This window comes from Alosa sapidissima, chromosome 12 (genome assembly GCF_018492685.1).
Source record: "Alosa sapidissima isolate fAloSap1 chromosome 12, fAloSap1.pri, whole genome shotgun sequence".
In the NCBI taxonomy this organism is placed as follows: Eukaryota; Metazoa; Chordata; class Actinopteri; order Clupeiformes; family Clupeidae; genus Alosa; species Alosa sapidissima.
In genome coordinates, this window is record NC_055968.1 from 35564328 (window position 1) to 35636416 (window position 72089).

The 72089-nt window shown below is 42.0% G+C and overlaps 4 protein-coding genes across 8 annotated transcripts in view; 1 reads left to right on the forward strand and 3 right to left on the reverse strand.

Annotated features, from left to right (window-relative positions):
* xpr1a (xenotropic and polytropic retrovirus receptor 1a) overlaps window positions 1–6040 on the reverse strand; it is a 106402-nt gene extending 100362 nt beyond the window's left edge. For both annotated transcript variants that reach the window (XM_042111539.1, XM_042111538.1), the window contains exon 1: window positions 5530–6040. In XM_042111539.1, coding sequence (XP_041967473.1) covers window positions 5530–5598 — 69 coding nt within the window. In that variant the 5' untranslated portion in view covers window positions 5599–6040. The remainder of the gene's footprint in view (window positions 1–5529) is intronic.
* An 8750-nt stretch (window positions 6041–14790) lies between these two features.
* On the reverse strand, window positions 14791–42962 carry LOC121677407. The gene is made up of 15 exons (XM_042056101.1): window positions 42895–42962; window positions 41146–41219; window positions 39701–39969; window positions 38410–38461; window positions 37800–38004; window positions 37133–37285; window positions 24579–24750; window positions 19910–19993; window positions 18999–19322; window positions 17199–17597; window positions 16476–16520; window positions 16180–16276; window positions 15937–15960; window positions 15567–15652; window positions 14791–15273 (listed from the first exon to the last, which is right to left on the reverse strand). Exons 3-15 carry the CDS (start codon window positions 39939–39941, stop codon window positions 15260–15262), a joined length of 1896 nt encoding a protein of 631 aa, XP_041912035.1. The 5' UTR covers window positions 39942–39969; window positions 41146–41219; window positions 42895–42962; the 3' UTR covers window positions 14791–15259.
* A 1149-nt stretch (window positions 42963–44111) lies between these two features.
* Window positions 44112–58421, reverse strand: ifi44g (interferon induced protein 44g). Of its 4 annotated transcripts, none has more exons than XM_042056104.1 (9): window positions 58403–58421; window positions 58141–58205; window positions 56308–56482; window positions 56147–56201; window positions 55299–55518; window positions 48696–48848; window positions 48054–48225; window positions 45298–45398; window positions 44112–44942 (listed from the first exon to the last, which is right to left on the reverse strand). In XM_042056104.1, exons 3-9 carry the CDS (start codon window positions 56474–56476, stop codon window positions 44709–44711), a joined length of 1104 nt encoding a protein of 367 aa, XP_041912038.1. In that variant the 5' UTR covers window positions 56477–56482; window positions 58141–58205; window positions 58403–58421; the 3' UTR covers window positions 44112–44708. The 4 variants fall into 4 exon arrangements, with proteins under 4 accessions (XP_041912038.1, XP_041912037.1, XP_041912039.1 ...); XM_042056103.1 differs by lacking the exon at window positions 58403–58421 and adding an exon at window positions 58313–58364; XM_042056105.1 differs by lacking the exon at window positions 58403–58421 and having other exon boundaries at window positions 56335–56482; window positions 58141–58301.
* Window positions 58422–69682: 11261 nt separating this feature from the next.
* Window positions 69683–72089, forward strand: part of LOC121677410 (interferon-induced protein 44-like) — a 12194-nt gene continuing 9787 nt past the window's right edge. The window contains exons 1-2 of the mRNA XM_042056106.1: window positions 69683–69715; window positions 70497–70642. Coding sequence (XP_041912040.1) covers window positions 70583–70642 — 60 coding nt within the window. The 5' untranslated portion in view covers window positions 69683–69715; window positions 70497–70582. The remainder of the gene's footprint in view (window positions 69716–70496; window positions 70643–72089) is intronic.

A 72089-nucleotide genomic window follows, 5' to 3' on the forward strand; every position in this document is an offset into this window, starting at 1 on the left:
GTTCTATGCTAGAGCCACACAAGGAGAAATGAGCTGCATGTGTGAATACACACAGCTTTCCCGCTCACCAAATGTCACCACACACACACACAGCGACCGAAAACTCGTCATACAAGGTACGCTAATGTCTTTCCATCAGTGCTTGCAATACTGGTTGGTTGGTCACTCAAGCAAACGCTTGTGTCTATTTGTGGTTTTTTTTCCTGAGGAGATCTCTATTATGAGCCTGTTCGGGTTGTTGGGTTTATGGATGCGGCTGATTTCTGGTTGGCAAATGGAGCCAGCATGGCAACAGATGCCAGCGCAGTGGGGGGGGGGGGGGGGGGTTGGGAGAGTGTGTGTGTGTGTGTAGGGGGCGGGTGTTGGAAGAGAGGTGTGTGGGGGGGGGGGGGGGGGTAGTGTAGTGTGAGAACGCTGGCCAATCATACATATACTCCAATCCACACACTCAAAAACACAGCATTTTATGACCAGCCTCTGATGCATGCATCTACCCTGACGGCACAGATTTGTACAGAGAACAAGGTTTGCAATCATGTCCCAACATGTAATGTAATTAGCATGCAATGTAATGAGCATGTGATGCTAATCTGCAGCAATTACTGTATGTGCAGGTGGATCTGTAAGAATCACTATTGTATGATTTTTTTCTTCCAATAGACATTCTTAGTGTCAATTATAAATGACAAAAGCATACTGTAAGCATATATAAGGTGATGTCTAAACTAAGCATAAGGTGATGTCTAAACTAAGCATATATATGGTGATGTCTAAACAGGCCAAACATGACAGAACCGCACCAGCAGGGTCCTGTCTGATCCACAAACGTATCGTATCTGATCATCGGATTAGATCCTCACCTATTGTTTACCAGCAGCACCCTACAAGCACACCATCCGGCCCAGCTCTGGCTTTGATCCGGCACAGCTCCGGCCCAGCTCCACCTGACTCCCATCAGATGAGGGCCAGAGGCAACTGCCACCTGGGATTGGTCGGCCATTAACACCAATTACATGTTTATGGCTTTGGTTCTAAATAATATCGCTGCTGCACTGCTTTGTGTAGAGCCCGTTGAAGCCCCTGTGGCAATGCGAATACACACACACGGACACACACACACACACGCACGCACACAAAAAAAGCTCAGAGATGCGCACACACACACTAATCGACACACAGCCTTCAGGTCGCTCTGGCTAGACTTGACCGCTCACAGGCATTACTGTGGATGCGTTTCAACCCCCCATCAGCCCTCTGGCCTCTCCATATCTCAATCTAAACGAATCAATGTGCCCTTCAGTGGAAAAGCCCAGCTCATACCCTGCACAGAGCACAGGTACTGCTAACCAGCCCGACGGTCCCTGACAACTCACAGCACAGGTACTGCTAACCAGCCCGACGGTCCCCGACAACTCACAGCACAGGTACTGCTAACCAGCCCGACGGTCCCCGACAACTCACAGCACAGGTACTGCTAACCAGCCCGACGGTCCCCGACAACTCACAGCACAGGTACTGCTAACCAGCCCGACGGTCCCCGACAACTCACAGCACAGGTACTGCTAACCAGCCCGACGGTCCCCGACAACTCACAGCACAGGTACTGCTAACCAGCCCGACGGTCCCCGACAACTCACAGCACAGGTACTGCTAACCAGCCCGACGGTCCCCGACAACTCACAGCACAGGTACTGCTAACCAGCCCGACGGTCCCCGACAACTGACAGCACAGGTACTGCTAACCAGCCCGACGGTCCCCGACAACTCACAGCACAGGTACTGCTAACCAGCCCGACGGTCCCCGACAACTCACAGCACAGGTACTGCTAACCAGCCCGACGGTCCCCGACAACTCACAGCACAGGTACTGCTAACCAGCCCGACGGTCCCCGACAACTCACAGCACAGGTACTGCTAACCAGCCCGACGGTCCCCGACAACTCACAGCACAGGTACTGCTAACCAGCCCGACGGTCCCCGACAACTCACAGCACAGGTACTGCTAACCAGCCCGACGGTCCCCGACAACTCGTCTACATTGCAATCCGGCAATCTGCCGTGTCCACCATAGACCACTGCACTGTAGCTCCATCTTGAAGCCATTGCCAGATATCAAATCAACCTCATTGATATTGACAATTTATTGAGGCTGCAAAACAGCATTCCACAAAGCTGTAATTGATCCCAAATCACTTTTCCTGGTCATGAATTGATCCCAAATCACTTTTCCTGATCATGAAATTAAGATTTAAGTTGTATATTTTCTGTCTCTGTGGTGGCAAACCCAATCTGGCGCATTTGCAACAGAGAGTGAGTAACGAGAACCCCATGCACATGGACACGCATGCACCTCCAGTGTCCCCACTGCGGCAAACATCAAGGCTGCGCTGCCCTGCACTGCCCCGCACTGCTGGAGAGACGCAATCAGACGCAGACCTGCAAGAGCTCATTATTCACTCAATTAGTCGTCCATTCATCAATAGGGAGGGATGCTCGCTTAACCTCTCTTAGAGCAGACTTGTGAACACGCGCAATAGAGTGCACCACCCTCACGGATAAACACACGCCATAGAGTGCACCACCCTCACGGATAAACACACGCCATAGAGTGCACCACCCTCACGGATAAACACACGCCATAGAGTGCACCACCCTCACGAATAAACACACGCCATAGAGTGCACCACCCTCACGGATAAACACACGCCATAGAGTGCACCACCCTCACGGATAAACACACGCCATAGAGTGCACCACCCTCACGGATAAACACACGCCATAGAGTGCACCACCCTCACGGATAAACAATAAAAGGGGAAGTGGAAGCAGTGCCTGTGGCTGCTGCGGATCACACACAGCCTGGTTCACACAGCACACACAGCCTGGTTCACACTCGGGGCATCTTGCTAGAACAAACCCACCAACAACACAGGCAGCACAGATACACACATCACCCAGCACAGATACACACATCACCCATCACCCATCACACACATCACCCAGCACAGATACACACATCACACATCACACACATCACCCAGCACACATCACACACATCACCCAGCACAGATACACACATCACACATCACACACATCACCCATCACACACATCACCCATCACACATCACACACATCACCCAGCATACATCACACATCACACATCACACATCACACACATCACCCAGCACAGATACACACATCACCCATCACATATCACACATATCACCCAGCACAGATACACACATCACCCAGCACAGATACACACATCACCCCAGGACATGGATGAGTATTTCACACCACAGAACCATAGCAGGAAGATTACTGCACTCAAGTGCATCTTCAAGATGGCTCAGATCAATTGAGAGATTCCAGGACCCTGTTGCATCCCATCAGCACAAGCAGCAGCTCTTTGCTTTGTGTGGAGCTATGAGCACATCCATGGAAACTGTACTTCATAACCACTTGTATTACACACACACACACACATTCACCCTGGTTTTCATTTGTCTTAATGAGGTCCACCAGATCTCACACACACACACACACACACACACATTTCCCCTGGTTTTCATTTGTCTTAATGAGGTCCACCAGATCTCCCAATCTATTTTGTTTGCTCTCATGTTTGTATTTGCATTTCCAATAGATGACCAATAGATGACCAGTGAAGAGATATGAAAGTTATTTAATGTCACAATGCCATCGATCTTTTCATACTCAAACCCTGAGATATGTGCAAGAACAAGCACTACACACTTTAACGCAGACAAAAATTCACACATGGGTCACAAACAATATCACAATGGTGGACAAAATGGTGGAAACAAAACCATTGTTTCCATAATCCTCATATATAAGACTATGAACAGCTTCAGAATGGCAGTCTGTCGTGAAATACACCTGAACAAATGTAATTAAAAAATCTCTTCCATAAAGGATGTCTTGTTAATTTCCTGTCCATTTGTAAAAAACATTTTTGAGTATGTGCTTTCAAATGGTGACGTGAAGACACAATTTTCAACACTGGAACGAAGACCTGAAGAAAGCTTCCGCCATTTCAAATCATCGCATAACAGAGACACCAACCAAACTATGGCTCTGTCTACCTGCCGCTGACTAAATCAACAATATAAACCAGGGAGATGTACAACATTACAAATGAAAATGCCAGGAATGTCTTCTTAAAGATACAGACTTATATTTGCATAGTATTTCACATATAAACACCACAAGAGAAACATTTTTGATGAGACAGTGGTGAATTGCGTGACATTAATTCTCATAACCTCTGGAGGACCTTCTGTCTGTTTATATTTTATAAGACTAAATGCATTTGTGCAATCCTGTCTTAATAGCACACTTACTATTTCAACCAGGAATTAGGTGAACATGGAGCATTTATATTTTATAAAAATAAATAAATAAATAAATTGTCAAATTGTGAACTGAAGCCAACCTATTATAACTTAAGTGTCTTCTGCTAAAATCTTAGTAATTATTTATAATCACGACTGTTCATGATGATACCAGGAGGCATTAAAGATGAGGAGGGAGAATTCTCTCCACCTCTTCACAAAGGAAAGCAATATCAAATGTGATACCAAACAAGGCTGATTGATAGGCACCTGACCAATGGATGGCAATTCCAGCTGTTTTATTTTCCAACATATCTATTTCGACAGATACCCATTTAGGCTATATTTAAGAGTGTAGGTTCTCCAAATTAAGGTTGGATTATACTATTAGGCTAATATTATATTATATAGAGGCCTATTCTTATATGTTAGCAGAGCGATGGGGGAATCCATAAATTATTTAACATTGTACTGAAGCTTAATAAATAAATGTAAAAAAAAAACATAGTCAAAACACAAACCCCATGCATATAAAAAGACAGTGTTATATCTGAGTGTACTTGCTAATAATGAAATGCAAATTGACCGGTTAAGGGTCAGATTGCGACCCACCCTACGAATTAGCGACTGAGAGACAAAGAGCTCCACCGGCCACTCGTACTGACAGCTTGACCCACTACCGCCTGCGATCCCTCCATGGGCTTCTTATTCTTACAATGACATATTTCGCGACAAAACAGACTACACGTGGACAAAATCTATTTAAAATGCTTTATCAACAACCTTGACACCAGTAGCATGAATGACTCAAGTAATGTAAATGTTATTGCTGTTTATAACACTAGTTGAAGTAAAGCCATTTCCATAAGCAGAACTAATAACTCTTTCTTTTCGTTTTGCCAACAGACTCCTTTCTTTCAGTTTATAAGCAGAACTCATAAATTCATGTCATTTAACTCGGCGTACAGTTAGATGACCAAACGGATGCACTAAAAAGCGACCTGTAGTCCGTGCCACTAAACAGGTTTTACGCATTCGTTTAATTTGTCTAAAACCGGAATAGAATGCTCTATGGCTGAATTTAAATGTATTGTGCGATTCGTTAAAAATGAAAAGTGTCGGGAAGAACAATTACAAAAAAAATCAAACATCCATACAATACATGATCGGCTACCTCATATTGGATGTATTGTTTTCTCCACTCCGGCGTAATGTGAGCCGAAATATGCTCTCCAAATTTCATCCTGCCGGAATTGCTATTTCCTCAAGCGCCTTAAATCCTGACGGGACAGTCTTCAGGTTCGCTCAAGCTTTGCTATTTATCCCAGCTAACTTGCTGGTCCACATGCGTTTTGCTCGCACTCCTGAGCAATCTGTTTTAGCCTTGTTCAAGCAGCCGTAGTCGAGACGTACTCTTTCCTACATGCTATTTCGTGGTAGGCTAAGCGCTCCACACACGCAACACGAGGAAAGCTCCCGTCCTTTAACAGGTGGCCGAGTACGGTGCAGCGGCTCCGTTGCGACCGTCATGTAGAATGACTTTCTGTGTCCCGGTTGGGTCTGAAGTTATATCAATCCGCCATCACAGCCGGTGCAGCGTGTCTGCGTCACCGACGTGATCCAACGCTGCACTTCGACTCACAATAACAGCACTGCAAAGCCTTAAAATAGTATGAATTCTCACGACCGGGAAGAACAAATTTATAGGCGCAGGACGGCAGACTGTCTTTAGCCAACTGGCTGGCTATACGATAGCTGAATATGGAACTGACGCAATTGGAAAAAGACTTTCCAAATCCAGACCAAATAGGACCAATACATTAAGTACATATCCTGCTCATGGAGGTGTGATAGTCTACTTGATGTAGCCCTCGTTTAACTGGGTTCTCCTAAAAGATAAATAAGGATATTGCTAATTTAAATCCGCAAAATCAAAACAGGTTACTTTAAAAGTAAATATCTCCACAAAGCAAGCGCTCTGTACTGTTCAGACTGCCAACCAGAAACACATCGAATTGAGGCAGGTCGTTCTTTAAATGCGTCTTGCTTTAGTTAAATAAATCATTTTTTACATGAAACATTTAGCCTTAAACGTGCCAAATGCTCAGTAGATATATAGACTTGCCCCCAAATGAAAACCAACCCTTTGATCACCTTGCTCTACAGATACATGGCAGCTATTAGATGCATGGCACCCCATTTTAGAGCCAGTTACTCTACTCAAGTGTAGGCCTAATTCAGTATAAATAGTTGAAGTCTAGCCATGCACAGAAGCCCTCTCTTACGCAGGGTTTTGACAGCATCGCATACCGCCCGCGCCACACCTGGGAGTCGCGGCTTTCACACAGCCGCATCATATGTCAACATCGCCACCCCGTGGTCAAGTCCGGTATTGAGAAGACGCGCGCACTAAGAAGAAAGGGCTTCTCTCCAGAGACGCCACCGGCCAAAAGCTTGTTTTAACAATCAAAGAAACAAAGATATAAAGAAGCCATATCAATATAAATCTGTGTAAGAGCTGGCTGTAGAATGTATAAAATATTTGAGGCCGAGGCTAGACAAACTATTGTCAGCAAAGTGGCACATAAAAGCGTAATGCACAGGCTAATTTGAAGAAGAAAAACAGCGGCCTGCTCGAGCTCAAAAACACACAGCTGCCCAAATAGCGAAGATGTATTTGTAGCTGTCTTTGAGGACAGCCTGCAGAGCACAAAAACCTTTTAAAAACCCCAGTAGCTAGCTTTCAGAGTCGGACCAGACCCATAGGCTACACTGTGTTTCAGTTTCAGCATAGACACAGTCACATTCTGTGGAAAGGCATGGGTTTGTCTGTATAACTGTGTATGTCTGGGTATGTCCGTATAACTGTGTATGTTTGGGTATGTCTGTAGGTCTGCGGACAGACATGGGTATGTCAGTATAACTGTGTATGTTTGGGTATGTCTGTAGGTCTGCGGACAGACATGGGTATGTCAGTATAACTGTGTATGTTTGGGTATGTCTGTAGGTCTGCGGACAGACATGGGTATGTCAGTATAACTGTGTTTGGGTATGTCTGTAGGTCTGCGGACAGACATGGGTATGTCTGTAGGTCTGCGGACAGACATGGGTATGTCTGTAAGTCTGCGGACAGACATGGGTATGTCAGTATAACTGTGTTTGGGTCTGTGGACAGGCATGGGGCAGATGGAACGGCTGAAGTGCCCTTGAGCACCTAACCCCTCACTGCTCCCCGACCAGTAGGAACGGCTGAAGTGCCCTTGAGCACCTAACCCCTCACTGCTCCCCGACCAGTAGGAACGGCTGAAGTGCCCTTGAGCACCTAACTCCTCCCCCTCACTGCTCCCCGACCAGTAGGCACGGCTGAAGTGCCCTTGAGCAAGGCCCCTCACTGCTCCCCGACCAGTAGGCACGGCTGAAGTGCCCTTGAGCAAGGCCCCTCACTGCTCCCCGACCAGTAGGCACGGCTGAAGTGCCCTTGAGCAAGGCCCCTCACTGCTCCCCGAGCAGTAGGCACGGCTGAAGCGCCGCTGTTGTTGCAGGCAGCTCACTGCGCCGGGATTAGTGTGTGCTTCACCTCACTGTGTGTTCACTGTGTGCTGAGTGTGTTTCACTAATTCACGGATTGTGAATTGGGATAAATGCAGAGACCAAACCACACCCATACACACAGAACCACATTCAGAGACGTGACCTAGACCCACAAATACAGAACCATATTCACAAACACCCCTCTCAGACCCGAAGACCCCATAAAGTGGGGGTCTGGTGGGCAGCCGTGGCCTACTGGTTAGCGCTTCGGACTTGTAACTGGAGGGTTGCTGGTTTGAACCCCGACCAGTAGGAACGGCTGAAGTGCCCTTGAGCAAGGCACCTAACCCCTCACTGCTCCCCGAGCGCCGCTGTTGTTGCAGGCAGCTCACTGCGCCGGGATTAGTTTGTGCTTCACATCACTGTTTGTTCACTGTGTGCTGAGTGTGTTTCACTAATTCACGGATTGGGATAAATACAGAGACCAAATTTCCCTCACGAGATCAAAAGAGTATTTATACTTATACTTACTGGGTATGTCAGTATAACTGTGTATGTTTGGGTATGTCGGTATAACTGTGTATGTCTGGGTATGTCGGTATAACTGTGTATGTTTGGGTATGTCTGTAGGTCTGTGGACAGGCATGGGTATGTCTGTAGGTCTGTGGACAGGCATGGGTATGTCGGTAGGTCTGTTCTGGGATCGGTCACCAAAACTCCGCCCTCTGGAACCTCATCAGGGGCGAGGGCTGGGGGAGGGGCCGGGAGAAAGCTCTGGCATCGCCATGAAATCTGAGTGGGCGCCCAACATAGGTTTGGGCACTCTAGAAGCCTTGTGTGTGTGTGTGTGTGTGTGTGTGTGTGTGTGTGTTTTTTAAACGTGTGTGTCTGTTTTTAAGTGTATGTGTGTGTGTGTGTGTGTGTGTGTGTGTGTGTTTTTTTTAAACGTGTGTGTCTGTTTTTAAGTGTATGTGTGTGTGTGTGTGTGTGTGTGTGTGTGTGTGTGTGTGCAGTATTTGTACAGTATGTGTAATTCCATAACGGTTTCCCGTTGTGAGCTGTAACTTGACCTCTTTAATCTCTTTGCAGACAAGGCAGATGAGCAGACCTCATTACTGCTCATTACAGATGATTTGAAATATACTTTCACTCCACTCAGATTTGATGGACTCCAGTTCCTGCTGTATGTTCTCTAGTGTTTGTGTTCCTAAAGTACTCACTGCTCCTAGTGCGCGCGCGCGTGTGTGTGTGTGTGTGTGTTCGTTTACTACTTATGGACGAGTGAAATTAGTCCAAGAGCATTAGCTCAAAATTGAGTCAAACCCGGAAACAAATTAGTAACAAGCTGCATTTTTCAGGATATGTTCAGAATACCTTTAGGAATAACATACTAAAAGTCCCCGTGAATCCCCCTTGTGCTTTCTGAGATATTCAAGATGGCGTCCAAAATTGCCGCTATTTGGAGATTTTCCATATCTCAGGCTTAAAACATAATACAAATGCAATAAAAATGTTTAAATATAAGTTTTCTCATACAAGGAATCCAAATTCACCATTGACACACTGCTAAAATTAAAGTTAACCAAGATTACAAGGTCAATGTGACACGAAATTCACATAGTGTACCCATTAAGCCCAGGCACCATTTAAGCCCATTTGTAACTTTGTCATTTTTTAGAAAAAGAGGGGCCTGTCTAATGCTATTCATTATTTTGTCTAATCACACAATGTCTTTATTATGTTAGTTTTTATTTGGCACCAATCACATTTGACAATATTGAATAAGGCTCACTTACATCTGTGCAGTCTCAAGGAGGCTCAGATAAAGTCACTTCAAAACTCAGATAGAGCCTCTTTTCAATTATTTTCAGCCACTAAGTATGTAGGTTCATATTATGTAAATTTGGAGATTATTGTTTGTTTTGTGTGTATAAACAGGTAGTTCAGTGTCATTTTTTACCATTTGGCTTTATGTAGAAAGATGAGTTATGCTAGTTAGTGCAGTGAGCAAACCATTGTCAATAGTCAATACATGTAGCCCTACTGATAGATATGTAACGGGAGTATTTTGCTCTCCATAAATATCCTCTGCGTTGTGTTTTTAAAAGAAAAGTTGAAATAATGCAACGTGACGTTTGAACTGGGTCTTACTGAATTTGTTTATTTTCGCACACAGGCTATCACATTCAGGTACTCCTGTTGAGTGAAATCTGACAAGCCAGCCTGGGGTAGTGGGACACTTAGTTAAAAGTTAATTTTCTGGGAGCATAGCCCCACGTCACACCTACACCACACCCCCTTACCCTTAGATTCCCGTGGGAAAATAAAGAAAATACAAAAACTCCAAAAAGAAAAGCACAACTCATGTGGGGAAATTCAGGGAAACAACATTAACCCTGCTACAGACACACTGCTTAAGGATTAAAAATGAGTGTACAAACTATATGTTTTCTGATACATTTTACAAAAAAAAATAAGGATTTGGATGGGTGAAATAATATTTTAGCCCACCTTGGAAAAAGGCATTTTTTGAACATAAAAAAATGCCTTTTTCCAAGGTGGGCTGAAATGATACACTGACCCAAAAAACAGCTAGCGTAAGCTAAGTTAAAATAAGAATTCCTTGTTAATTCAGAGAGTTTGGCATAATAACTATGATGGCAAGTTTTAAAGCATATTTAGGCTACAGGCATTTCTGTATACATTTGATCATGTTTATAAACCATCTTAGTGTCTATGAAAAATATGTGAACTTAGAAGGTTCAAATCTCTCATGTTGTGAGCAACTTGCGTGACAAAAACAACAGATTTATTATTTAGCAGCTGCATTTTACCAGTGACAAAAGTGATTTTGCAACTTTGGTAGCTCTTGGTCTGAACGCATAGTTAGACAACAATGAGACAGCAATTTTCCCTCTATAACCTTTATAATGTAATATTATAATATTATATATAATGCTGACTTCATATAATGCAGCACCAATGCCAGCTTTACTAGATGATGAGGGAGAAACTGAAGAATCAACACCAATTTCTGATGATGAGGATGATGACTGAAGTGATTTATTATTATGAAATGTCTCCATTCAATAAACTAATGATGAACTTGACTTACTTACCCTAAAAAACATACATTTGGACCTTTTAATTACATTTGTATCAGGTTTTAAGCCTGAGATACGGAAAAATCTCCAAATGGCGGCCATTTTGGACGGCATCTTGAATATCTCAGAAAGCACAAGGGGGATTCACGGGGACTTTTAGCATGTCATTCCTATTTTAGCATGTCATTCCTATTTTAGCATGGCATTCCTATTTTAGCATGTCATGTCTATTTTAGCATGGCATTCCTATTTTAGCATGGCATTCCTATTTTAGCATGTCTATTTTAGCATGTCTATTTTAGCATGGCATTCCTATTTTAGCATGTCATGTCTATTTTAGCATGTCTATTTTAGCATGGCATTCCTATTTTAGCATGTCTATTTTAGCATGGCATTCCTATTTTAGCATGTCATGTCTATTTTAGCATGTCTATTTTAGCATGTCATTCCTATTTTAGCATGGCATTCCTATTTTAGCATGGCATTCCTATTTTAGCATGTCTATTTTAGCATGTCTATTTTAGCATGGCATTCCTATTTTAGCATGTCTATTTTAGCATGGCATTCCTATTTTAGCATGTCTATTTTAGCATGGCATTCCTATTTTAGCATGGCATTCCTATTTTAGCATGTCATTCCTATTTTAGCATGTCTATTTTAGCATGTCTATTTTAGCATGTCTATTTTAGCATGGCATGTCTATTTTAGCATGTCTATTTTAGCATGTCTATTTTAGCATGTCATTCCTATTTTAGCATGGCATTCCTATTTTAGCATGGCATTCCTATTTTAGCATGTCATGTCTATTTTAGCATGTCTATTTTAGCATGGCATTCCTATTTTAGCATGGCATGTCTATTTTAGCATGGCATTCCTATTTTAGCATGTCATGTCTATTTTAGCATGGCATTCCTATTTTAGCATGGCATTCCTATTTTAGCATGTCATGTCTATTTTAGCATTCCTATTTTAGCATGTCATGTCTATTTTAGCATGTCTATTTTAGCATGGCATTCCTATTTTAGCATGTCATGTCTATTTTAGCATGTCTATTTTAGCATGTCATTCCTATTTTAGCATGTCATGTCTATTTTAGCATGGCATTCCTATTTTAGCATGTCTATTTTAGCATGGCATTCCTATTTTAGCATGTCATGTCTATTTTAGCATGGCATTCCTATTTTAGCATGTCTATTTTAGCATGTCTATTTTAGCATGGCATTCCTATTTTAGCATGGCATTCCTATTTTAGCATGTCATGTCTATTTTAGCATGTCTATTTTAGCATGTCATGTCTATTTTAGCATGTCTATTTTAGCATGGCATTCCTATTTTAGCATGGCATTCCTATTTTAGCATGTCTATTTTAGCATGTCTATTTTAGCATGGCATTCCTATTTTAGCATGTCTATTTTAGCATGTCTATTTTAGCATGGCATTCCTATTTTAGCATGGCATTCCTATTTTAGCATGTCTATTTTAGCATGTCTATTTTAGCATGTCATTCCTATTTTAGCATGGCATTCCTATTTTAGCATGGCATTCCTATTTTAGCATGGCATGTCTATTTTAGCATGTCTATTTTAGCATGTCTATTTTAGCATGTCTATTTTAGCATGTCATTCCTATTTTAGCATGGCATGTCTATTTTAGCATGGCATTCCTATTTTAGCATGGCATTCCTATTTTAGCATGTCTATTTTAGCATGTCTACTTTAGCATGGCATTCCTATTTTAGCATGTCTATTTTAGCATGTCATTCCTATTTTAGCATGTCATTCCTATTTTAGCATGGCATTCCTATTTTAGCATGTCTATTTTAGCATGTCTATTTTAGCATGGCATTCCTATTTTAGCATGTCTATTTTAGCATGGCATTCCTATTTTAGCATGTCTATTTTAGCATGTCATTCCTATTTTAGCATGTCTATTTTAGCATGTCTATTTTAGCATGGCATGTCTATTTTAGCATGGCATTCCTATTTTAGCATGTCATTCCTATTTTAGCATGGCATTCCTATTTTAGCATGGCATGTCTATTTTAGCATGGCATTCCTATTTTAGCATGTCATGTCTATTTTAGCATGTCTATTTTAGCATGGCATGTCTATTTTAGCATGTCTATTTTAGCATGGCATTCCTATTTTAGCATGTCTATTTTAGCATGTCATTCCTATTTTAGCATGTCTATTTTAGCATGTCATTCCTATTTTAGCATGTCTATTTTAGCATGGCATGTCTATTTTAGCATGGCATTCCTATTTTAGCATGGCATTCCTATTTTAGCATGGCATTCCTATTTTAGCATGTCTATTTTAGCATGTCTATTTTAGCATGGCATGTCTATTTTAGCATGGCATTCCTATTTTAGCATGGCATTCCTATTTTAGCATGTCTATTTTAGCATGGCATTCCTATTTTAGCATGGCATTCCTATTTTAGCATGTCTATTTTAGCATGGCATTCCTATTTTAGCATGTCATTCCTAAAGGTATTCTGAACAGATCCTGACACATTCAGCTTGTTACTCATTTGCTCCGGGTGTAGCCCTAATACTGGACTATATGCAGAACACAAATTCCAGCATGCATTTAACACTGGCCACCAGGTGGTGGCGCTGCTAGATAATTTGGGGCTCTGATTTGGGCCCTATGACAGACAATAATTCTGGGCCCCATGATAATATAAGTATTATTGGGGGGCTGTCTGGGGGCCCCCTGTCAGTGCTGGACCCTTAGAATCCTCCTAACTTCCCCGCCCCTAGCAGCACCCCTGCCACCAGAAGGTTACTTTTTAGGAAGGTTACTTTTGCAATGTATAGGAACGTCACCTATTACCAACTGCCCCGTATGTCCATCCTCTTACGTGTATGTGTCACTTAATATTAATTTCTATATAAACCAAGACGGCGGGTTTCTAAAGAAACGCAAGCACCCACACCATAAGTGTATCTAAATTAGCTATGTATCGGAGAGGCAAGTACAGGCACATAAAACTGGTTTCCTTCATCGCCCCCAGTAGGGGTATAATATTTAATCGGGTTTGTGTCCTTTGCCCCCAGTAGGGGAATTTTTATTAAATTTGTCTCTGTGTGAGACTAGTTAAAAACGACCGGGGGGTGAGAGCGAGCTGGGGGGGGTGAAAGTGAGATGGGTTTGAGAGTGAGCTGGGGGGGGGGGGGTGAGAGCGAGATGGGGGTGAGATGGGGGGGGGGGGTGAGAGCGAGCTGGGTTTGAGATGGGGGGGGGGGGGGGTGAAAGTGAGATGGGTTTGAGATGGGGGGGGGGGGGGTGAGAGTGAGCTGGGGGGGGTGAAAGTGAGATGGGTTTGAGATGGGGGGGTGAGAGTGAGCTGGGTTTGAGATGGGGGGGGGGGGGGGGTGAGAGCGAGCTGGGTTTGAGATGGGGGGAAGTGAGATGGGTTTGAGATGGGGGGGGGGGGGGGGGGGTGAGAGTGAGATGGGGGTGAGAGTGAGCTGGGGGGGGGGGGGGGGGGTGAGAGCGAGCTGGGTTTGAGATGGGGGGGGGGGGGGGGGTTGAGACCGAGCTGGGTTTGATTTAACCCCAACTCCAAGACCAGCTGACAATCTGCAGAGCCCTTTATTCTGTATTCAAAACAATGTTTGGATTTTGGAACAAAATGTATACTAAAAAAGTTTGATGAATGAAAAGTTTAGTTTAGCCTAAGATAAAATTCATAGATTCATGTACTGTATGGAATGATATAAATGCACACAGAATATGCACATATATTCACATTGGCTCACTGAACAGCAGAACATTTTAATGCATGAGGGACAGAGCAGGTAGACAAGGACCCCAGGTATATTTTATATATTTATGTTTATGTTTATGCTTATGGTATTTGTATTTACTTTTGTCTAAAGCAACTTACAGCATATGAACCCTACATTGGTTAAAAACAATAGCTTCAATTAAGGTTGAAAATAATGAGTTTTCATATGAACAAAAAATATGGACAAAAAATTGGATGTGCATGGGAACGTTGGATGTGCATGGGAAAGTTGGATGTGCATGGGAACGTTGGATGTGGTCGTGGTCGTTGCACCTGTTAAACATTCTATAAGTTACTCTTATGCTCCGGCTCTTCCTTTGCTCAGAAGTGGCCCATTGAGTGTGACTGATTCTGTGGTCCGCTTCATGGGGGCTAGAGTGTCCTGTTCCGTTAGCATCGAGGGGCTAGTGGGCGATCCTGTTCCGTTAGCACCGAGTGGCTATTTGCTTCTCCACCTCATTTTCCTGTGTAATCTCATCTGTTCATTTCTAACAAAGAACAATGGAAAGATATTACCTTACGCATCCACAATGGCATTCACATATTCCTCCCAAAGCAATGCATCTAAATGGTGGGTGTAGGCTTAAACTAGTTGCTAAACTGTGGTTAACAATTTGGTGAAACATTTCACACTGTAGGCCTACCCTCACAAAAAACCCCTTACACGGTACAGAGCAGTACGTGAACATGTCACACTTCACCCTGAAAGATGTCCTCAAGACAGGAAGCCTTTCAAACATACAGTAAATCTGAAATGTAACCGATTGCGTCTTTGACTTACCCCAATGCTTTTTTATCGCCACTGCCAGACAAACCAGGTAAACCACTGCAAGAGGAATTTTCAAAAGTATTTCCAGTGAGGGGATCCTGCAGGGTGGATTGAGAGGATGTGTTATGTATCGGGTTATGGTTATGTTACTTAGCAGACACTTTTTATCCAAAGCAGCTTAGAACATTAATGTACCTTAATTACAGTAATGACGATAAGCAGGAAACTATTCACTAAAATTGTAAGATTTAATTATAGTGAAACAAATTTCAAATAATAAACAGCCTAAAACTCAGCATGATGTTTTAATAAATAGCCTAATGCTGAGAATAACCAATTGCATACATAATGAATAACTTAATTAATGAGCATAAGATCGTACTTCACAACACTGTGTTCTGAGTGCCCTGGTGCCTCATCTGAGAGAGCTGGCTCCTCTTGCCCTGGTGCCTCATCTGAGAGAGCTGGCTCCTCTTGCCCTGGTGCCTCATCTGAGAGAGCTGGCTCCTCTTGCCCTGGTGCCTCATCTGAGAGAGCTGGCTCCTCTTGCCCTGGTGCCATAGCCTCATCTGAGAGAGCTGGCTCCTCTTGCCCTGGTGCCTTAGCCTCATCTGAGAGAGCTGGCTCCTCTTGCCCTGGTGCCTCATCTGAGAGAGCTGGCGGGGTGGCCTCTACACTGGTCTGCAGCAGGGCTGTAGCTTCACTTGCAAATGGTGTTTTCACTGTTGGTCAATTGAGTAATAAATGAAATCAGAACCCTAACTGTAAATCAGTCAGTGAGATACACATGCATACTGTACACACACACACACACACACACACACACACACACACACACACACACACACACACACTGTACTGTACATACACACATACATACACACATACAGTACATACACTGAGAACAGAATTAGGACTGACCAGTTTGGACTGCTGTGGTGGTATGAGTTGTAGATGTTGTCTCTCCTGTCAAAAAAAGAATACAAAGGTATTGTTCATGTCATACCCTTAAGTTGGATGAACTGAAAAACAATTTGAATAGATAGTTTTGAAGATCTGATGCTGCATGTCCTTAATGGCACCAAATAAGGCATATACTAAATATGAATAGAGTTAAACAATGTTACAAAACATTTGTTATCCATACAGTAGATGAATATATCCTCAAACTCTCTGCTTAGAAAAAAATAATTCCAATGAACAACGAGTAAAAATACTTCATCTGGCAGTGGAGTGAGTAAATGTACCTTAACATCGCCTTAAATCTTCAGTCTAATCTTAAATTAAGATACAATTACTTACTCCACTGGAAGATACATTTACTTTTTATGTCTTAATTTAAGAAGATTTTAACCTTTGAGAGGTTAATCCTAACCTCTAACCCTAATCCTAACCTCAACCCTAACCTTAATCCTAACCCTAACGTGTTATGACAAAAACCGAATGTCACTTAATAACATAAAGCGTTATGTCATAAATGTTTATGACTTGTTTATGACACATTCATGACAGTGTCATGTCATTCTTATGTCGACACTGTCAAGTAAAGTGTAACCGATTAATAACACTTGGTAAGATATACGTTTTTGCAGTGATGACCAAACTCACGTTGTGTGACGGGAGGTGTGTTAGTGCCAAACTCACGTTGTGTGACGGGAGGTGTGTTAGTGCCAAACTCACGTTGTGTGACGGGGGGTGTGTTAGTGCCAAACTCACGTTGTGTGACGGGGTGTGTGTTTGTCTTTGGGGACACGGACACGTACACGGGCAGCTGTGTGTCTGCTCCTGTGCACCAGTACCAGCCGGCGTCGTTGGGCGTCAGGTCCCGCATGGTCACGCTCAGTGCTCCGGTCCGAGGGTCTGCGTCCAGCGTGTACTTGTGCAGCCTGGAGGTGCGGCCGGCGGTCAGACACACACTCGAGCCGCTCCGGCACCACTTCTTCTCCCCGCTCCACAGACGGCCACCGTAGAGGCACCGCACCTGGACCAGACCGCCAACAGGTCCGGAGAATACTCTGCTCTCTGAGTACAACTCTGGAGGGCCTGAGATTATAAACACACAGAAAACACACTGATCTCTGAGTAGAACTCTGGAGGACCTGAGATTAAAAACACACAGAAAACACACTGATCTCAGAGTACAACTCCACAATTTAGTATTTCAAATATGACTAGGAAGCAATTAATTATTCTCTGTACATATTTAGGCTACACCATATAGATTCAATATGTTATTACATACTTACATATATTCTTACATATTCATTATTGACCTATCACCTCTATAGTTCATTTATAAAAACTGCAGTAATGTGAATTTAATGTAAGTTAATTATAGTGGATGGAATCCACTATCTTGAAATCTCCTGGCTTCTTCTTCTTATAACCTTTTCTTTTTACCTTTTCAAAAGTTAATGCGGCTCTAACCGTTTAGATTTTTTGAAAAGTTTATACTTTTTGAGAAATAGGGGATTAAAAATGTTAAAAAGCTAATTTCCCTCCCATAGACTTGAATGGAGGCTGTGATGTCATAATGGCCTAAAGCCAGCTACGCTCGTTAAGCTCCCAGAGTAGTTCCCGGGCTAATCAGAACACTGGCACAGGTGTCACCTGTGAATCCAACTGTCTCAGCTTCTAATGCATACAATCTGGTGCTCCCTAAAACTACACATTCTGTTTAAGTGTTTCCCGTGTGTCAAAATAAAAGTCACAGCCATAGCTCATTTGCGCATTATATCTCCAGAACGGCTTGACGCACATGCTTAAAATTTGGTATGAGTGTTTGTATGCACTCAAAGATGAAGTGAGTTGATGTTGGAGGTCAAAGGTCAAAGGTCAAGCCATGAATACTCTGAGCGCGATATCTCAAGACTGCCTTGACATACATGCCTGAAGTTTGGTATAAGTGTTTGAATGGACTCAAAGATGAAGTGAATTAATGTTGGAGGTCAGGAATCAGCAGCTTTATATATATATAGTATATATATATATAGTATAAGTATATATACTCTTTTGATCCCGTGAGGGAAATTTGGTCTCTGCATTTATCCCAATCCGTGAATTAGTGAAACACACACAGCACACAGTGTACACAGTGAGGTGAAGCACACACTAATCCCGGCGCAGTGAGCTGCCTGCACCAACAGAGGCGCTCGGGGAGCAGTGAGGGGTTAGGTGCCTTGCTCAAGGGCACTTCAGCCGTGCCTACTGGCGCTCGGGGAGCAGTGAGGGGTTAGGTGCCTTGCTCAAGGGCACTTCAGCCGTGCCTACTGGTCGGGGAGCAGTGAGGGGTTAGGTGCCTTGCTCAAGGGCACTTCAGCCGTGCCTACTGGTCCGGTTACAGGTCCGAAGTGCTAACCAGTAGGCCACGGCTGCCCCACAAAAAGCTTTTCATCCACTATTGTAATTCCTCTGGCATTACATTTCTAGTGTTAATATTATCACCTGGTGTGACTGTTATTTTCAGATAAGCTTTATCATCGGACCCTCCTCTGATGTCCACAGCGCACCAGTAGACGTCTGAGTCCTGCAGGTTCCTTATGGTCACAGTGAAGACCCACTGGGTGATGTCATCACTAATGGACACCTGGGCGTCCGGAGGGCTTGGAACACTGCTGGATCGGGTCAAGACACGGCAGGTGTCCCAGGTGTAACCGCGGCACCAGTACTTCACCTGCGCTACGTACTTCTCCTCGTAGTGGCAGGGCACGACGGCCGACCCTCCACGCTGCACGGTCAGATTACGAAGAGTCCTCACGCCTCCCAACCCTCAAAACAGAAAAACATTAGTCTGTTCACTGGATGAGCTAAAACATAAACTCTAAAGCCTGACACAGGAGACACTCATCACAAAAGCCTCGTTAGCCATAAACATCACACCTAGAACACTGGCCTATACAACGGAGAAAATATATATCTTACCTGCAAATCAAAACACATGTTTAATCAGGGTTAATCAATAATTCAAACAAAAATACTTTTGTACATTTTTCTTCTACATATTTTCAACAATCTAACACTACGGAGGGCCATGGTGGGAATTAACTTTTTATAGATGGGAATTTATTTTAGGAGCAGAAAACTCGCAAAAGGGCTCTAAAAATAAATTCTGACCTCTACAAAGATAATTCCCACCATGGTTCTTCGAGGGTTCCAAATATGGTTATGGTTAAAAGATTTAGCTGATGCTTTAGTGCAAAGCAAATTACAAATACAATAGTTACAAATGAACAGTAAACAGTTTTAAAATGTGAAAACAGCAATAATAAACAATAATGTCAAAGCAACAATACAATATTATGTAGCTTATGCTGCAAAATTGCCACAAAAGAAAGTATTTTCTTTTTAGTACTCACTCTGCACGCCAGTGAAAAGACAGACCAACACACACAGCACTGTGGCCATGATCATGCATCCAGCAGTGCAGCAGCTGCTCTGGTCTGCGTTTATAAGAAAACAGAAGTCACTCTCCCCCAGGCCCTTACAGTAACCACAGAGCAGTAAAGGGAGGGCATGACATTCGCACGAGACAAAGGAAGCGGGGGACCAGCACTGCGGTTTGCACACTATTGCGTTCTCTCTCTGGCCACTGTGACATGGAAACAGAGAGCATTGTGGGTGCACAGGAAGTATTTTACATGTACAATATGCACGTTTATGTTTCCTATGAGTTTTAAAAACATGTTGGGTTTTTTTGTTAAAAAAGTCTTCCATCTGCACCCTCCCTCTACATCTCAGCAACACTGAAGAGTTGCATTCCTCACATGAAAGGCAAACCACACTCTCAGCTGGTAACGCGAAAAGCAAACCACACTCTCAGCTGGTATCTAAAATCATGAAAAGCAAACCACACTCTTAACTGGGAACAGATAATTCCACTAGATATGAATTAAATTAACTTTAGTTGAGTTTCAGATATGAGTTGATTCATTTTAGACTAATATGGTCGTCCAGGTTGCAGCTTGCCAGCTCGAAGGTCACATGCTCATTATTCTACAAGGGTGCAGGAGATATTTTCAAATTGAGGGGGACCAAATTGTGAGCAAAAACCCAGATAGTGAATTCCAGCTTCTAGATATCGGACCACCACTTCTGACCCACTGTCGATCATCATAATATTTTAAACTTGCCAAAATATTAAGATAATAACAATGATTGTTTTCAAAATATGTTTTGATCAAAATGGTCAACAGTGGAGGAAGGGCAGAATGCCAGATCTGGCCTCAGATCAGCTTCTTGTTATGTGGGAGGTCTCAGCTTTTTATACGCTTATGCAATTCTTCTTTTGAGTTATTTCACACTGCTTGGGCCAATGGTTGAATACTCTAAAAGCTACATGGGATGTTGATATTTTATGAAGCCATGAATGAACAAGAGTTTACAGGTCATCATATGCCTGTGATCCAAACACACATGATCAAATAGGTAGGCCTACTTAAATTGTCTGGTATAAAGTTGTCAATCAAATGACCAAATCAACATGCACTCTCCACTAGTTACCAGTTATTGATGTAATGTTAGAAAATGTGAGGGAACACTTGTAATGGCTTTACAAGTTACCAGAACACATGGTAAAGACCAAAGAAATGAATAATTACAATGATTTGCAACTTTCCCTTATAATCAACTTTCCCTTATAATCAACTATTAACAACATTTTACCAATATTTAAATACTTTGAATTAATTAAAATATATAAAACAAATATTTAAAATATCTGTCAAATATTGAAACAAACATAATATCTAGGCTACACTTCAGGCAAATGCAAAACTATCTCTTTGATTAAGGCTAAATAATTTCCCAATTAAAAAAACAGGCTATAGCCACGCTGTCATGTTATCTATGCATATATGCAATATGCCAACTGACATTTGGGGGAATTTCCTGACTATTGCATTGCACATTGGCCCTCTGAAAATGTTATGCTTTTTTTTCTGGATTCATTTGGATTTTCCTCGTGCTTCAAAGAACTCGAGCTTCAAAGAAATCCTCACATCTGTGACATGCACAAGTAAGATAGCCTAGCTAAATTCCCAGCTTAGCTTGTTTAGGACTAGCCTGGGTGTTCCCATGCTGCCTTGCGCGCGATTTGATTCACGCTGCTAAGGCAGCCTGGAGACCATGGAGCAAATTTTCGCCTGAGATAGGGGACCAATCACAGAACAAGGGGGAAAGCAAGACAATGATGAGCTATGCACAGACGCATTTGATAGACATCCGTGGCACCCAATAAACGGATCTGGGCATTTTTTTCAAATACGAGAAAATTAACGTTTGGTTCCCAGACCATGTCTCATTGAGAAGTGGTGGCGCTAGCCAGGCTAGTTTAGGACCCCCGTGAACACTATTTGATAGGATACAATGTATCCTATACAGAGATACCTTTACTGTCTGAGGAATTTATGCACCAAGGTAACTCAAGTTAAGTAAATTAATTGTGTCTTGTAAATTATGCCTGAAATACGTGTTTAAGAAGTTAAATGTGGTGTAAGTCAGTGTTACTCATCTTGTATGAAAATGGGTCGATAACCAGTAGGCTAGTTGAGTTGGTTATTAAAACATAATCGCTAATGTCACGATGAGCAGAGGACGGTCTACAGAAGCAAGTAGCCTGGTTTAGTTCATGATGGTTGTTAGTAGAGAAACTGATCAAACATTTCAGATATCCAACTGTCAGTAGCAGAGTGAAAGTGGGATCGTGCAGTCTAGATGGCTATGGCTAGTGTTGATTATAAGTTTTATTTAGCCTAGCGTAGCCTATAGGCTATTATTTAGCATGTAAGGCGTTTTTTCAAAAGTGAGGGGGACGGTTGCCGTCTCTTCAAAACTGCGTGTGCCATGTCCCCCATGTCGCTGGCTGGCCTGTTCACTTTAGACTTAGATTGAGATGTATATCATTCATATAGTTTTTCTGCGCTTGTGAATGAAGTATGCGGTTCAGTTGTGATTACCCGATGAACTGCAGGTTTGATAAATACCACGTAAACTGAAGAACCCTAGACGTGTTGCAGGTGGAAAAGTACAAATATGCTGTCCCTATCTGGACACAGAGATGTGTTGAAAACAACGCATTTTTAAAGTATTTCTCAGACAAAAAAGCAAAAAGGCTGCCACAAGACAAATCAAACAGAAGTCCATCTCCTCTACCATATGTTCAGCAGTAGGACAATCTGATCTATTTGTTACTGACTACTGAATACTCCTCTACATGTTCAGCATCTGATCTATTCCTCAGAGACTACTGAATACTCCTCAGTAGAAAATGATAAAAATGCTAAACTTGTCAGCGCTTGTCTTTCAACTCTCTGCTGATGACGAGTGTGGAAGGATGTAACTTCCTGTGCTGCCTCTCTCTGGCCCCTGGTCTCTGAGGTGCAGGTCCACGTACTGCAGGATGTGGTCGAGTGCTCTGAGCAGCAGCGTGTCTGTCCTCAGAGTAGTTCTTCACCGGCACGATGGAGGAGAGGGGCATGCCCAGCAGAGCACTGGCCTTCACCATCTACACACACAGAGGACCGGACCGTCCATAGAGGATGGGAACACACACACACACACACACACACACACACACACACACACACAGGACCGGACCGTCCATAGAGGATGGGAACACACACACACACACACACACACACACACACACACACAGGACCGGACCGTCCATAGAGGATGGGAACACACACACACACACACACACACACACACACAGGACCGGACCGTCCATAGAGGATGGGAACACACACACACACACACACACACACACACACACAGGACCGGACCGTCCATAGAGGATGGGAACACACACACACACACACACACACACACACACACACACACAGGACCGGACCGTCCATAGAGGATGGGAACACACACACACACACACACACACACACACACACACACACACACACACACAGGACCGGACCGTCCATAGAGGATGGGAACACACACACACACACACACACACACACACACACACACAGGACCGGACCGTCCATAGAGGATGGGAACACACACACACACACACACACACAGGACCGGACCGTCCATAGAGGATGGGAACACACACACACACACACACACACACACACACAGGACCGGACCGTCCATAGAGGATGGGAACACACACACACACACACAGGACCGGACCGTCCATAGAGGATGGGAACACACACACACACACACACACACACACACAGGACCGGACCGTCCATAGAGGATGGGAACACACACACACACACACACACACACACACACACACACACACACATAGTCTTATACTCTTACTTGCCTGTTCCTCCTGCACGGCCCTCCTCCTGCTCTGATCACTGATGATGTCCAGGATCACTAGAGGTGCCGTTATTGTCCCTGTAGTGGTCACTGGGCAGACCAGATGTGATGTCACCACAGCACCATGCCATTATATACTCGCACTTCAGACAAGCCACTTGCTGCAATATTCAATATTCTCCAAAATGATCGGTGTCACTGACGAGTAGACGAGTAGAGCAGCCCTACCATCGGCATCTTGGAAACCACAGAGCAAAAGTACTGTAATGTGTTGGGGGTGCGTAGATGGACAGAAGAGAGTGAGATACGTGATGCGGTTGAACTGCAGGCTGTCACCGATGGGCATCAGGTGTCAGGATTACAGATTGGGGAGTACACAGACATCCGCACTCCTGCATAGAGCAGCTCATACCCCCTCTGATGACATATACACCCCTTTGGCCCCAGCAGACTCCTGGGTAACTAAGTTCCTTTGGCCCCAGCAGACTCCTGGGTTCCTTTGGCCCCAGCAGACTCCTTGGTAACTAAGTTCCTTTGGCCCCAGCAGACTCCTGGGTAACTAAGGTCCTTTGGCCCCAGCAGACTCCTGGGTAACTGAGTTCTTTTGGCCTCAGCAAACTCCTGGATAACTAAGGTACTTTCTCCTGTACTGCTACTGTAACTCAGAGTTCTCATTACTGCTTCCTGTAAACAACACAATAACACATAACCAACTGCCAAACACACACTCACCCAGGGCGCTGATGAGCTCTCTGAGCTGGTGGAAGGTGGACTTCATGGTGTCCGAGTAGGAGGAGATCTCCAGGCCGCTGACCACAAAGACCACACAGTGGACCTTCTCTGCAAGGGAGGGCTCCTTCACATAGCCTGGAGTGTCCGACACAACAGGACAGCAGGCGCTGAACTAGTGAGAGAGAGAGAAAAAGAGAAAATGAGAGAGAGTGTGTGTGTGTGTGTGTGTGTGTGTGTGTGTGTGTGTGTGTGTGTGTGAAAGTGAGAAGTCAACAACATAATTCAGGTCATATCATTAAAGCAGTAAAACTGGCGAGTGCCATCAGAATATCATCTTGTTTCCAAAAGCTAAAAAGACACCTACATAAGGGTTTCATGGTCAGATGACAAGTGCAGACAGAATATTTCATAATTGTCCACACTGATAACATTTACCCCACGCCTCACCAGAACTCCTCTACACCCCATAATACTCCACCATACTACCATACACATTTACTGCACACCTCACCAGAACTCCTCTACACCCCATAATACTCCACCATACACATACACATTTACTCCACACCTCACCAGAACTCCTCACCACCCCATAATACTCCACTATACTACCATACATATTTTCTCCACACCTCACCAGAACTCCTCTACACCCCATAATAACCTGCAGTAATACAGCATCAGATTGTGCTTATGAGTTAATTAAATATCATACTCTACATGCGTAGTGTACATATGAATACCAGTAGCCTAATGCGTCCTACATACTCAACGTTCCCGACCGAGCGTGACAATGTGACGTCAAAAAGACGTAGATCTCTCTGGCGCTCCAGGATTTTGGCCGGGTAGCGTATGGTAGCGCACCACCAGAGCCCATCTACGGAGAGCCTGGCCACTCAGTATTAAGTCCCATTGTACCGAATTTTGGTTGCAGTTCCACCAGAGTTCCACTGGGGGCGATCGCCATGAGTGCAAAATGAATAGAAGTCATAGAGCTAGACGGCTAAATTTGTCTCTTTCACCTGATTGCCGTTGACAAATCTCAGATTTGCTTGTATCTTGTATAACTTCAACATGGGTTATAGGTCAAAAGTTGAATGAACGAGTACTTATGTCCTTTTGATTTCTTACAGATTGGGTCGTTGTTGCCCATAACACGCTAGCATTGTGTTAATGAATGACGAATTCAATGGAATACAATATTCAAATTACTTGAAAAAAAATGATATCCCGAGAAAAGTGGATTTTGAGGGGTACAGCTCCATAGACCATTTATTCTGCACTCGTGGACGAGCGCCCTCATGTGGAACCACAGGAGGAACTGCAACCAGTTCAAAAACAAACTCCAAAACTCCAAAAACGTCAACTGTAACTCTAATGATATTTGGCTTAGTCTCACCATTTAGAGTTGTGAACAGTGGCCCCGCTGCAGCGGTCTCTCCCTTCCCAAACCTGACCGGTCTGACCCGTCTGGACTCGGCCGTTGTGGAGAACAGACTCGGAGGTGCAGTCCCATCAGCACCAGAGGCAGGTGTGTCCAGTGCAGGTAAGGCCGAGAGAAGAGAGGCATTTGAGGTGGCAAAGCTGAACGCAGGTGTCTTTTCCTCTGGCTTCTTCTCCATTGTTTTCAATGTTTTCCATTGTTAACAACTTTGGTGAGAGTTAAATAAAAGATCAATTGAATTAAATTCAAATATAAGGGATTATAAGAAGCAATATTTTATAACAATTTGATGTCAACAATATTATGTCAACAACATTGGTTTTAGAGTTGAATGAACATTGTTCATTTAGAAAGTCATTTACAGTATCTTGCAGATGTCTAATGCTATGAAAGAGCGCACAACTCCTTATTAGAACGTGCAAGGCGGAGGTGCACTTCTGTAAATATTGGGGCAAACCTGTAAAAATGGTTGATGTTTAACTCTGAGTTTACTGTATGAATTTAGAGTGTGTGGTTTTTTTTTGTGGTGGTAGTCCTAGCAGTCTAGTATCATTCCGAGTCTGTACATTACGTGACTATGATAAGTGATGACTTTCCTGTACAATTGCTTGCGAGAGGAATCGTGCTAAAATTGTGATTAACTCGGTGGGCAGAGTTTTAACCAGACATGTGGACTCGAGTCACATGACTTGGACTCGAGTCAGACTCGAGTCATGATTTTAATGACTTCAGACTTGACTTGATAAAATTCGGCATGACTTGCGACTCGACTTGGACTTGAATACTATTCACTTGAGACTTGACTCGGACTTTGCCTCTTTGACTTGTGATGACTTGACATGTCTCGAATCAAAAACTAAATTTCCTGATCGTGGACCAGTTACCCCACAGACGCTTTCCCGCGACTAAAAAAAAATAAAAAAATAGCGGAGACAAGCGGCCAGAGCACAGTACAGTACTGCCGCTACCCCCACACGCGTTACGCACTGTGTGTAGGGCACCAAGAGACAGAGGAAGGACCAACATTTAGCCAATCACTAGTAGCTTTACTGCAAACTGATTTGCACTCTTGTTAGAGAACGTTTAATGTCAAAAAGCACCAACAGCATGTTACATAAAGTTGATACTTTTCGAGTCCTCTCCATTAAGATCCAACTTGAACTTATGCTAGCCTACTGCATTTAATTGAGAACGCATCCAAGCACGCACGAGAGGGAGAGAAAATGAGTAGGTTCCAGCTGGCTTGTCATTGTTGATGATGATTGATATCTTCTTTTAAATATAAGAAACATATAAAAGGAAATCGTGAAGGCAACAAATACGAGATTAGAGGAGATTGTGAATTATCCGGTTCTCACTAGCCTACTGTACTGTTATAAACTATGAGATCCAGGTCACTATGACATAGCTGCACTCACTGTGATTTGGAAAGTGGACAAGAATATTATGAAGAGTTGTCTTTGCCTTGTGTAATGGAACTGGTCTTAATAGTCTTGAAGTATTCAATAATTTATTTACATGAAGCACATGATATGCCGATTGAAATACATTTCACTCAGCTACTGTAGCTAGGTGGCTACTGGCTACCAGGCTCATAATTCACTTTTAATTGCAAACAGAAAATGTCAAGCAAGCATCATGTCATACATGCTTCTCTTTCCAAGGGAATGAAAGCTGTTTGTGCCAACTTAATATCATGCTTATCGTTGTTAATATTGTGCTATACATGTGGCACAAACAATGTTTGAGTTTGTGGACTAGCCATAGGCTATATTTGAACGGAGCTGGTAAAAAAAGGATCATTATGAGAACGTGTGACACAATGGGCTTAAAGTGACAGTGCACCATTTACAAATGAGATAAACAGCATCAAATGTGTAGTATTTCTTAAGAAATGAATACTTTAAAACAAAATTACTGTCATTATTATCTTTTAAATAATATAAAAGTGTTGACCTTGGCTTCCCTTATGAGTCGTCACTGCCAGACAGCCTAATAAATTGTTTGCAGGCAAATCTGTGGCCTAGCGCAGTGAACTGCCATCAGTCAAAGTATTACTCATCCTTACAGTGGGCTCCGCAATTTGGAAAAACAATATATATATTTGCAGCTGTGCTGAGTGTTATGTAGCTATCCGTTTACAGATTACACAGGTATGCGCATGCATATGTCGTAAAAGATTACAAGACAGAAACATTGAACATATTTTTATCTGTATTTATAAACAAAAAATACTGTGGATTAGATGGAAGTGCTAAAATTATGATCCATAGTCTAATAATGGCATTATTAAGTGAAGAGTACCTGATGACTTGTTCAGGACTTGAAAAAGATTGGGACTTGGACTTGGACTCGACTTGGCTTTGATGTGACTTGGACTTGGACTCGACTTGCCCTTCTCTGTATTTACTTGGGACTTGACTTGGACTTGACTGCTAAGACTTGGGACTTACTTGTGACTTGCCAAACAGTGACTTGGTCCCACCTCTGGTTTTAACACAACACCATTGGTCTTTGGAAAACCCTCATCTCATAAGCTACCTCTGAATGCTTCAGCAATGAACAGCCATACCTCTGAAAGCATTGGTTGATATACAAAAAGAATGTTATGCTCCATTTATACAAATTATTGCAAAGACTGAATTATTTTATTGTTGAGTTAAAAGTGGCAAAGGTACTTTGCAAAGACTTCATGTAACATTCAGGCTAAAGATCATATTGGTCTCTTTTTCAAAAGCAAATAAACACACGACTCATGTAATATTGTACTCACCTCACAATATAGGTAGTATGTCTGGGCAATCTGGGGAAACTGGTTTCAACTAGACAACAGAAGAAGTGACACGACCATGAAGAGAAAACGAAACCTAAAAAGTAACTTTATGGTTGGTTATCATATCACCTGCCAGGTAACTTTTAGCCAGGTAACTCTGCTTCCGCCAATAGGCTCTTTAGCTTGCTGGATCTGGGTCAGTTCAAAGTCCTATAAGTCCACATTATTCTGTACGCTGCATTGTTGTGTTTTGTGTTGATGTACTGAGGTGTATACACATACATAAATACAGATTTCCCTGATTTTCCTCTACATAATACATATTATCCTGTTCAACTGCTTCCTCTGCCAAAAACTGTTTCAAAATAAACCTCACTACAATAATTCACTGTTAAACAATTTAACCCTTTAAACTACTGAACTTTTTGAACTGTTCAGCCATTGTAACTGTCACTCATCATTAACTATGACTCCACTGTAGCTAGATAGCATTGTTAGCATAGTTAGCATTTTTAGCAAAACTGCTAGAAAACATTAGCTAAGTAACATTGTTAGCATAGTTAGCAAAACTGCTAGAAAACATTAGCTAAGTAACATGTTTAGCATAGTTAAAATTGTTAGCATAACTGCTAGCAAACATTAGAGCCATTCCAACTTTCAGTTATCGTCAAATATCTACCTATAAACAGCCATTAAACTATTTGAATATCAACATTCATTAAACTTTCAGACTGTCAACAACTTTTAAACTATTTACATTCAACTTTTAAACGGTCTACTTTTAAACTATCAACTTTTATTAAGCTATGCAACCACCATGTCTATGCTAGCCTCACCGTAGTTACCATCTCTGTATTATCTATTTTAACTGTACATGATATTTTACATTACAACTTTTGCATTTTCATGCACTGGTAATTCCTTGGAATTGCATTTCTAGTTAATAAATATGACTTTTGTTTGAACAATACATCATGAGCTCATATGTTTAGGACTTAACATCTGTGTAGACACAAGAAAACCACTTGTTAGTGAGGCTGGTTGGAAAGAAGTTTAATTTGCTTTAGGGAGCATAAAGATCTGAAGTGATTGAAAGAGATAATTTGGTCCGTTGACTACAAATATACCGTGTTCCAGAGTGATGGACATTTCCGTCACAGAGGATGCTCAGTTGGTCAGGTCTACACGTCAGATGACTAAATGATCAATACATTTTCTTCCCTGATGGCACAGGCATATTACTGGATGACAACTCCAGGATTCATTTTGGACTCAAATTAGGAATGTTTTCACACATACTATATTGGTCACCACAGTCTCCACCATAACCCATTAAACATCTTTGGGATGTACTGAGGAAGACTTCACATGTGGAGCTTGTATCACCAGCAGACATGTTGACATCGACAATGGATAAGGGCCCACCCATGTGGAGAGGGCTGCAAGAGGTTGAGCTTTATGCACGGGCTGCATCGTCCCCCAGCTAGGATGGGGTGCTCTATAGTGCCTGTAAAATAATGCCTGATGTTTTGAAGAGTGGAAGCTTGTGGTGTTTTTGAAAACTATAATAATTTCAAAGATGTGTCGTCATCTGTTTAGTTTTCCTCAGCCCAAGAAGGGATGCCACATTGTGCTTACAAAGGAATAATGTTTTGAAGTGGGTAAGCTCATGGTATTTGAATCGAAAATGAAGAGTAGCAGCTGATTTGTTCAATTAGGTGCCTTTTTCATAGAAATCCAATAAAAAAACAATGCTGAATGCTATTTTTGTTGCCAGAAAAGTACTGCTCTAAAAGCAGCTCTGTCTGACAACAGACGTGAGACTTTACTGTTCCCAGGGGGCAGTTCTCCGGCACAGCCCTGTACAGTACTGCAACAGTACAAACTTCAAAACCAGTCATAGGAAAAATCAAGATTTAAGAGAGAGAATCAAGACAATCTGATGTACTGCGTTTGTACAGATGTACTATTCCTCCACCAAACTGAGGCTTGTAGATTTGTCACGATCTTTCAGTCGAACAGCGATGAGGGTTCTGGTGCAAGTGATAAAACACTCTGAGCATCATCTGCGTCGTTTGCCCTCTGGGCTGTCACAGAGTCTGGACTGTGGTAACCTCCTGTGTTGCCTCTCTCTGGCCCCTGGTCTCTGAGGTGCAGGTCCACGTACTGCAGGATGTGGTCGAGCGCTCTGAGCAGCAGCGTGTGTGTGTGTGGGTCCAGCTCCAGCTCCTCAGAGTAGTTCTTCACCGGCACGATGGAGGAGAGGGGCATGCCCAGCAGAGCACTGGCCTTCACCATCTACACACACACAGGACCGTCCATAGACAATGGACACACACACACCACACCACACACACACACACGTCACAACATGTATATATACAGCTCTGGAAAAAGAGACCACTGCAAATTTGAATATGACGTCAACTCATTCCAATGTCACTCAGCAATCGTATGATGACATCAGAAAAATGTGCAGTGGTCTCTTAATTCTTTCCAGCTGCATACACATCAATTTTGTCAATATACTTTAAAAACATTAATTCATATACAGTCACAGCTCCCCCCAGAACTAATGTTTATTCATATGGGAGTCTCACTGGTTAAAACCCTCCTCTAACACACTGTGTCAGGTCTTACCGCATATTTCACTGGTGAACTCTTATACACCTGGGAGACGTCACTGGCTGTCTTGGGACACACTTTATCCACATGAGTCAACAGCGCCACCTGGTGTATATCTGCAGTAACATTGAGTAGATTCTCAGTCTGAGACGTATGTTTTTCACCATTTCTAACACTAAACCCAATTCTCTGACCCAAATGCTCAGTTGCCTGAACACATTTATTGAATCGATCACACTTTTGGCAAAACCATAAACAGTTTTCACCTAGTTAAAAACAATTTGCAGACTCTTTTTGTGAAAAACTCAAAACACATTCTCATGAAATAAAACACATGTTGCATTGCATAATGGTAATCACAAGTGGCAAAAAGTGAACAAAAATAAAGCACAAATGTCATAAATTCAACTCAAAACTGATCACACTTGTTTCAAATTATGGGACACAACCATAAGCTAGTTCAGAGTGCAAACAGGTTGCTGAACAGTGCAGGTTCATATCAACAAAGGACAGAAAATATCAGTGAGGTTTTTATTTAGAGCACATTGTAGGTTATATACTGTAATCTTCCTCTCATTTACATAACTGAAAATTGTATTTTCCAGTACCTTTTACAATACTTTATTTTTAGTGAATGCACATGAAATGCTGAATCCACTGTGTATTTTTTTTTTTTTTGAGATACAATATGTACTTACTGTGTGTATTGTGTGTATTACTGTGTAATTTCTCTGGGAGATATATTCCCTGAACACTATGTTTACCCTTTTCTGATGTGGTGTGTACCGACTGCTCAGTAGTGTTTTCATTTTGAGTGCTGTGTGAGATGATCTGAAGACATTGTTTGGTTTTGAGCACAGGTACAACTGTTTTGAGGCCATTGTTTGATTTTGCAAGAAGATATTAGTTTTTTGTAAGTACAGTTTTGAGAAAAGGGTGTAAAGTTCCAAAAAATGTGTTTTAGCAATTGTGAAGAACTGTAAAACTTTCCTGGGGGCCACATATAATTAAACAGGAATTATACAGGTACAATGACAGATTATAGATTATTGATCGGCACTGTGTCTAAGACATTGTTTATGCCTTGCTTGTGGAAAGATTATAGATTATTGACCGGCTCTATGTCTAAAACATTGCTTATGTCTTGCTTGTGGACAGATTATAGATTATTGGCCGGCACTGTGTCTAAGACATTGCTTATGCCTTGCTTGTGGACAGATTATAGATTATTGACCGGCACTGTGTCTAAGACATTGCTTATGTCTTGCTTGTGGACAGATTATAGATTATTGACCGGCACTGTGTCTAAGACATTGCTTATGCCTTATTGACCTGCACTGTGTCTAATACATTGCTTATGCCTTGCTTGTGGACAGATTATAGATTATTGACCTGCAGTGTCTAAGACATTGCTTATGCCTTATTGACCTGCACTGTGTCTAAGACATTGCTTATGCCTTGCTTGTGGACAGATTATAGATTATTGACCGGCACTGTGTCTAAGACATTGCTTATGTCTTGCTTGTGGACAGATTATAGATTATTGACCTGCACTGTGTCTAAGACATTTCTTATGCCTTGCTTGTGGACAGATTATAGATTATTGACCTGCAGTGTCTAAGACATTGCTTATGCATTATTGACCTGCACTGTGTCTAAGACATTGCTTATGCCTTATTGACCTGCACTGTGTCTAAGACATTGCTTATGCCTTGCTTGTGGACAGATTATAGATTATTGACCGGCACTGTGTCTAAGACATTGCTTATGTCTTGCTTGTGGACAGATTATAGATTATTGACCTGCAGTGTCTAAGACATTGCTTATGCCTTATTGACCTGCACTGTGTCTAAGACATTGCTTATGCCTTGCTTGTGGACAGATTATAGATTATTGACATGCAGTGTCTAAGACATTGCTTATGCCTTATTGACCTGCACTGTGTCTAAGACATTGCTTATGCCTTATTGACCTGCACTGTGTCTAAGGCATTGCTTATGCCTTGCTTGTGGACAGATTATAGATTATTGACCGGCACTGTGTCTAAGACATTGCTTATGTCTTGCTTTTGGACAGATTATAGATTATTGACCTGCACTGTGTCTAAGACATTGCTTATGCCTTGCTTGTGGACAGATTATAGATTATTGACCTGCAGTGTCTAAGACATTGCTTATGCCTTGCTTGTGGACAGATTATAGATTATTTTCCGGCACTGTGTATAATACATTGCTTATGTCTTGCTTGTGGACGGATTATAGATTATTGACCTGCACTGTGTCTAAGACATTGCTTATGCCTTGCTTGTGGACGGATTATAGATTATTGACCTGCACTGTGTCTAAGACATTTCTTATGCCTTGCTTGTGGACAGATTATAGATTATTGACCTGCAGTGTCTAAGACATTGCTTATGCCTTATTGACCTGCACTGTGTCTAAGACATTGCTTATGCCTTGCTTGTGGACAGATTATAGATTATTGACCTGCACTGTGTCTAAGACATTGCTTATGCCTTGCTTGTGGACGGATTATAGATTATTGACCTGCACTGTGTCTAAGACATTGCTTATGCCTTGCTTGTGGACAGATTATAGATTATTGACCTGCAGTGTCTAAGACATTGCTTATGCCTTATTGACCTGCACTGTGTCTAAGACATTGCTTATGCCTTGCTTGTGGACAGATTATAGATTATTGACCTGCACTGTGTCTAAGACATTGCTTATGTCTTGCTTGTGGACAGATTATAGATTATTGACCTGCACTGTGTCTAAGACATTGCTTATGCCTTGCTTGTGGACGGATTATAGATTATTGACCGCCACTGTGTCTAAGACATTGCTTATGCCTTGCTTGTGGACAGATTATAGATTATTGACCTGCAGTGTCTAAGACATTGCTTATGCCTTATTGACCTGCACTGTGTCTAAGACATTGCTTATGCCTTGCTTGTGGACAGATTATAGATTATTGACCGGCACTGTGTCTAAGACATTGCTTATGTCTTGCTTGTGGACAGATTATAGATTATTGACCTGCACTGTGTCTAAGACATTTCTTATGCCTTGCTTGTGGACAGATTATAGATTATTGACCTGCAGTGTCTAAGACATTGCTTATGCATTATTGACCTGCACTGTGTCTAAGACATTGCTTATGCCTTATTGACCTGCACTGTGTCTAAGACATTGCTTATGCCTTGCTTGTGGACAGATTATAGATTATTGACCGGCACTGTGTCTAAGACATTGCTTATGTCTTGCTTGTGGACAGATTATAGATTATTGACCTGCAGTGTCTAAGACATTGCTTATGCCTTATTGACCTGCACTGTGTCTAAGACATTGCTTATGCCTTGCTTGTGGACAGATTATAGATTATTGACATGCAGTGTCTAAGACATTGCTTATGCCTTATTGACCTGCACTGTGTCTAAGACATTGCTTATGCCTTATTGACCTGCACTGTGTCTAAGGCATTGCTTATGCCTTGCTTGTGGACAGATTATAGATTATTGACCGGCACTGTGTCTAAGACATTGCTTATGTCTTGCTTTTGGACAGATTATAGATTATTGACCTGCACTGTGTCTAAGACATTGCTTATGCCTTGCTTGTGGACAGATTATAGATTATTGACCTGCAGTGTCTAAGACATTGCTTATGCCTTGCTTGTGGACAGATTATAGATTATTTTCCGGCACTGTGTATAATACATTGCTTATGTCTTGCTTGTGGACGGATTATAGATTATTGACCTGCACTGTGTCTAAGACATTGCTTATGCCTTGCTTGTGGACGGATTATAGATTATTGACCTGCACTGTGTCTAAGACATTTCTTATGCCTTGCTTGTGGACAGATTATAGATTATTGACCTGCAGTGTCTAAGACATTGCTTATGCCTTATTGACCTGCACTGTGTCTAAGACATTGCTTATGCCTTGCTTGTGGACAGATTATAGATTATTGACCTGCACTGTGTCTAAGACATTGCTTATGCCTTGCTTGTGGACGGATTATAGATTATTGACCTGCACTGTGTCTAAGACATTGCTTATGCCTTGCTTGTGGACAGATTATAGATTATTGACCTGCAGTGTCTAAGACATTGCTTATGCCTTATTGACCTGCACTGTGTCTAAGACATTGCTTATGCCTTGCTTGTGGACAGATTATAGATTATTGACCTGCACTGTGTCTAAGACATTGCTTATGTCTTGCTTGTGGACAGATTATAGATTATTGACCTGCACTGTGTCTAAGACATTGCTTATGCCTTGCTTGTTGACGGATTATAGATTATTGACCGCCACTGTGTCTAAGACATTGCTTATGCCTTGCTTGTGGACAGATTATAGATTATTGACCTGCAGTGTCTAAGACATTGCTTGTGCCTTATTGATCTGCACTGTGTCTAAGACATTGCTTATGTCTTGCTTGTGGACAGATTATAGATTATTGACCTGCACTGGGTCTACAAACATTGCTTATGCCTTATTGATCTGCACTGTGTCTAAGACATTGCTTATGCCTTATTGACCTGCACTGTGTCTAAGACATTGCTTATGTCTTGCTTGTGGACGTGCACATGTTGCGTAGATGTTGTTATTAGACATCTCTCTCCAGTCAGCTCCAAGTCTGCACGGGGTACAGTTCCTTTGGCCCCAGCAGACTCCTGGGTAACTAAGTTCTTTTGGCCCCAGCAGACTCCTGGGTAACTAAGTTCCTTTGGCCCCAGCAGACTCCTGGGTAACTAAGGTTATTTTTCCTGTACTGCTACTGTAACTCATAGAGTTCTCATTACTGCTTCCTCTAAACCAGTGGTTCTCAAATGGGGGTACAGTATAGTACACGTACCCCTGGGGGATGGAGTCGTGGTTGAAGCGTAGTGGTAATTCTTGTGAAAACACGGAGGGACAAGTGGCTTTTTTTCTCAACTAAAAATGCTTTGCGCTAGTTAGGGGGCACTTGGCTGAAAAAATATTTCACAGGCGGTACATCACTGAAAAAAGGTTGAGAACCACTGCTCTAAACAACACAATAACACATAACAGATTCTTCTCTCTGTGACAAACTGCCAAACACACACTCACCCAGGGCGCTGATGAGCTCTCTGAGCTGGTGGAAGGTGGACTTCATGGTGTCCGAGTAGGAGGAGATCTCCAGGCCGCTGACCACAAAGACCACACAGTGGACCTTCTCTGCAAGGGAGGGCTCCTTCACATAGCCTGGTGTGTCCGACACAACAGGACAGCAGGCGCTGAACTAGCGAGAGAGAGAGAAAAAGAGAAAATGAGAGAGTGTGTGTGTGTGTGAAAGTGAGAAGTCAACAACATAATTCAGGTCATATCATTAAAGCAGTAAAACTGGCGAGTGCCATCAGAATATCATCTTGTTTCCAAAAGCTAAAAAGACACCTACATAAGGGTTTCATGGTCATATGACAAATGCAGACAGAATATTTCATAACTGTCCACACTGATAACATTTACTCCACACCTTCCCAGAACTCCTCTACACCCCATAACAACCTGCACCAATACAGCATCAGATTGCGCTTATGAGTTGATTAAATATCACACTCTACATGCGTAGTGTACATATGAATATCAGTAGCCTGAGGACGCCTGCAGACCCTGTGCTTCGGAGGACCTATAGAGACTCCATACAGAATGTGAGCATGACGGTGGAGAAGAGTGTCCAGTACCGTGTGTCCCTCTGGAACGTGCCCCTTGATGACGGCCAGTGTGTCGTGAAGCGTGAGTCCGTTGGTCTCCCCGAGTCCCACCATGTCAGACAGGACCAGAGACATACTCTCATCCACTCTCTCTCTGCTGCTGTACAGCTGATATGACTGCAGCTATGGAGGAGGTGGTTGGTTAGACTGATGAACCTCACATACTAACTCTCATGCGTAAGTAGTTAGACTGATGAACCTCACATACTAACTCTCATGCGTAAGTAGTTAGACTGATAAACCTCACATACTAACTCTCATGCGTAAGTAGTTAGACTGATGAACCTCACATACTAACTCTCAGGGAATAGTGGACATCACACACACAAAGTGGCAGTTCAGAGTATAGGTCTCTCTTTCTATCTCACTCATTCTCTCTCACTCACACACACACACACACACACACATACAGTCTTAACAGACTCCCACGCCCAGGGGGGTGAGTTTGCATGGTGACACACCCTCTCCATATGGGTGCCATAAAGGTGTTTGCCCGAGGCCCTCAGTGAGATCTCTCAACTACTGGTGTGAGGTCATGCTAGTGTTTCCTCTACTCTTATTGTCTCCTGCATCATGCTAGTGTTTCCTCTTCTCTTATTGTCTCCTGAGTCCTGCATCATGCTAGTGTTTCCTCTACCTTCTTGGTAAAGCTGGCGGATGAGTTGACAGATGTTCCCACCATGGCCCGGTTCACGACCCGTCCATAGAACACAGACTGGACGGAGCTGATGAAACTGGACTTGCCCGCTCCGACCGGACCAATAAGCAGAACTCTGGCAGCAGGTACTGAGTCACAGGCCGGCTTATATGAGCGGATGGACTCCATCAGAGCTGCATTGGTCCTGTTGGAGTTTTGTACAACATATGCTTGAGCAAAGGGTACTAAAAACTCAGAGAACAATATACTATACACAACACTATCACTAAGCAGGTCTTAAAATCAGCAGATATTTAATACACTTCTGCAATGGACTAATGAGACTAGTAAACAGATAACAGTAACAGAAACAGTCAATTTCATTATCTGACCACATTTAGGAGAAATACAAATTGCATCAAATGCTCTACTAACGGTGACCATGAGAAAACACAGAACAACAGTGGTAAATGCATAGTTGTGTTTGTGTACCCCATAGCCTCGTTTTGGTTTACAATGGCCGCCGTGTGAATAAGACGAATGCTACTCTATAGCTGACCATTAGAACACAACACAGAACAGTGTGTTCGCCAGTGTTCTATGAACTTACTCCTGAGACCAGTCCACCTGCCTCCACGGGGAACCCTGCAGTCCGGGCCAGGCTGTGAGACAGAGGAGGAGGAGGGCATCAGTTTAGTTATGCAGGGTTTTCCACTGAGTGGTACCTGCTTAAAGGAATTATCCGGAGTAAAATGCACTTTAGATCAATTTATGGATGATTGGGAGTACATACGTTGAGCTGACATCAAAATCATGTCATTCGGATGTGTTTTGAGAAAGTTCGATTTTACCGTTTTTAGTCAAAACTCGTTAGCCTGGAAGTGACCAGGGCATGTCATTTCGCCGCTACAAAACGCTATTTTTATACCTCTTCTACAGTTCCAAACAACATTACACTTACAGTACGTGGTAGTGAGGAGAGGGTCCCTAAAGCCAAACCGAAGTATCCCAAGGTCTTTATGTGGTCGGATAGAGAGTCCAGAATGAATTTCATCAAGCCAGTACCTTTCCGGAAATGTTGCTGCTGCAGCTGGCATCTTTTTTTGGCATCTACGGTCTTTTTTGGCATCTACGGACTTTCCCCTAAAGATGCCAGCTGCAGCAGCAACATTTCCGGAAAGGTACTGGCTTGATGAAATTCATTCTGGACTCTCTATCCGACCACATAAAGACCTTGGGATACTTCGGTTTGGCTTTAGGGACCCTCTACTCACTACCACGTAAGTGTAATGTTGTTTGGAACTGTAGAAGAGGTATAAAAATAGCGTTTTGTAGCGGCGAAATGACATGCCCGCGTCACTTCCAGGCTAACGAGTTTTGACTAAAAACGGTAAAATCGAACTTTCTCAAAACACATCTGAATGACATGATTTTGATGTCAACTCAATGTACTGTATGTACTCCCAATCATCCATAAATTGATCTAAAGTGCATTTAACTCCGGATAATTCCTTTAACAAAGCTCAACTCTACTTTACTCAGTTTTGGTACCAGGCAGCCCATACAGAAATATTGAAATATATTTTTATTTTTTATATATTTCGAATATTTACATATATTTCAAAAACATATTGTGAAAATAAATTTCAAATAATTTTTGTTGTGCATGGGCATATAGAAAAAAATATAGAGAAATGGGCATATAGAAAATCAAATATATTTTTGTTGCGTATGGGAGGTACCAGTTTGTCCTAATGGAAATCCAAAAAATCGAGTAGAGTCGAGGTGAGTTGAGCAGGTGCCATTCGGTGGAAAACAGGCATTAGTCCCTTTACATAGTTATGTTTTAGTTTGATGAAGGAAGGAAAAAAATTCACAGTGTTTGAATACTTGAACTGTACCTCCAATGATATTTGGCTTAGACTCACTATTTTGAGACGCCGACACAGCTGCCCTAAACCCAAAAGGTCTGGACTCGGTCGGTGTGGAGAACAGACTCGGAGGGACAGTCCCATCAGCACCAGAGGCAGGTGTCTCTAGTGCAGGTGAGGCCGGGAATGAAGGGACCTTCAGGAGGCCAAAGCTGAATGCAGGTGTGTTTTCGCTTGGCTTCTTCTCCATTGCTTTCAGTGTGTTTTTCATTTCATTTCATTAACAACTTTGATGAGAGCTAAATAAAAAAGTGAATTGATCAAATATAAGGGATTTTAATAGGCAACATTTTATAACAAATTGATCTTAACAATATGAATAAAACAGCATTGGTTTTGTAGTTGAATAAACATTTTTCATTTAGAAAGTCATCTCTTTAGCTTCCAAGTGTCTAGTGCAACAGTCCTGCCCCTTCTCCGAGAGAGCTTAGTTTCCGGAAGTAAGTTTCCCATTCATTTCTCCAATCTACGTCTGGAAACATCTGTACATAAAGAGTTTGAAACCTTAGGCTAACCAGCTACGATGTGACTCATATTCATACAGCATATTATTTCGAGAAAAAAACGAACAGAAAAACTAAATAAAGGTACAAGACTGTCTCCATATTTTAATTTCCGAGTGAAGGAACTACTCATCCCATGAGCCTTTTCAAACTTACCCATTTCGAACATTTGCAGCCTAACGATAGTTTAACATGCTTCTATTTTAATCTCACAAGAAGATGACTTCCTACCGTTTCCATTGAGTAAATTCAACTTTCAAGATGAGAAAAACAGTTTATATCGGATGGCCACACATCGGTTCTGACACCCTTGTTATCCATCTTGATTCCAGCGAGGGAACAGTGACAAACACTTCCATGGCAACGGCGATCTAGACTAGGCTTTTGGGTAGTGTAGTGCTTTTCTGTTAAATCGTGAATAAATTTTTTTTTTCTCAAAAAGGTTGATGCCCCATTAACTTGAGCATGTACAATCGCTTAGTCATGTCGTAGCTGGTTTTAAGTCTACGGTTACGATTTTATACATACAGTCGGCATCTGGTCATAATCATGGTTACTGCCCCCAGTTACAGTGGTTACCGTGGCTGAAACGCCCCCCATGGGGGAAAACTTAGGGGCGGATTGTTTGTGCGATAGACTCTGTACTATTTAACAATTATTTATAAAATTATCTATCAAAATAACAGTTGCAATGTGCAATATTAACAAACACCATACAAACTACACAACACTATACAAATATTTAATTATATTGTAATAAAAAAAAAGTGCATACAACATAAAAACTGAAACAAGAACAGTGAATTAATGTACACACTACAAACTAAACATGAAAGTGCAAAAGAAAGTGCTAAACAACATTTTCAAAATGTGTAAAGGTGATCGAAGTCACTGCTTATTACAAGTGCGGACCATTTCTGTATGCTTATTTTCATGCAGGCTGTCAGACCGTTGCACTGCAGCCTGTTCTGCAAGTCTGTCTTGATCTATACACGGAGAGTGAAAGAAGTTTAGATTATTATATACTTTTGTGTAAGATTTACAATTTTGAATTAGAATGTTTGATGATAGATAGCGCGATGACATTCTACCACCAGATGCCGCTGTTCGGACGCTTCACACCATTTGGAGGCATATCACATATACCCGTAAATCCTCAAATTATGGCCGGGATTCTATTTAGCCTACTGTATAGCAGGGAGTGGTCGATTCGGACAAATAAAGGCTGGCCCCCAGTAGCCTAGGGCTGTCAGTCCATGAGCACTAGAAGACATTGTTTCGATTTAACTCAATGAAATTAAAGAGCTCTTCTTCATTTTTTATATTGTTGGTTGGTTTAATACTTTTGCCAATTAAATGGTTGTCCTATGTTCTCCACACTCCAGCGGCAAGCACAACAAAAGCACTATGTTCTCCAGCGGTTTTCTTTGAGGTGGTCATTGTTCTGTTATCATTTTGAGTCCGGGACCTCTGAAGTTTGCCTACAAAAGTTACCCAAAGCTGCCATCTTTGCCCATATAAGGAGATCCGGGTGCTAATTGAAGCTAACTACCTATGGTAAGTTGCATTGCGAGTTAGCTCTGGGGTAGCAAAAATCAAAGTTTGCCCAGAGAATGTCTAATAAGGGGAGAACTGCCACTCTCAGAAAACTTCCGGTTTCTGAACTGGTTGCAGTTCCTTCTCTGGTTCCACGTGAGGGCACTCGTCCACAAGTGCAGAATGAATGGAGGTCAATGGAGCTGTACCCCTCAAAATCCACTTTTCTCGGGATATCATTTTTTTGCAAGTAATTTGAGTATTGTATTCGAAAGGGGAGGCAAAGAAAATACACTTGGTTGAGTATTATATTTTTAAAAGTCACTTAATTGTTCTAAAAAGCCTTTCAAACGTGTCAATGACGTCATTCATTAGCACAATGCCAGCCTGTTATGAGCAACAACAACCCAACCTGTAAGAAATCAAAAGGGCATAAGTACTCGTTCATTCAACTTTTGACCTATAACCCATGTTGAACTTATACAAACTACAATTAAATCTGAGATTTCTCAACGATAATCAGGTGAAAGAGACCAATTTATCCGTCTAGCTCAATTGACTCCCATTCATTTTGCACTCATGGCGATCGCCCCAGTGGAATTCTGGTAGAACCGCAACCAGAATTCGGCCAGGCTCTCCGTAGACAGGCTCTGGTTTGCCGTACTGACCTACCGGAGAGATCACAGTATCCACTCAAAGGCAGAGGGCAAAAGTGTGTAGAAGAAAACGTTTGCATTTTATTTGTTTGTGAGTTTAAAAGGTGCGAAATTCAAAACCCCCATGTTATTTTCCCATCGCAAGACACCGCATCTCAAACAGCTTTTTTTATAGGCGAACATCAGAGGTCTAGCCTCTTGCGAGAACTCTTGCACGAGATGAATCATGCTAAAATTATGATGAGCTTGGTGGGTAGGCCTATGAGTGTTAACAAAAGGTCGGTCTCTTGGGAATCATTTAAGATACTTCCGAATGCCTCAGCAAAGTTAAGCCATACTTCTGAAAGCATTTCTGACAAGAAGGACCTTAGGGTAGGCCTACAGTTTTACAAAAACTAAACTGTTGAGCTGAAAGTAGTCTGAGTGACAAATGTGTAAATTATCTCGTGTAGTATTATAGCCTACTCACCTCACAATCCAGGTATCGTGTCGAAATCTGGGGAAAATGGTTTCTACTACAAAATGAAATAAGACGAATCATGAAGAGAAAACGAAACCTAAATATAGCCGCAAGCGTCAATTATGGGCCCGAGCACCTACGGTTCCGCGACCCGTGCGTGCAGAGGAAATTTGAAAGACAACCGCTTATCCCGCCTCTCGGATTAAGCTGTGCCAATGGATAGTTCCCAGACCCTACATCTTGATGTGGGTATGGCTCATCAGGCTAGTCAAAGGCCAGTTTTTGTCGTTTTTGGTATTAGCGTTTCTTTTTAATGCAATTCGGTGATGACGTAACTTTGGGGGCTACATAATCTGTGCATATTCAATTCAATGCATTCCTATGGAAATCACGGTTACACTTTCAACATAAAGTTTGTATATTTACATTTTGAATTTCGTAACAGCATTTATATCACAGCTACCCTAGGATCTACCAAAGATAACAACGTTGTCTGATTTCAATTTAATAAATTTTTCTGAATTTTAGGAGGTCTCGTTATGGAGGCTATGTTTCCATTCATTCCTATGGGAAAAAGTTGTGGTTACACTTTCAACATAAAGTTTGTATTTTTACACTTCGAATTTCATTACAGCATTTATATCACAGCTATGCTAGGGTCTAACAAAGATAACAACGTCGTCCAATTTTAGTTTAATGCATTTTTCTGAATTTGAGAAGTCTCGGCTACATAATCTGTGCCTTTCAATTTCAATGCATTCCTTATACTATACTATATATAATATACATTTTTTCATGAATTTCCTGAGCCCATAAGCACCACTTCAATAAAGGCAAAGTAGCCTACAGCAGGATAACGCCAAAAGTACAGCAGGATAATGCCAACTATGATAACAAGAATCTTTATAGAAATATTAGGGCTTTGCACCTTTAGTGCTCAGGCGCTAACTATACAGTTGGCTATCACATCACCTTTCACCAAAACATTCTGTGGCACCTACCGTTCTTCCAGCAAAGGGCAGTCATTAGTTACCAGTGCTGGCCGTTGCACACTGTACACAGAGACTCATTCAGGACAAGTTTACCCGTCAGATGACTTCAATGTGATTATACTCTGTTAAGCAATGGTGTGTGTGTGTGTGTGTGTGTGTGTATGTGTGCAGGGCTTTAAGGGATGTCCACGCGAACATGCAGTCTCTCACCATGTGCAGAGGAGCAAAACAGAATCTGATTTGTTTGCCATTTTATTTTTAAAATATAAAGAGTAGCTGCTAAGCTGCATCCTATTAATAGGTGGCTTCTTCAAACACAACAAATACAAATGAAAACAACAAACCTTTTCCCCCATAGTGATTTCTTTCCCGGATGTTGAATGCTTTTGGCTACTGCTCTGACAAAAAGCAGACAACAGTGCAAATAAAAAGCCCAAAAATAGTCACAAGAAAAAACAGAAAACCTGCGGTATTACAGAAAACATGTAAAAGCTGTAGCATAATCAGATTTATTTCCTTTTTAAACTATATTCTGAGAAATATGTTAGAGAATATTCTGAGAGTGTTTTTTAGCCACAGGCCCTTAAACTTGCCACCATCTTTCAATTCTCTTCTGAATCGTAAGAAGGTGTGTGTCCTGCCCTGTCGTCCCCTTGGAATTTTAGAGCTCTATCTACGTTCTGAGATATTGAGCTTCAAAGTCTGTCTTTAGATATAATGTCCTAAAATGCATACAACAAAAACACCTCACCTCACCTTCTTAAGTTGTCACAGAATAAGAATATGTCAATAACTCAAATTTGACAAAAATGCCAGATAGACCCTTATAATTTAAAGGGGAGGCTGTCTACTCTCTCGTGTATCTCGTGTGTGTCCTGCCCTGTCTGCCTTCTGGCCTGTCGCTGGCTGGTCTCTGAGGTGCAGGTCCACGTACTGCAGGATGTGGTCGAGCGCTCTGAGCAGCAGCGTGTCTGTGTGTGGCTCCAGTTCCAGCTCATCGCAGTAGTTCTTCACCGGCACGATGGAGGAGAGGGGCATGTTGAGGAGAGCTCCAGCCTGCACCATCTGGACACACACAGGGTACAGACCAGAGATGACCAGTTTCATCATGATATGATATAATATCATAGACCACCTAACCATCATGTTCTAGTGTCCCTAACTGTAGGCCTACAGTATGTATCTTATTTTTAATGAATTACTGTCAGTGAAGAGGTGCTGTTTTTAAATAAAATCTTGGGCACCAAAATATCTGTGACACCCTGACTTTCAACTATGAATTAAATGTAAGACCCATTTTACATATCAATTAAAAACAAGGATATAACAAAACAAACAAAAAAACAATAATCATTTTGAAGCAAGGTAGAAGTAGCATTAAATGAGTGTTAACATAATTATGACTTTTTATGGGTATTACCACTTGCTTCAAAGATGAAATCTTGTACACTTGGGAGATGTCACTGGCTGTCTTGGGACAGACTTTATCCACATGAGTCAACAGCGCCACCTGGTGTACACCTGCAGTAACATGAAGTCGGACAAATATTTAGAAATTGCAGTCGGGTTCGGTTCGGGTTTGGACACATGGGGGCGATATGCATTGGAAGCTTTACATTTAAAATTCCTTATTATGTTGGGTAACCAACAGGTCTGCTTTACATGATGCAAACGTTTGTTTTTTGAGAATAAAGTAAAATGTAAAAAAGACCTAATAGCTTTCTTTCTGTGTGCAAGATTTGTTTATTGTGACAACGCATTTCAGGCATGCCGCCTGAAATGCACACGCGTTGTCACGACTACATAAACAAATGGTTGCACATTTCGCACATAAGCACAGTCTTGGGTGACGTTATTGAGGATCATGTTGGCCTATGAGGGTCCAGGGGTGCTGTTAAACATTCCATTTTAACGCAGTTTGGGAGGGACAGAAATACCTTAACAGAGCAAGCAGGGCTCGCCTTCTGTCTAACTCAGCTAGGTGACTTAAACATTGGCTACCTGCATATCACTTCACTACTTGACAGTACCCTGCATCAGGACCAGCCCTAGGTAGCACTGCAGCCAACAGAGTGTAGCACTGTAGCTACCTGGCTGCTCTAGCTGTTGGCAGGGATGGGCAAAAATACATCAATGTATTTTAAAATAAAAAACAAATACCCTAATTTTAAATGTATCAAAATAAAGTATAAAATACATAGCCACACCATGTATCAAAATCAACTGTATTTTTATATTTTGAAAGTACCAAAAATACTAAAATATTAAAAGGAGCATGATATCACTTTGCAAACCTTCCATATCTATCTAATCTATTCCTTCATTAGTACACTGACTCTGTTGATTAAGTGGACAGTGTTTGAGTTTTTCAGTTTTTCTCTGCCTACGAGACATGGAAACAGTCAACAGATCAACTATGCTGACCTGCCTGTTACATCTCATCGCCTAAATACTGTATCAGAGATGCACTCAAAAAGTCATGACTGAACTTGTCAAGCGGTACAAAGTGGAGACAAGTCTCTGACATTGTTGATGCATGCCCAGATTGAACAATGTTGCAGAGTGTTGTAAAGTTCTCAAGAAACTGATCATTAAAATTCTCAAGAAACTTGAGGCTGGTATGAGGGAGTGTATTGTGTGTGTGAGCAAATTATTAAAATGTTCAACGTTTTGCTTTAGGCAATACATGGGGAAACTTGTTGAAGGCATGGGTGGATTATGAACTTTTTGGGGATGGCCAATACTAAATTCAATCAGATTCATAGCCTACATCCTGATTTGTTGATACTGAGGCAATGATTCCATGCAAAGGCTTGGGCCCTGGGCCTGGGCCCGGTAGGCCCGTGCAGTAATCCATCCCTGGTTAAAGGGCAACCACATGGTTCCATGTGTTCGAATTGGATGATATAAGTTCTCAAGAAACTTGAGGTTGGTGGAGTGCATTGTGTGTGTGAGCAACTTACATGTTACTTATCTGCCTGAATCTCAATATTCTGATTACAACAACTCTGGGCAAATTTCAAGTCAGCACCAGTGCTGCATTCATTGTTTTGCACTTTTAGAATCACATCACCAAGTGGGTTATTGGTTTTACAAAAAATATTTGGCAGTATTTTTAAACTACAAACCTATAAAGTATTTTGATATAAAATATGATGCCATTTTTTTCCAACTAAAAAAATTCAAATGACAACATACTGTACTATTTTGTATTTTAAATACATGGCTCTGTAGACCAGCAATCTACTTGCCGAGGAGGCTCATAATTTGAGAAACGCTGCAGATCATAGAGAGAAAGCATGTTTATGAAGGCAAAGAAGGCATAATTTTGTTGTCACGCACTACTATGGAAAATTAACTTTCTGAGGACCGGCTCAGCCAAAAAAAAGAAAAAAGTATGCCAGATGGCCAGTCCAGCCCTGCGTTCAGGAATTATTTAAGAAAAGTGGAATGTGCGCAATGTTTCATTTGGCCCTCCTGATCGGGACGAATAAAAAGGCATGGGGGACGAAAGAAACATACAGTTTAGCCTGAGCTATGTAAACTTCCCATAATTTCAATATTTTACAACAAATGCTTGACTGGTTGAATGGTCATACATGTCATCAGAACATCGCTACCTGTAGCCTAGATGCAACGAGTGTTTATGAGTAAGCTTGATGAACCATAACTGAAAGGTTGTCTTAACATTACATTAGGACATTATTGTCATTAAACACTTTTACAAAAAATATAGGCCTAGCGTACAATTAACATTTACTGACCTAGCAAATGTCAGCGACTTAAGTGTGTGATTAGATAAATAGGCACTGGCAGATGCAATAGGTAAATAGATATCTTTGCGTGTTAGAACAAGCAGTAGCGTGTAGGCCAATATAGGCAAGCATGTTTGCCACTTACATTTCTGACGTCTGACACTTCAAACTGCTGCAAGTGCATCAAGAAAGGTCCTTAGACCATGTTAATGGCCAATCGTAGACTAGGATTTGGGGGTGCCACCTGGGGTGGCCAATCGAATCTCAAGGGTGGCCTGTGCCACCCGGAGCCACCCCTCTGGCTCCGCCCCTGCTGTTGGGTCGGGTTCGGACGCAACTCTGTCGGACGCGGGCCGGGTTCGGACAGAAATTTGCAGCCCGATCCGTACTCTAGTACAAAAGCCCCCCAGCACACACTCACCCAGGGCGCTGATGAGCTCTCTGAGCTGGTGGAAGGTGGACTTCATGGTGTCCGAGTAGGAGGAGATCTCCAGGCCGCTGACCACAAAGACCACACAGTGGACCTTCTCTGCAAGGGAGGGCTCCTTCACATAGCCTGGAGTGTCCGACACAACAGGACAGCAGGCATTGAACTAGTGAGAGAGAGAGAGAGAGAGAGAGAGAGGAAGGGGGGTGGAGGGAGAGGGAGAGAATGTCATTTTGTTTCCAAAAGCCTAGATAATGAAAAGGATATGGTGGGGTTGGCATCACCGCCTAGACAGTTGGCCCAGATTTGATACCCAAACACTTGAGACCCTGTCATTTTAGATGGAAAAAAAAAACAACATACCAATTTTGCTAAATACCATTTTCCCTTATCCCTTTAGATAAGTGTTTCATTGTCAGATGACAAATGCAGCAACAAATATCCCAAGCCGTGGCAATGATGTTGCAGGATGTGGTTGTCTCATTATGTTATAATCTGTTCTGAGAGCAAAGACAGGGAATAATATATATTCTTATCTAATAATGGTCTAAAACTATACCTAACTTCTTTATGATGAAGATAGAAAATGGCCCAACAGTTTCTATGCGATAAGCATCTATATTAATGTCCAAGTACCATGTGTCCCTCTGGAACGTGCCCCTTGATGACGGCCAGTGTGTCGTGAAGCGTGAGTCCGTTGGTCTCCCCGAGTCCCACCATGTCAGACAGGACCAGGGACATACTCTCATCCACTCTCTCTCTGCTGCTGTACAGCTGATATGACTGCAGCTATGGAGGAGGAACAAGAGATGTACACATACAGACTCTTTAACTATTTAGGGCATGAACATCTACACTACACACTCAGGGCATGAACATCTACACTACACACTCAGGGCATGAACATCTACACTACACACTCAGGGCATGAACATCTACACTACACAATCAGGGCATGAACATCTACACACACACAGGGCATGAACATCTACACTACACACTCAGGGCATGAACATCTACACACACTCAGGGCATGAACATCTACACACACTCAGGGCATGAACACCTACACACTCAGGGCATGAACATCTACACACTCAGGGCATGAACACCTACACACACTCAGGGCATGAACATAGATAGATAGATAGATAGATAGATAGATACTTTATTGATCCCCAGGGGAAATTCAAGGTCTCAGCAGCATACATACAACACAAACACATTCTTTAACAGCAGAAGAGTAATTAAAGTATATAATATAAAAACACAACTAAGCAGTAAGGACAGTAGAAGATAAAGAATATGCTAAATATACTAAAATACAAATTATACTAACACTTAATACAATATATAAAAATATACTAAAATACAAATAACAAAATTACAAATTATACTAACACTTAATCTAAATCAATTCTTTTTTTTTTTTAATTTTTTACATTACATTACATTTAGCAGACACTTAGCACATTACAGCACATTTAGCAGAAATTTTATCTTTATTGAAGCGTTTCAAAACAATGTAGGAATTCATTTTTTTTTTACATACTTTCTGTTTTGTTATATGGTTTACAGATTCCTGGTACAGATGATCAGTAAGGGAAAGGAAAAAATAAAATTATTAAATAAATAAAATATAATAGAAAAGAAACCACATAGCTTTTCTATCTGAGGCCCTAGTGATCCTCATGCCAATATCAGATTTCTTCCCAGGCCCAAAGTTTTTTTTATTTGTGTAAAATTAACAATAGAAACATTTAGAACATAGGGGGAGTTTCACTACACTTCTCTAAAAGAAAAGAAAGAGAGAAAAAGGACATGCATATTCATAGACAATTACAAAAAACACAATTACCAGACAAAATGTGATCTTAAGCCTATATGTTCAACATACCCAGTCCATTTAGACCATATCCTAGAAAATTTGTCAGTCTGAATTTTGAGGGAGTAGGATAACTTTTCCATAGTATATATATAATGAACCACATCCAACCAATCTCCTATTGTAGGAGATTCTTGTTTCAACCACCGTCTTGATATTGTTTTTTTGCATGCAACCAGAAGTATAAGTAACAACTTTTTATCCCTGTAATCCCATGTATCAAATGAGATGTTTCCTAAATATAAAGTGTCAAATCTGCATGGGATATTTACTTTGAAGGTCGCTTCCAGGTGGAAATGAATTTCCTGCCAGTATGCAGTTAGTACTGGACAATCCCAGAAAACATGAAAGTGATTGGCCTCATTTGTTCCACATGCCCTCCAACAGGCTGTGCTAGGTATTTGTGTTCGTTGTTGTAGTGGTGTTATAAAAAATCTAGACAAATTCTTCCAGCTATATTCTCGCCATGTATTTGAACATGTTATTTCCCATTGTAGTATACATACATTTTCCCATTCTTCTACAGATATTGAGAAACTACCTTCCCTTTCCCATTTCTCTTTAATATATAGAGTATTATCAGGACTAACTTTGCGCAACCCGTGGTACAATCTAGATACAACCTTCTTGCATAATGATGAATTGGTTGCTCCTTTGAATACTTCCAAAATACCTGTCTCTTGCCCTTCTAACGCCCTAGTTAAATTTTCATGAAAGTAGTGTCTAACCTGGAGGTACCTATAGAAATCTTGGCGTTGTAGTCCATGCTCTTGCTGTAACAAATCAAAGCTCTTAAGTGTTCCTTTATTTACAAAGGTATGGTAATTGGTAAGGCCCACTTTGATCCAAGTCTTAAATCTGGAGTCCAGACTATTAGGCGAGAAATCGGTGTCAAATGCACACCATCTTAATATTTTTAGAGTATGTTCCAAATCGCAGAGTTTTATTGTCTTCTGCCATGTCTTCAATGTAGTTTTAATCCAGGGGTTGTTGTTTTTATCCATCATGTTGTTCATCAGTCTAACATCTGCCATTATCACTGCCAAAGGAATCGGGTGGGTCATATTGCTCTCTATATCTTTCTGTATATCGGTCTGTATTAATTATTTTAGGTAAAATCTTGTCTATTCTATGTGCTAGTATTGATGTAAATAATTTAGTCTATATTTAGTAGTAGTAGTAGTAGTAGTAGCAGTAGCAGTAGCAGTAGCAGTAGTAGTAGTAGCAGTAGCAGTAGCAGTAGTAGTAGCAGTAGTAGCAGTAGTAGTAGTAGTAGCAGTAGTAGCAGTAGTAGTAGTAGTAGCAGTAGCAGTAGTAGTAGTAGTAGTAGTAGTAGCTGTAGTAGTAGTAGTAGTAGTAGTAGCTGTAGTAGTAGTAGTAGTAGCAGTAGTAGTAGTAGTAGTAGCAGTAGTAGTAGTAGTAGCAGTAGTAGTAGCTAATAGGACGAAAACTTCCACAATCAAGTTTGTCTTTCCCTTCCTTAGATCTAAATCAATTCTAAAAACAGTATCCACATAGTGCTGATTAATCAATCAGAGGCGCTTGCAATGAGCCTGTGATTCTCTGTGCATAGTAAGGTATGGTAAGGTGCTCTAAGGTGCTCTGTGTGAATGAGTGTCATGGTGGTAGTGCAATGGTGATAGTAGTCATGGTGATAGTGCAAATGAGTAAGTCAACAGTGCAACAATGCAGAAATAAAGTAAAGTAAAGTCTATATATCTATATATTTAACTATTTAAGAAAATGTATAAGTGTGGCCACAGTTTGGCTGTGGCATGGAGGGGGGGGTTATGCATATTTGCTAATGTGCTAATATAGCACGCAAACAGTGAGGCATAAAGACAGTGGTACAAGTGGCTAGTGGACAGACAGTACCAAACATGGAGGGGATGAAGAGGCAGACAGACTATGCAGAGAAGTCTATCTCTCCTCTTCCCTTAAGTGAGGCATTGAACAGTTCAGTGGCCCTGGGGACAAATGACTTTCTCAGTCTGTCAGTTGTGCAAGGCAGTGAGCGAAGTCTCCAGCTGATCAGGCTCTTCTGTTTAACAATAGTGCTGTGGAGTGGGTGACACTCATTGTCCAAGATGTTGATCAGTTTGTTCAGGGTCCTTTTGTCAGATAGTGAAGTGATACACTCCAGTTCAGCTCCCACTACAGAGCCAGCTTTCCTTACCAGCCTGTCAATTCGCCCCACATCCTTCTTCCTTGTGCTTCCACCCCAGCATACTACTGCATAGAAGAGGACGCTGGCAACAACAGACTGGTAGAACATCCTGAGGAGCTTACTGCACACATTGAAGGACCGCAGCCTCCTCAGGAAGTACAGCCTGCTCTGCCCTTTCTTGTAGAGTGCATCAGTGTTGGCTGACCAGTCCAGTTTATTGTCCAGGTGGAGACCCAGATACTTGTAGGTGCTAACCACCTCCACATTGACCCCATCAATGTGAACTGGTAGCAGAGTGGGCTTAGACCTGCGGAAATCCACCACCATCTCCTTGGTCTTTGAAGTGTTTAGTTGAAGGTGATTGAGTTTGCACCATTGCACAAAGTCCTCCACCAGGCTCCTGTACTTCTCCTCTTGCTCGTCCCTGATACACCCCACAATTGCAGTATCATCAGAAAACTTCTGCATGTGGCATGACTCGGTGTTGTAGCAGAAGTCAGATGTGTACAGGGTGAACAGGACTGGAGAGAGCACAGTTCCCTGTGGCGCTCCGGTGCTGCAGATCACAGTGTCAGAGAGACAGTTCAAGTCAAGTCAAGTCAAGTCGGCTTTTATTGTCAATTTCTTTACATGCACTGGTCATACAAAGAATTGAAATTTCGTTTCTTACTTTCTCATGCAGACATAGACATGCTTTAAATACAGACATAGACATACTATAGACATAGCCATAGACAATAAACATTAAATTAAAGTGCAAGACTGAAATATAGAACATGTATGTATCAAAATAGAAATATAGGACATATATTAAAAAAGAAATAGAGGTAGTTGTGTTGTATATTTCTATAGTCTTAACAGTTACATGAAGTAACTGGGGGGGGGGGGGGTTTGGTAGACAGGATCCTAGTTTCCTAGGTTCCTGGTTGGCTGGTGGGTGGGGGGGGCTGTCAGTGATGGGAGAGTGGGTAGAGTGTTCAGCATCCTGATTGCTTGGTGGATGAAGCTACTTGCCAGTCTGGTGGTGCGGGAGCGGAGGCTCCTGTACCGCTTTCCAGAGGGCAGGAGGCTGAACAGTTCGTGTGCAGGGTGGGTTGTATCCTTGACAATCATTAGTGCTTTGCGGGTGAGGCGGGTGGTGTAAATGTCCTGCAGGGAGGGGAGTGGTGCTCCAATGATCCTCTTAGCTGTGTTAACAGTGCGCTGGAGGGTCTTCCTGTTCTGATCTGTGCAGCTTCCGCCCCACACTGTGATGCTGCTGGAGACGATGCTCTCGATGGTCCCTCTGTAGAATGTAGTCATGACAGGAGGCGTGGCACTTGCCTTCTTCAATTTGCGCAAGAAGTAGAGGCGCTGCTGGGCTTTCTTCGCCAGTGATGCTGTGTTGGTGGTCCAGGAGAGGTCGTCGCTGATGTGCACCCCCAGAAATTTTGTGCTGCTCACTCTCTCCACAGCATCTCCGTCGATGGACAGTGGTGGCAGTTGTTTGTGGCCTCTCTGAAAGTTGACAACAATCTCCTTGGTCTTGCTGACATTTAGCAGGAGGTTGTTGTCTTTGCACCATTTAGCCAGCAGGTCTACTTCTTCTCTGTAGTGAGCCTCATCGCCCTTAGTGATGAGGCCCACCAGTGTTGTGTCGTCCGCAAACTTCACCAGATGGTTGGAGCTGTGAGTGGTTGTACAGTCATGTGTTAGCAGTGTGAAGAGCAGGGGGCTGAGCACACACCCTTGAGGGGCCCCCGTGCTCAGGGTCAGAGTGCTTGAGGTGTTGTTCCCGACACGTACTGCTTGTGGTCTCTGCAACAGGAAATCCAGCAGCCAGTTGCAGAGGGAGGTACTGAATCCTAGCTTGTCCAGTTTGCTGATGAGTTGTTGTGGTATTATGGTATTGAATGCTGAACTGAAGTCTATGAACAGCATTCTCACATATGAGTCTTTATTGTCTAAGTGGGTGAGGGCTGGATGGAGGGCAGAGCAGATTGCATCCTCCGTGGATCGTTTGGCTCGGTATGCAAACTGGAAGGGGTCCAGGGTGGGGGGTAGGGTGGCTTTGATGTGTGACATGACTAGCCGTTCGAAGCACTTCATGATTATGGGCGTGAGTGCTACAGGACGGTAGTCATTGAAGCATGATGGTGATGATTTCTTTGGCACGGGTATGATGGTGGCAGTTTTGAAAAGTGATGGGATGACTGCTTGCTCCAGAGAGGTGTTGAAAATGTCTGTAAAAACATCCTTCAGCTCTTCTGCACAGTCCTTCAACACTCGTCCTGGTATGTTGTCTGGGCCTGCTGCTTTGCGTGGGTTAATGGTGGCTAGTGTCCTCTTCACGCTGGCAGAGGACAGGTACAGGGGTTGGTCGTGGGGGGGAGGTGGGGTTTTCTGTGGGTGAGTGTCATTTTGTGCTTCAAAACGGGCGAAAAAACTGTTCAGGTCATTTAGCAGAGAGGTGTTGTTCTCACAGCTCCGTGGCGCAGGCTTGTAGTCAGTGATGGCCTGTATGCCCTGCCATAGGCTCTCTGAAGTTCTTCAGTCTGACGAACTGTGGTAGCTCGGTCAGGTAATCTGTAATCCAGGTTACCAGGTGAGCGTCCACACCCATCTGCAAGATCTTGTCTCCCAATCTGAGGGGCTGGATGGTGTTAAAAGCACTTGAGAAATCAAAGAACATGATTCTCACAGCACTTTTCCCCTTGTCCAGGTGGGAATGTGTCCTGTGTAGAAGATAAGTGATGGCATCGTCCATGCCCACTTTCTCCTGGTATGCAAACTGTAACGGGTCTAGTGCATGGCATACCTGGGGTCTGAGCATGCCTAAGACCAATCGCTCATCATCTACACATACTCAGGGCATGAACACCTACACACACTCAGGGCATGAACATCTACACACATTCAGGGCATGAACACCTACACACACTCAGGGCATGCTTTCTCTTCACTTGTTTTCAGATTAATCATATACCTGCATCTTAACACTGAACCCAGCAATTATAGATTTCTTACAAATTTAGTTTCTGATGTCCACACGAGTGTCCAACTAATTTATATCGGCATCATTGGACAGGACGGCTGTGATGAAACCACCAGAACAGATCACACAGAGGTAGATGATCTCCAACCAATCAGAATGCATAATGCATGCAATTCACCCCATCACCTCTGTTGTCATGGTCACCTTCTCTACCTTTTTGGTGAAGCTGGTGGACGAGCCCATCGTGGATGAGCTGGAGGACGAGCCCATCATGGCCCTGTTCACGACCCGTCCATAGAACATAGACTGGACAGAGCTGATGAAACTGGACTTGCCCGCTCCGACCGGACCGATAAGCAGAACTCTGGCAGCAGGTACTGAGTCACAGGCCGGCTTATATGAGCGGATGGACTCCATCAGAGCTGCATTGGTCCTGTTGGAGTTTTGTACACAAGTAAGTATAAGTATATATACTCTTTTGATCCAATGACTCTGCATTTATCCCAATCCGTGAATTAGTGAAACACACACAGCACACAGTGTATACACAGTGAGGTGAAGCACACACTAATCCAGGCGCAGTGAGCTGCCTGCATCAACAGCGCACTCGGGGAGCAGTGAGGGGTTAGGTGCCTTGCTCAAGGGCACTTCAGCCCTACTGGTCGGGGTTCGAACCAGCAACTCTCCGGTTACAGGTCCGAAGTGCTAACCAGTAGGCCACGGCTGCCCGTAAACATATACAACATATCAGTACAGGAAAACGACTAGTACAGCACAACACAGATGGCGATATAAAATATAGTGTAGCCATAACCGAGCTCAAGGAGTCAAATAAAACACTCTAACTGTACAGACATGCAGCCCTTAGACACTTAGAGCAGATTATTAGTACATTATTCTGCAACAGACAACTGAGGTTAGTAGATAGAAAGAAGATAAGTAAAGTTCATTGTGTGACATGTCCTGAAGAAAAAGGAGCAATAGCATATAGCATATTAATGTCCGATACAGTCAGCCACAGGAAATACAGAACAATATTAGGCAGCGTCCTATGAACTTACTCCTCAGACCAATCCATCTGTCGCCACGGAGATTCCTGAAAACTGGGCCAGGATGCTAGACGGTGGAGAGGGAGATGGTTTAATAAATCTGCATCTATCAGTCGGAAATGATGATGAAAGTAGGGGAAAGACAAAAGGTCAGTGCAATACTTGAATTTTACCTCCAAATATATTTGGTTTATTCTCACCACTTTGGCTTGCAGTAGGAGGCAACGTTGATGGGTCTCCATCTTCAACTGAATCTATTTCAGGTTCAGCAGCGGCAGGGGAGGGAGAAGCCTTTGCACCAAAGGCGAACGCAGAAGCTGTACTTGTCTTCTTCATTTGCATTCAGTTCTTAAAAAGTATAAACGGATAAATGTAAATGTCCTGTTACTTCTGCACTGTTTATCTGTTTACATTTACTGCACTGCACTGTTTACCTGTTTACATTTACTCCTGCACTGTTTCATCAATGCACTGCTAACACCCAATTCTACGCATCATATTTATTTTCTTATATTCCATAATCTGCCCATAAACCTGTGCAATATACTGTACATATATACAATGTACTGTATGTATTACATGTATTATATGTTTATACTTATACTTATATTTACCATTTCTGCTGTAAGTGCATGTTGTGTGTGATGTCTGTATGCTACCGAGACCATGCTTTCCCCTAGGGATCAATAAAGTATCTATCTATCTATCTATCTATGGCTGCAAAACAAATTGCCCCTTGCGGACAGAGCCGGACAGTAACGGAGTACATTTACTTGAGTACAGTACTTGAGTACAATACTTGAGTACAATTTTTAGGGATCTGTACTTTACTCGAGTATCATTTTTGGGGAGTACTCATGACTTATGGCAAATATTGTACTCTTTACTCCACTACATTTCTATCCATAACCGTGAGTACCCGTTACTACTTCTAAAAAAAAAAAGGAAAAAAGAAAAATCTCGGAAACCCTCAATTTGTTGTTTCCCTCTCAAACGTGATTGGATTGTGCAGGCGCCACTGATTGGGACAGCCTATCAGCAATCACCTTCAGCTTTCCGCCAAAGTCAACTCCATGGTCAGATTTAGATAAGAGACGAAACCATGGACGAAACAATGGATGAAGACGCAGCAGGTCCATCCCGGGAATGTGCCAACCTGTGGCCCCACTTCGCCAGACTATTTAAATTTTCTGAACAAGTTAATGATAGTTTTCGCTTCAAGTGTTTCAATAACATAATAGTATTTTGTATTTGAAATATGTATTTTAAATACATGTATTAGAAATACTGCCCATGGTAAAAACATTAAAATGACTTGATTTTACTTCCAATTCCTTTTACATTCTCCAAGGTATTAACATTAACATTTTTCATAACTCCATGTAGGACGTTTAATTAATTAATTAATTAATTAATATTTAGAAAATGTAGGCTACTCTTGTACTCGATACTCAAGTACTTTTAAAAACAAGTACTTCAGTACTTTTACTTAAGTAGACATCTGACTGTTACTTTTACTTGTACTTGAGTACAATTTAGCAAAGGGTATCTGTACTTTTACTCAAGTAATGAAGCTGTGTAGCCTACTCTGTCCGCCTCTGCGGATAATAAAGATGTGTGGCGTGTGCTTGGTGCCTGCATCAAGTGGTTTTCCACTTGTAAAACGTAAGGTGCACACAGTATGTTTGAATAAAAACACATATGTGTGTGCTTCACCTCACTGTGTGTTCACTGTGTGCTCCGTGTGTTCACTAATTCACGGATGAGATAAATGCAGAGACAGCAGCGTGGCGACTGCGTGGCGACTGCGCTGCCAGTCCTGTTTCATTTCAACAGCCATGTTAACAGGTTAGAGCCACTCTATTCCCTCCCTATTTTTCACGTGACACACGAGTGTGTTGGAACAACAGCTTTCTGCCTTTATATGATCTTGATGTTGTTCTTTTCTCACATAAACACAATTATGTGAGAAAAACTATTTTCACTACAAATAATGTTCTACTCACATCACAATCCAGGTAGGCTGTCGAGATGTCGCACCTCTGGTGGAATGGTTTCCGCCTCTGAAAACCTGGAGGACAGAAAGGAGATACTGTAAGCATCAAGAGAAAACGAAACCTAGTCAAATGAGAACACACCGCGGCTAGCCTGGCTCCGTCTGACTGTATTTCTGCTCACGTTCGATTCACTGAGATACGAGCTCCTGTCAAGGTGTTTATGTTCCCCTCAGGCATTATATGACGCAAAAACGGATGTTTTATAGGCTACCTGAAGGCATGCGTGCGGACTGCAGTAACTTATTAATCCTTTGTGGGTTGGAATGTGTGCCCAGCCTACCACACCCTAGACAATTTGTGATTTCACTCTGGACAACCAGCATCTCAAATTCTAGCCATAGGCTATGCAGAGGAATTAGGCTTCTAATGCAAACTGGTCTGGCAACCTTTGGTTGTTCCATTTGGTAATTATGTTAACGCTTCTCAAAGGCCGAGCCCCACACCCATTCTACAATTGTTGGTATTATTTTTGCATACTTCAGAGGCCAGTGCATGAACCTTTTGCTTGTTATCTTCATAATACGACCATTTGGAAGATTATGCTTTACCATGAATCTCATGTTCTCAGTCAGGGAACAATGTAGTCATTTTTTACAATTATGTACTCTGAACACGTTTAAACATAACACAAAGCCCTGTGATTATAGCTTGGGCAACTCTAATGTTCACCAACTGTGCAAGCAGGTGTCATTAAAATTACAAAATTTCACCTTTCCTGAGCAGTAGATCCCTTCTTAAATTGCCCTGCTTTATTGGATGATTACTACAACAGTGTTATACAAAATATGTGGTCAACCCTATGTTCCCACAGCCCAATGGTCCCACGGCACGTTTCTAGGTTAGGTTAAGGTTAGGGTTAGGGTTAAGGTTAGGGTTAAGGAACATAGAGCTGTGGGAACATAGGCACGCTCCCTAAAATTCAGTACAACTTTTGGCATGATCATCCGCAAACACGATATCAAGGAACCGGTTGCTATTATCCCCAAGGGCAACACAAACAGGCTTGTAATGAAGCATGTACTTTATGAGCTAATGATTTCCTTTGTAGAATTCTGGGGTAGAAGATGAGATGGAGGAAGCTAAGAAATAGGCTAAAGCATGCGGAACTGGTAGTGAGGGTGCCAGGCTAGTGTACACACAAGAGACCAGTGGATGAGACAGTTGGCGAACCGGTGGCTGTGTGTGTGTGTGTGTGTGTGTGTGTGTGTGTGTGTGTGAACATCTGTGTAATTTGTGAAGGTTTTACCATTTGTTTAAATTCTTGTACACTTGGAAGGTGTCACTGACTGCCTCGAGAGACTTTATCCACATAAGTCAACAGCGCCACCTGGTGTTCTTCTGCAGCCTACAGAACACTGTATGAGTACAGAACACTGTATGAGTACAGAACACTGTGAATACAGAACACTGTGTGAATACAGAACACTGTGAGTACAGAACACTGTATGAGTACATTTAAAATGTGTAGGCTAACTTTAGTGAAAACAAAATGCTTTTGTCACGTCTAATGCACAATCTAAATATGGCAGAAGCAATGCACCCACGGAGATCACCACTCCTGACCATTTCAGCGATGTGTGGAACGTTTTTGGATGTCCATCAGAAAACGGAAAAATAACAATTAGCCTAACAATGTCGTAATCTGCAGAATATGTAGCACCAAGCAACCTGAGTGCACATCTGATAAACGCTACACTCTGACAAGCTAGGTAGGTAAACAGTCCGAGGAGAGGAACCGCGCAGCTAAAGAATGAGGTTTTTGCCTCCCTCCTCTATGTCCGGTGCTTTTGTCACTTCTCTGATGGGCATAATGGTTCATGGAATCGCAGGCCGATAGAAAAAAAGAAAGCTAACTTTTCCCCAATCAGGAAATACTTGCTAATTTGGCGTCATCAAACATAGAGGCATTCAATAAAGTGGTAGTACTATGGGCCTTCATTCAGTGTGTGTGCGCAGACGCGCAAAAGAAATTGAAACCACTCAAGTTGCACAGATATCGTTGGTAGACTGAGCTTTTGTTCAATATAACAAGTCAACCACGCGTTTATAGTGCCATTGGCAATGCATAAGCCACGTTTATACATTGTATAGAGATGCATCGTAAATAATAGGCAAAATTTGCATTAAATATTCAAATATAATTTGATTATTAAAAATAATAATGAATGAAATTTGAATTGGGTTATGGAAGAAGATCGACAGCCCTATTGTAAGGTTACCAAAATTATATTTGCACACATTAAATGTATAAATCCCAATAACACACCCAATTGGATAATCAAAATTCTGTATAATCTAAATTAAAACATATTTTTGTTTCACATTTAAATTCATGTAGCTATTTATTACCTCTGACTTCTGAACTTAATACGTTTGTAATTAATCACTTTATTATTTTTGTGTGTGTATGCGGGTAGGAGTTCAGGTAGGGGGCCCTGGCTTGTCTTAGACACAGGCAAGGGGGCCTTCAAGGAAAAAAGGTTGGGAAACCCTGCTCTGATGAAATGGACACCACCCACTCACTCAGGGTGCTGATGTGCTCCCTGAGTTGGTGGAAGGTGGAGGTCATGGTCTAGGTCAGTGGAAGTCGTGGTGTGGAGGTCATGGTCCAGGTCAGCAGAGGTCATGGTGTGGAGGTCATGTGTGGAGGTCATGGTCCAGGTCAGCGGAAGTCATGGTCTAGGTCAGTGGAAGTCGTGGTGTGGAGGTCATGGTCCAGGTCAGCAGAGGTCATGGTGTGGAGGTCATGTGTGGAGGTCATGGTCCAGGTCAGCGGAAGTCATGGTGTGGAGGTCATGGTGATGGTGTGGAGGTCTCTCGGTAAGTGGAGGTCATGGTGTGGAGGTCTCTGGGTCAGTGGAGGTCATGGTGTGGAGGTCTCTGGGTCAGTGGAGGTCTCTGGGTCAGTGAAGGTCATGGTGTGGAGGTCTCTGGGTCAGTGGAGGTCTCTGGGTCAGTGAAGGTCATGGTGTGGAGGTCTCTGGGTCAGTGGAGGTCTCTGGGTCAGTGAAGGTCATGGTGTGGAGGTCTCTGGGTCAGTGGAGGTCATGGTGTGGAGGTCTCTGGGTCAGTGGAGGTCTCTGGGTCAGTGAAGGTCATGGTGTGGAGGTCTCTGGGTCAGTGGAGGTCTCTGGGTCAGTGAAGGTCATGGTGTGGAGGTCTCTGGGTCAGTGGAGGTCATGGTGTGGAGGTCTCTGGGTCAGTGGAGGTCTCTGGGTCAGTGAAGGTCATGGTGTGGAGGTCTCTGGGTCAGTGGAGGTCATGGTGTGGAGGTCTCTGGGTCAGTGACCACAAACACCACACAATGGACCTTCCTGCACATAGCCTGGCATGTCCGACACAACAGAACAACAGGCACTGAACTAGTGAGAGAGAGGCCATAATTAAATCCTTAATTAATCCATACATAAAAATGGTGATGTTTCAAAAGCCAACAATATACCTAGATAAAGTTTCCATGGTCAGATGACAAATGCAAAAAGAAATATTGAATGCTGATTTTATATGGATTGAATGAACGGACGGCCTCCGTCAGAGACTCAGAGACTTTGTTTATTATTCCTAATGGATCTGTGTATAGCACATGCTTCAACACAGAGACTAGTATAAAAAAAACCACTATAACCCTTCTTAGAGAGAGCTGTCAAAAAGCTAACATTAGCCCACCATCTAAAGAAAAAGAAAAAAATAATATATTGTATTTACATAGATAGATAGATAGATAGATAGATAGATAGAACATTAGCCCACCATCTAAAGAGAAAGAAAAAAATAATATATTGTATTTAACAACCAGAGAAAATACATGTCTTGAAGAAGAAATGAAAGCTAACTGCTGTCTAGTCAAGCTGTGTAGTCAACCTTGCACAACTTTAGCACAGAAGGCCAACTGGCATGATCATCTGTAATCAGGACACATGGAACCGGTTACGAGATTGCCCTGCAACATTGCTGGAAATTTTAGCTGCCCCATGCATAATGCTATCGGCCTCCAAGGCAACACAAACAAGGTTGCAATGAAGCATTGCCTGCTTTATGAGATAATGATTTCTTTTGAAGATGCTGAAGATGGAGGAAGCTAAGAAATAGGCGGAACTGGTAGCGAGTATGTGGAACTGGTAGTGAGGGTGCCAGGCTAGTATGCACACAGGAGACCAGTGGAGACAGGAGACAGTTAGAGACTTTGCAGATAAATATAAAACAACATTTTTGGTGGATTTAGCTTTTCGAGGTGGTCACTCAAATGGGCTGTTAAGGTGTTGAAAGCTGCTGAAGAGGAGAACCGGTGACTGTCTGTGTGTGTGTGTGTGTTTGTGTGTGTGTGTGTGTGTGTATGTGTATGTGTGTGTGTGTGTGTGTGTATGTATGTGTGTGTGTGTGTGTGTGTGTGAGCAGAACTCATTAGTGCCTGAGGCTGCGCGGGGCCCTGCAATGTGATTAACGTCACAAAACAATCACCACATTTCTCTCCGTCACTCACACCTGTCCTGGGATTTTCATTTGACTACAATATCTAAAGCTTTGGATTCCCAGTAGTTAGTTTTGCAACAAACTGAAACATGTTTTATGATATTGTGTAGCATTCATTCAGTCATGCATTCATTCAGTCATGCATTCATTCATTCATTCTCCATCCACTCCAATCCTTCACCATGTGTTCACGTTGTTGGCACCCCTCACCAGGAAGCCAGATTTGGGCAACAGTCTTTTCTGCAAATCTGGGTGTGCCACATACTGTACAACTTCAACTTTATTTTTATTATTACTGATCCTGGAGCCAGTGTAGCTCAAGTGGACTCCAGAACACTTGTATATGTTCTTTGTTTCTTGGTATTTATGGTTATGGTTATGGTTATGGGATTTTGCAGACGCCTTTGTCCAAAGCGACACACAAATACAAAAACAACATAATATTTAGAATATAACAGGGAACAGATTAGAATGTTGGTCAACGTATAATAAGGAGAATAGCAATAATAAACAACAATGTCAATTCAATCAATAGCCTAATAAAATAAGCAATGAAAATGAGGGGAAAAGCAATGTCATTAAACAATAATGTCCATTCAATCAATAATTTAAAAAACAATGACATGGTAGGAGAATATAAATAATAAACAATAATGTCAGATTAATCAACGGCCTAATGGAAATAAAACAATATTATACAAACTTATATTTCCAATACAAACAATATTTCCCCACACAAATCACCTGGTTTCTTGGTATTTCCCCACAAATCACCTGGTTTCTTGGTATTTCCACACACAAATCACCTGGTTTATTTGATCTTAACTGTGGATATCTATCTTTTGTAATACTGATGGTGCATTTTTGCAAGTCACAGTATGATCATCATGTTGCTGTTTTTCAAGAATGTTGACACTGTCAGGAAATGAACTCTGCTTCTGATTCCTTCTTTGCATACATTATTTAAATATGTGTTCAAAAGAACTTACTGGCTCTGCTGGTTCTGTGATTCATGGCTGTTCATGGCTTAATCACAAATGTGCAGGCAGGCATACAGTATGATTTTAAAGGGTGGGTTTTAAATTACCAATAAAATATGCATTGCTTGCTAGGTTTCATTTCCTCTTGATTCTCATTTTCTTCCTTCAGTTTTCAGGTGAGGCTGAAAACAGACGCTCTGCCAGGTATTGCCAACCTACTTGACTTGTGACTGAGGTGAGTACAAAATTGATATTCCAATTATTTGTAAATTTTCCTCATGATTATCATCACATTGTCATGATAGGAGATTAATATTCAAACTATTACACTGAGTTTTTTTTTATTAGCTTACAATAAAAACTGATTGATGTAAAAAAGCACATTTTTATACCTCTTCTACAGTTCCAAACAACATTACACTTACGTGGTAGTGAGTAGAGGGTCCCTAAAGCCAAACCGAAGTATCCCGAGGTCTTTATGTGGTCGAATAGAGAGTCCAGAATGAATTTCATCAAGCCAGTACCTTTCCGGAAATGTTGCTGCTGCAGCTGGCATCTTCAGGGGAAAGTCCGTAGGAGTCGATTGCCGAGTGTGGAGTAACACGCTCTGGAAATTCACAATTTCGTCTCCGTTTTTTTTTTATTTTTTTTTAAACATAGTCCAGTATTTCTTTCGAAATTGAAATGAAGATGTATGCAACAGCAAACCCTAGCTTACTAACAGGTTGGAATTTTGAAATGTCACATGACGTGATGTCGTGCAAGGACGTGATGCAATCGACTCCTACGGACTTTCCCCTAAAGATGCCAGCTGCAGCAGCAACATTTACGGACCCTCTACTCACTACCACGTAAGTGTAATGTTGTTTGGAACTGTAGAAGAGGTATAAAAATAGCGTTTTGTAGCGGCGAAATGACATGCCCTAGTCACTTCCAGGCTAACGAGTTTTGACTAAAAACGGTAAAATCGAACTTTCTCAAAACACATCCTAATGACATGATTTTGATGTCAACTCAACGTATGTACTCCCAATCATTCGTAAATTGATCTAAAGTGCATTTTACTCCGGATAATTCCTTTAAGTAATAAATGAATGCAGCAAAACATTATTCACTCAATAATGCTTTCAGAGGTATAAAATACATGGTAGTCCACTCCTGATGCATTCAGATGTAATAGTGGTCCAAAAACCAATAAGTTTCAGCAATGTAGGCGCGCTCACTCAAACACTTAATAAAATATTTTGGGTGCAAGTTAAAAATGTCAGTCTTGAAGTGGAAGAAACCACACTCTCTCTGAAGACGGCTTGACGCCGAAACGCATTTGTGGTCAAGGGCATGGTGCAATAAAACCTTTTATAAGTGTAATACACGAGAGTGCGGTTTCCTCCACCCCAAAAACCAATAGTCTCGAGACGAAACTCAAAGAAGCTCACCACAGTTTTGGAACGATTCCATAAATTAAAGTTATTACTTTTGATTAAAGCCACTGGGCTGAATCAGTGCTTCTGTGTCAGAGTGAGTATACGCAGCAGTTTGCCTTGGCACGTTTCCCGTCCACGAACGCACCAGTGTATGACTGACACGCTTTTCCTCAACAGGAAGTGTTTTTGAAAATGTTTTTCTGAATATATGCCTAGGGCTTATTTTGAATGTCAGAGAGCATTCCGCATTTCAGCATCTTTTCGAGATGGGTCTATGGGCCTCCAATGGCAGAGGAAAGATATGTGATAATGAAAATAAGATATGTGTGATAATGAAAATAAGAAAGATGTGTGATAATAAAAACTAGAATTGTGTTTCCGAGGAACTGAAAGAATGGGTTTGATCAGGTGCAGCTCGCCAAAAGGATTGCGACGGTACCTCATTTTTGAAAATCAGGCACACGGATCAAAAGTTATCTGCATTAAAGGGACACCAGGCAACGTTTTCGTGTTAATTACTCATCTTCGTAAATTGGTATATGGTTAAATGACTCATTATAGGGCGAATGAAGACTCTCTCGCCCGCCCCTACTGCCTGTAGGAAGAATATCCCGCTTGCAAGTTCAGTGTATCGTACCCGGCGACCGAAGCAGTTTCAGTTTCCATCCTGCATCCACAGCACAGAGGGAGGCTAACGAAACGCAAGCGATTGTTGCAAACGTGTGTATAATGGCAGAGCCGGCGAAGAAGCAGCGAAAACCCTTGACGGAAGATGCAAAGAAAAGGAGAAGAGCTTCAGACCGAGCGAGGGGGAGTTTCGTAGAGAAAAAGCATCAGGCTTGCCTGGTGTCCCTTTAACGTAACGTCCAATAAGCCAAAATGCATAAATAATGCGGTTGCTATGCTGGTTGCTAGAGTTATCATGCTTGTTGTAATGGTAGTTGTTAGGGTCGAATTATAGTGGTGGTTTCGAGGTTGTTGCTAGGGTAATTAGCATGGTTGCTAGGGTGTTGCTAGGGTAATTAGGATGGTTGCTAGGGCATTACTAGGTTGATATTATAGTGATGTTTGCTAGGTTGTTGCTAGGGAAATTAAAATGGTTGCTAGGGTACTGGTGGTTGCTATTTTAAATAACACAGTTGCTATGGTGGTTGCTAGGGTTAAAGCCAATCAATAGGGCGATTTGACTTCATGTAGCCGCCTGCAGCCGTCTTAAGCTGACTGCATAAAGTGATTATTTTAAGAGATACGTTTTCAGACCTTTGTAATGCTTCATACAGTGATGCAGGTCTACTGCTGTGAATAGGCTACATACAACTTTGATCATTTTTACAGCCTACTAATAGTTAACTTTGGCCTTGGTGCCCTGACATGTGGCCTTTGTGCCCCCCACCAAATATGCCCAACTGAAGGCCAAGTGGCCTTGCCCCTAAAATGGTGAAATTCCAAGCCTGGTTAGCACCATCATCTTGGATAAAGTTCTCTTTCAAGCAAGAACGTAACATTGTGTTGATGACACCAGCCGTGGCCCACTGGTTAGCACTCTGGATTTGTAACCGGAGGGTTGCAGGTTCGAGCCCCGACCAGTGGGCCGCTGTTTGTGTTTCACTAATTCACCGATTGGGTTAAATGCAGAGACCAAATTTCCCTCACGGGATCAAAAAAGTATATATACTTATACTTATATATACAAATGAACCAGAATGCATTGCAACACCACAACACATTTATTTTCCGTGAACATAATATATATTATACATTTTCATACTTGTGTAGTTTGTAATAGTTTGAATATTAATCTCCTATCATGACAATGTGATGATAATCATGAGGAAAATTTACAAACCATCGTTTTAAGTGTCATGGTTATGTTGGCTATACACAACCACATTCTGATTAACTGTGTCTGTAAGCTCCACAGATTGTGGCAGGGCATTGACATGATAAAACGCTTCTTGCAGGGTTATGATGACTGACATGACTTGTATATGCGTTGACTGAATTTGTGACATTGGTGCTGATTGAAGTTTGAGTGAATGAGAATATGTTATGTTCTATACAGCAGTACACATGGTTGGGGTTAAATGGTACTGGACAGGCATTGAACTGGGCTTCATGAATTGGCAAAATATCTTTTTTTAATTACCTGTATGAACATGGATTGACTTTAAGAAAAGATGGGACAGCGTCTTTTTTTACATGACCTTTACAACGGGTGCTGGTTACACATTAAACTGGCTTTGGTTATAGAAAACGAGGCTTTGGTTGTACGAAATGAGGCTTTGGTTGTAGAAACGAGGCTTTGGTTGTAGAAAACGAGGCTTTGGTTGTAGAAAATTCAGAAAGTCGCTGTATCTAAATGGAGTAATAGCTCACTGCTGTTTATTTCTTACCAACGATGGAACTAAGAACTATTATTTTTTACTGTTGTGTATTTCTTACCAATGATGGAATAGATTTTTTTTTACAGTCACACCTGACACCCCAGTGCTCCCAATACAATCACTCTACCCTATATTGGATGTCTACAGAAGTTACCAAATATAGTTTTTTTGCCCCATAGTGGGAAAGGAAAATAATAGTGTGAATCACCTTCACAGCTATAAATGCCCAGATTTAGGGTCTGGGTTGTTTGCTTTTGATGCTTGCTGTACATATCTGGTTGTGCTAGTACTGGGTGATGCTGACTGTTCTTCACTTGTGTCTAGTAGCCTATTTGCCAAAGACATCTGCACTGGACTGGCTCCCCCTGATTGCCTTCAATATTTTTTTTTTTTCAAATATAGACTATTTAAACTATCATTTTAATACTTTGTGGTTATAATTTATTATTGCACATCTATTGTCAAGTATGCAGCACAGCAAATCTGCCTTACTACTTGGCTACTTTCCATTTAAAATATATTCAGTTGTATCTAAACCAACTAAAGTTTGACTGAAATAGTATTAAATCATTGAGCATGATCATCCGCTATCAGGACACATGGAACCAGTTAGGGGATTGCCCTGCAACATTGCTACATGGAACCAGTTAGGGGGTTGCCCTGCAACATTGCTACATGGAACCAGTTAGGGGGTTGCCCTGCAACATTGCTACATGGAACCAGTTAGGGGGTTGCCCTGCAACATTGCTACATGGAACCAGTTAGGGGATTGCCCTGCAACATTGCTACATGGAACCAGTTAGGGGATTGCCCTGCAACATTGCTACATGGAACCAGTTAGGGGATTGCATCTTCCTTCAGTTTTCAGGTGAGGCTGAAAGCAGACGCTCTTCCAGGTATTGCCAACCTACTTGACTTGTGACTGAGGTGAGTACAAAATTGATATTCCAATTATGAGCAGTGTTTTTTATTTACTTGCAATGAAAACTGATTGATGAAAAAGAGCAGACGTATCATATTTAGTGGTGATCATATTTAGTCTGTAGCCTCCTGGCAAAGCATCCCTGCCAGCCAGGGAACACATGGGGCCTAGTGTTCATATATAGTTTTAGGTAAACACAGCCACTGAGTTGAATCAGTGCTTCTGTGTCAGAGTGAGTATACGCAGAAGTTTGCCTTGGCACGTTTCCCGTCCACGAACTCACCAGGGTATGACTGACACGCTTTTCCTCGACAGGAAGTGTTTTTGAAAATGTTTTTCTGTAGGCTATATATGCCCAGGGCTTATTTTGAATTTAGGATGCCTAGGCAGATTACTGCTTTGCCCCCAATGATGATACAAAGAAGAAGAAAATGTAAAAACACACACAGCATGTGAAGCTTTAATATCAGCTTGATATTAATTAATTAATTTAATATCACACGGTCGGCATTTGAAGCTTTAATATCACACGGTCGGCATTTGAAGCTTTAATATCAGCTTGATATTAATTAATTAATTTAATATCACACGGTCGGCATTTGAAGCTTTAATATCACACGGTCGGCATTTGAAGCTTTAATATCAGCTTGATATTAATTAATTAATTTAATATAACACGGTCGGCATTTGAAGCTTTAATATCAGCTTGATATTAATTAATTAATTTAATATCACACGGTCGGCATTTGAAGCTTTAATATCACACGGTCGGCATTTGAAGCTTTAATATCAGCTTGATATTAATTAATTAATTTAATATCACACGGTCGGCATTTGAAGCTTTAATATCAGCTTGATATTAATTAATTAATTTAATATCACACGGTCGGCATTTGAAGCTTTAATATCACACGGTCGGCATTTTCAATCATTTCTGTGCAAAACGAGGCTTTGGTTGTAGAAACAATGCTTTGGATGTAGAAACGATAACCTGACTCCGCCAGATGGATTGCCTCACATTTGCTCGGCATATCCATCTTGGGTTGTTCCGTTTGAGAACTTTTGGGAAGGTGAGAAATACTGGTTATCTGATTGGATAAGCCATCTGTCTGTCACCATCATTTGTCTATCACCACCACCTGAGTCGTCGGCCCAAATCAACCAATGAGATCAATGAAGCGTATGACGTACTAACAGAGTGTCGGTGAAAATACAACCACAAGCTGATCTCAGGATCCGATTTCCTCCATTAGCCCACTGTTTGACACCCATCACCGTGAGTAAACTGTAAGAAGACATCCTATGTCCTCCAGAGGCCTGCAGACAGCACGTTGTTGATAAAAGGTAATTAGAAGTGTCAACCCTTACTCATTTGATTCTTACAGAAATTAACAAGGAATTTATGATGCCATTTACAAATGTTAGTTAGAGACATTACTGTGTAATTTGTATTTTATTTTTTTAACTTCAGGAAAAAGACTAAACAAAAGACAAATCAAAAGCTAAAAGCAAAGTCGCATTTAGGCCTAGCTAGCTCATTTTTAGCTCATTCACTTTTAGCAAGTGCTTACAGAGTAATGTTATGATCATGGATGTTTACTAGTAATATGATGATGATATGATGATGGTGATGATGATGATGGTGGTGATGGTGATGATGGTGATGATGGTGGTGATGATAATGATGGTGATGATGGTGATGATGATGGTGATGGTGGTGGTGATGATGGTGATGGTGATGATGGTGATGGTGATGATGATGATGATGATGGTGATGATGATGATGATGATGGTGATGGTGGTGATGATGGTGATGATGGTGATGGTGGTGGTGATGATGGTGATTATTGTTACTATGATTACCAAGTTGCCCATTAGCACATTACCCCACTCTGCTCTACTCCATTTCCTCTACATGTAGATCCACCTGCCTCTGCTCCACCTGCCTCTGCTCCACCTGCTCCACCTGCCTCTGCTCCACCTGCCTCTGCTCCACCTGCCTCTGCTCCACCTGGGCCACCTGCCTCTGCTCCACCTGGGCCACCTGCCTCCTCCACACTAGTGCAGCCTGTTCCTGCTTCACCGTGACGCCTCGTGTTGTTTTTGTTGTTGTAAATTATGCCAGGATCCACATTTAGATTGTGCATCACATGCCAGGCCCATATCTGGGTAGCTTGCACAAGGTGCAGGGAGTGTGGAGCTGACCAGTCCATGAGAGTGGCAACAGATCATCCCAAACATCCTCAACATAGGGAGAGGGCTGCTAGCCTGGTGAGTTGGTCAGTAACTCATTTTAGAAGTGTATGGATTGCTGTTGTACAAATAAAGTGAAGTAAAGGGGATGGTACTTTTCCACATTTACTGAAATCAGCAGGAGCAGGAGCAGGGTCTGGCACCACTGGGATTGGGCTTTGAACCAGGGCTCAGAGCAACACTACCACTGTTCCAACATACTCCCAATACCCCAGTACCTCATGTATGTTTGTAGGTGGCTATTCACACCCCCAATACCCCAGAGCAACCTCATGTATGTTTGTAGGCGGCTATTCAGTTGCTGGTCTTTAACTGTGGTGATTAAAATAATAAAACTATAAGATGAAATACAATAATCAAACTAGTAGTCTATAAGACACATGTCAAATGTGTCCTGTGTGACTGTGAAGTGCATTTATTTCACACAAACCTCGAAAGTTACTTGACAGATGACAGCTGGCAGTACGTCCTTCTACGACATTTGTGAAAACTATCAAGAGCTAGTATTGCCTTGTTGAAAGCTATATGGCAATAACAGCTGGAAACACATATCACTTTGCATGATGGCTCACAACTCTCTTTCTAACTCTTACCCTAACCCTTAAAGTTGTGTAAAAGTGAATCCTCACTCACTCACTAGTATTGATGTTGCTAAACCAATTTGTCCAGGACTAGGTATTAACAAACAACACACAATTATTACAAACATGAATCAAATACCTCTACAACATCCCAATAAAACATTTAACAAAACTAATGCTTCAGAAACTTGCATTTATTTTTTACTAGAACTACATATTGTGGATTAGTTTGAAAGCAGGAATCATGAGTGCAGAAACTGACTACCCAGTTGATTGACAGCTTGGTCCTGCAAGAAATGGCAAACGCATTACAGCCCAATCAGTAGAGAGAGAGATACTTTATTGATCCCCAGGGGAAATAGAGAGATACTTTATTGATCCCCAGGGGAAATAGAGAGATACTTTATTGATCCCCAGGGGACATTCAAGTAGCTAGGGTTGGGTTAGGGAAATCAATGACAATAGAGGAAAAAGCAAAAGGGTGAGAGAAATGTCAATAAAAGAAAAGAAAAAGCAGTCCGAAAAAGTTAATTCTATAAGGGAAAGCAAAATGTGTACATTTCCACGATTTTATATTCCTTATTTTATTATTTTCTTTATCTCTCTTCCATTCCATGACTTCTTTTTGTCCTTTGACCCACTCGAACAGCTGCCTCCCTTGGCTCAGAGTGATAAATGAAGCCGACAGAAAGGTTGGATAGTTTAGACTAGAGTAGGGATTTGGGACTAACCAGAAGTGTTTAGACAGAAATGTGCCTCTAAACCTTTAAATGTAAAAACATACAAATAAAGTTTGTATGTTGGGAGGGGAATCTGTAGGGGAGAAAGTGCTGAGATATACCTTGATGTCAGCTGCGTAGTGAAAGGAAAGGTCATGTCTATGA

Bases quoted from the DNA above. Each gene is read 5' to 3' on its own strand.
- ifi44g (XM_042056104.1), bottom strand. From the start codon at position 56,476: ATGCAAATGAAGAAGACAAGTACAGCTTCTGCGTTCGCCTTTGGTGCA. The intron at 48,226-48,695 runs GTACTTGGACAT...CTCTCTCACTAG, and splicing joins ACGTTCCAGAGGGACACATG to TTCAATGCCTGCTGTCCTGT. The intron at 44,943-45,297 runs GTAATACCCATA...GTGTGTGTCCAG, and splicing joins TTTCATCTTTGAAGCAAGTG to ATGGTGCAGGCTGGAGCTCT.
- LOC121677407 (XM_042056101.1), bottom strand. From the start codon at position 39,941: ATGAAAAACACACTGAAAGCAATGGAGAAGAAGCCAAGCGAAAACACA. The intron at 24,751-37,132 runs GTACTGGACACT...CTCTCTCACTAG, and splicing joins ACGTTCCAGAGGGACACACG to TTCAGCGCCTGCTGTCCTGT. The intron at 15,653-15,936 runs GTACGATCTTAT...TCCACCCTGCAG, and splicing joins TCAGAACACAGTGTTGTGAA to GATCCCCTCACTGGAAATAC.